Source organism: Panicum hallii, chromosome 3, assembly GCF_002211085.1.
Source record: "Panicum hallii strain FIL2 chromosome 3, PHallii_v3.1, whole genome shotgun sequence".
Lineage (NCBI taxonomy): Eukaryota > Viridiplantae > Streptophyta > Magnoliopsida > Poales > Poaceae > Panicum > Panicum hallii.
In genome coordinates this window covers 59,156,331-59,226,337 of record NC_038044.1, presented here as the reverse complement: position 1 = coordinate 59,226,337, position 70,007 = coordinate 59,156,331, and the positions used below count along the sequence as shown (strand labels likewise).

The following is a 70,007-nucleotide window of genomic DNA, read 5'->3' as shown; positions in this document are numbered from 1 at the left end:
TTTTCCCAAGAAAAATGTTTATGGTTTATAAGAAAATATTAAATATTTAGAAATAAAAAAATTACATTAGATTTTTTGGGGGGAACATAAGCTTATTTTATTGCATTAGCACTAAGCAATACAAGTGTTCAAACAAGTCTACTATTTAAAAGAAAAAATAATTTGTAGTTCCAAAATGAAAAAATATCCACCGATCTACTCCAACCATGCATAAATATTCGAATCAAGATGGCATGAAGCGAAAGTTTTCTGTGCAATCTACTGGTATATTCCCATATTGAAGCCATTAAAATAATAGATGACTAGTGAAGATAACGCTTTCTGGACAGCATTATTATTAGGAGTACAGAGGTAATGAACCAAATACTGACGAGATCGAGAAGCGATCAAATAAAACAAAGCACAACTCGAACATAGTGCGGCCGGGGCCCTGTGACAAATATTTTTACCACTAGCATACCCTACAAAATAATTACTAAAAAAACAAGCACTCATGGAGAATCTGATTGTTCTGACCTCCTTGGTTATGCTTTTTGCTAGATTTCTGTAACTGTTTCAGTATAGACAGATCGCTCTGCACAATGTCCATCCGAATTCTTCCACAGCCCATTTTTTCCATCTTGTAAGTTCCAGCTCTCATTTTGCCGTACATATGTTTGCGCCTGAGGCCATGAAAGCCCAGTGCAACTTTGCAACCTCAGCATTTTGTATTGATTGCCGATAGAACTTCATTGCACCCTTGGAAATGTACTACAGATCCATCTGGAGTTTTGTTGCTCGGGTAGGGGCATATAAGCGCACGATGATTGTTATTCCGATAGTCATTGCAAATATAAGAGCAAGAATGGCCAGAGCAGGGCTCCTGCGATCCAGGGTCGCGATGGCTCCTCCCTGCACTCCTCCTTTGCTGATCATATCGTGCTCCCTTAGCTCACCATTGGTATAATCTTGCTTTATCTTCATCCCTCTCTCATTCAGTCCCGGAAACTCGGGCCCTTTCTTCTCTGCTGGCTTAAAAAGCGATGACACTGCCGGTGAGCTGACAAGTTCAGTAAGTCCTGCCAGAGCTTTCTTTTCATCTTGTTTGAGCTCGGTTTCGTCTGTGCTTGTTCCTTCACCCTCATTTGATTCTTCTGTTTCTGTAACAGTATCTGTAACCATGTCATCTAAGAGTTGGTCTTGCTGCATCATCAGCTGTGCAGTCGGTGTGTTCTCCATTGATTCAGCCTCTTGAACATCATCACTTTCATCATTATTTTTACTGAAGATGATCCCTGGACCACTGATACTGAGTTTGCTTTGATCAGAAGCCTTCACATCTTTATTATCCTAAAATCACAGTTCAGAAGAAACAAGCAGAGGAAATAAGGATGATGATCATACATGCACTTTCCAAAATTTTGATCAAACAAACAAAGAAACCCATACCTTTTGGGTTATGTCTTTCTCGATGTTGTTCTTGCTTGAATCCTCATCAACCTTCTCCACATTTCCAGGGATCTGAAGCCACAGTTTAGATGGATATGCAAAAAATAAGAAAGCAGCAATGAGGCTTCTTGAGAACGACCATACAGGCACTACAGCAGAAAGGATTCAGAATTGCACTTACCAAACAAATAGTGATGACCTCCTGCATTCCAATCCCGACAGGGTTCATGCTCGAATTCTGATCAATTCTTTCAACGAGATCTATTTTCTCAACATGTTCCTTGTCCTGACACTAACATTCAAAGAAGGAAAACTGATTTAAAAAAGGCACTTATAACAATCACTGCATATATAGCAAAAAAGTTTCAGGATTCATAATTGCGCGTAGCAAACAAACACTAACCATATCATGCGTGATCACAACACGGTTTGTGCTTGAATTCTGGTCAATTTTTTCAACATGTTCTTTGTCCTGAAACTCAAATTCAGAAGAATGAACAGAAGGCGCCTACAAGGCTACGACAATCACTCCATATATTGCACAAAGATTTCAGTTTTTACAATTGTGCATAGCAAACAAATACTAACCGTATCATCCATGTTGACCTCTACAGGATTCTTGCCTGAATTCTGATCAATTTTCTCTTCAGGTTTGCTGTCCTGAAACCCAATTTTTTGCAGCGAACTAAGCCGGCTAAATTGTTATAGTACATGAAAATTACATTCATGATGAGTGACTTGATGCAAGTTAATCCAAACGTAGGCACAGAGAAACAAACCAATTGATCTGCAACGATCTCGTTATCCTTGTGAATCTGATGGCTTTCCTCTGTCTCCTTGCCATCCTGAAACCAGAGTTCAGAGATTTTACACAGAGATGAGGTCACTACAAGTCTACACCAACGCAAAACACATGCATACCCCAGTCAACAAAGTCTTCCCCGTAAAATTATGCATACAGATCACAAGGACTAACCAATCTGCCGGATCCGATCTCCTTTTTTTCTGCGCTCAAGTTCTCATTGGACTGATCAAGCTTCTGCATCAATGCGCCATCCTGAACCTATGATATGAACCGATTTTGCGTGTAAGATTTCACCTGAAAAGGGAAGAGCCCGGGAACACCGGTTCCCATCAATGAACGCAATGACTCCTCACCTTCCCATCCTCGACAACTCCGCCATCCAAAACCTCGCCTTTCCTGCAAAAATTCCACCAAAAAAAACAATCTTTTCAGCTCCAACCCCCACGAAACAACGGATCATCTTATCTTATAGTAATCCGCGAAGGCGGAGATGAGGGGCGTACGCTGGCTGCCGGTCGCGCTGGCGCTCGGCGCCCTTCTTGCCGCGGTGCGAGCGGCGCCACGCGAGGACGGCGGCCCCGACGACGGCCGTGCCGCCGATGAGCAGCAGCGCCGCGACGCCGTGCGGCGCCCGCGCGGACACGCGAAACTTCATGCCGGCGACGGCGACGGTGCCGGGGCCCTTCCTATCAGCGGCGGCGCCGGCTCCCTTCTCCTCCTCCCGCTGCTGCAGCAGCTGCTGCTCCCGCGGTTCCTGGGCGGCGCCAAGAACGCCGCCGCCACCTTCCATGATGGGGGCGTGCGGCCGGGAATTAAAGCGCACGCGGCTTCGGTGACGATCCTTCCCCTCCTCCTCCCAATTACTCCGCTGGTGGGGGTTGGTGTGCCGGTCGGGCTTCTCGTACGTGTGTTCTTGCGCGCGTTCTAGAGAGAGTAGAGAGAGACGGGGAGGAGGAGGAGGAGGAGGTGTCGAGGTTTTAGGGTGGGTGGGAGAAGGGCCGGTCGGGTCGCATGGCCACTCGTCGGTCGATCGCAGGCGGCAGAGTCGCCGCGCAGACCCACAACTCTCGGATCATCAACGAACTGGAAATCCCGGTTGGACTGACGAAAACAAAAGGAGAAGGAAAAAAAAACATGCTAGGAAACGCATCTTTGTGTGCCCGCCATTCATGTCTTTTGTGAACCATGCTAGGACATACGCACGCATAACATGTGATATTTTGCCGGCGATCGCATGATGCCACATTGCCAAAATATGCCTTGTTGAATTTGTTCATAAAAATAACATTGTAGGAAATACTTTCTTTTCTTTTGGGGGACCAAGATCGAAGCAAAACATCTTACTAATTGTTCAACTTAATAAATCTTATAATAAAAATACTTCCATGGATCCCTATGAACAAACAATTTTTCACCTCTACTTTAGTGTCTCGCAGAGGTTTCATCCAAAAGTTTTAGATAGTACTACTATTGAATTTCTATATACCTGTTTAAAAAGATTCTAAGACTTCACTTATTCTAATCACACGTGTCCAACCGCCGGCGTAAGCAACAGGTGAAGACAAAGATTTTATCTAACGCATCATGACACCGGTGCAAAAAGGAATCTCAGGTGCTAACATGGGGATATAGAACCCACGATGTGATTATACGGTATTTACGACACATACTTTCGAAACTTTGATTGTGGAATTTTTTCAAAATATTTAGTTTCAAAATTACAAAATTATAAAATGCAATAAGAAACTATATGCATGTAATTGGGTTGTGTTAAGCTAGCACTTGAATCATGCAAAATAATAATTGCTCCAAATCATGAAAATAAGATAACATAGTATTTGAACTTTGTCCGTAAATATTAGTACAAGGGATTGAATGTAAATTAAGACTTCTTTCATTAATTGCCACGTCTACTTCTTTTCCGCCTCTTGCCTCAGGCCTTGGGACTGGCCAGTTGATACTTGCTGCGACAATATAATGCATCAATGGGTACACACGACATTTCCCACCTCTCTTAAATTGTCCTAAAACCCTAGAATGCTTTATAAAAATCCTAGAATCATAGTATTGCACAAACAAAATATAGTTTGTCAATTTACTAATCCAGGAGCTTGCAAAAAAATGGCCTATTTGTGGGTTTGCATACGAACCCTAGCTAGTCAGGGCTTCAAGTTCTCGACATCTCTCTAATTTCTCTTTCTTTGTATGGCGACTCTAATGAGCAGCTTTTGCACCCAAAATGAATTTGTGAGAACCTCTGCATCGCACATATTTATCTTAGTTATTACTGACACCGTGCAAGTATGTATCTGCTGTATGGCTTCTCTTGTTCAACATATTAATATTACATGTACCAATTATTATTGTATGCGATTGGACGTACACGGTTGCATTAATAACTACTATCTCTTTCTTTTGTAATAATAACATACTACTTCTTTGAACAAATCAACGTCCAACATTAAGAGATGGGGCAGTACTTACATAAGCACCTCCTAAATTTCTATGCTTATTTCCACGTGCATCTTTGGGTCCACGACTTTCGAGCCGTTTCCCGTCGATAAATTGTAATTTAGCTTTCTCAAGTTTGAATTCAAAACAAAAATCGTTGCATACGTTGAACTTTTTGTCATCCACTTGTGGACGGTGGGCTGGATTCGATCTTGCTGCTAGCTACTTCCATCTTCAGGAAAGCTTGTTAAGTCCACTCGTTTTGGATCGTGCGACCACGTGCTCTAGACCAACTAGCTAGGCAGCCGCCGTCCAGGTCCAGCAGCCCGGCCGGGCCCACATGACACGTACGGTAGTAGACACAACGCCACTCGTCCGTGGACACGTTTTGTTGAATTTCATCATCCAGCACACTGACAAATCGTAGGCCTGAAAGTTTGACTATATCATGTTGTAGTATGTTTAGATAATATAACGACAGATTTGGAGACCGTATCATGTTGTAATATGTTTATACTCCATCCTTTTCAAAATGTCACTTTGGCTTTATGGTAAATTCAACTTTTTTTACGATGCACACTACAAACTTTTCTAGATTTGATCAAGTTTATAAGGAAGTACCGACATCTACGACATTAATTAGTTTTGTTAACTCCATCTAAAATATATACTCATTGTGTATTTACTTGGTATTATGGAGATTTATATGTTTTTCATAAACTTGGTCAAAGCTTGGGATATTTGACTTATGATAAAGCTTGAAACAGAGTGAGTAGTTATGATGGGAGGAAGGCGTTTTATGTGGTGTGTTGATGTCGAGGTTTCTTGTGTTGATTTGCATTGTTTTCCTATGCTCACTGAATGTGATGCAGAAAGTAATGCCAGTATGGCACTGGCCACTGGCTACTTTGTGCACGGCCGGCTGAACCTAACGCGTACCAGATACAAGCACCAATCCAGACAACGATGGTAATCTATAGTGGTACGGTTGATGGTTAGGTTGTATATCATGCACTCAGCACTCACAAGAGTCCCTTTCAACTAGATGGGTGCTCTAGAGCAAGACAAGTTGTCATTTTAAGGTAATCAGAGACCATGTAGGCAACCTGTAAAAATCAGAGAAATCAACATCAAGAAACAAGAGAGAATTCTCTATATAGCACTAGAAAAAAATCTGGTTTCCTATATAGCACTAAGAAATTTACTTCCTTCATTAACATCGAAAATTTTATCTCATTCTCTTTTTAACACTTATGTTACATCTGTTAGCATATTCCGTTAAAAAGGTATTGTTGGTCATATTGGAATTCGTTGTTTGGATGAAAGTACCCCTCCCTCCCTCGGAACCCCGACCAATCCCTTCCTCTCGTGAACTTTTTCCCCTCCCTCTTGCTCCTTCTCTCCCAAGCCTAGATCTACAGCGGCTGCGGACAGCATAGGCTCCTTCTGGGCGCGGGGGCGACCCTTTTTGCCGGTCGTCGACATGGGGACCCACGGCTGTGGCAGCAACGGCGGGCAGGCCGTGGAGGGCTGCAGCAACGAGCAGGGCGCGGGCGGCAGCGGCGGCAGGCAGGGCGCGGGTGGCTACAGCGGCGGGCAGGCCGCAGGGGGCTCCGGCGGCGGGCAAGACCCGATTGGCTGCAGCAGCGGCGAGGGCAGGCTCGGCCAAGGGTGCAGTTGATGCCTCACCAATGGATGGTGTAGCGACGGAGGGAAGCGACTACGATGCAAGGGAACGACTGTCTGCAGCATGCCTTCAAGGGTTAGTTTTCCATCCTGATGCATCAATTTTGATTGTCAAACATTAGTGCAGGATATTGCTCTTGCTCAAGTAGTGTTATTTTTACTCACAGGATGGATCCAAATTTATGCTATTTATTGAAAATTAAACTTCTTGGCAACCTAGAAAAGGCTAGAAAGTATGTCAGATGTTTTTCCTTTGAGAAGTTTGTTGATTGTGACATAACAAATTTTAAGGATTTTGTTGAATCAATAGTGGACCGGTACCCGCCGGGTTACAAGGAGGTTCCTCATATTCAGTACTATGATGATGTGTTGAAAATCTATCCAGAAGTTAAAACTGATAAAAAATTAATGACTATGTAACCAATAATTTGACGGAATATTTCAACAATTGGATTAAACATCACAAGTCAATGAACTTGGATGATTTAATGGATAAGCTTAGACAAATGCTTATGGTCAAGTGGAACCAGAGGAGAAAGGTTGCGAGTAAGCTACAAGGCTTGATTTTGCCCCCACATAATCAAAAAGATGAATGAAGACAGCAGAAAATTAGAGTCGGAAGTGGTTGAGTGCTCTGAAAAAATTGCTGAAGTTACTGCATTGTGGGGCAGCGGCTTTAGATTTGTAGTGTTGCATGAGAGGACATGTTCGTGTAGAAAATGGCAGGTTTCTGGAATTCCATGCAAACATGCTATATCATTCATCACATCACTCACCAATACACCTCTACACAAGTATGTGGACATGTATTACTCTATTGAGAAATTTAGAGCAGCTTATAGCTAACTAATTCCTGCTATGGTTGACAAGTCTCAGTAGCCTAAATCTGATCATGAATTTTTCATGCATCCACCACTTTTAAAAGCCACCGCTGGTAGGAGAAAGAATGAAAGGTACAAAGGTTGTACTAACAAGAAAGGGAATAAAGGGAAGCACAAATACCATATTTGTACAGACTATGGCCATCACTGGCACAAGTGCAAGAAGTGCTGTGAGGTAATAACTTGTTTATTTCTACTATTTATTGCATCATTTTTATATGCTCACTATGTTGATATTGCTCCTACAGAGGGCCACCAAACAAGAAGAGAAAGATCATCAAATCATCTCAGACAAGCATTGTGCCTTTTGAGGACGATGAAGTACCAGCATCATCTATGTCATTCCCATTTAGGGTATCAGTTTATATGATAAGTTGTTGTATTCTTATGATTATATATATACTTGTTGATCATTTTTCTAAGTATATACCTTCTCTTTGTAGTCAAAGTTTGTATCGGAGGATTTCTCCAGCCGGGTGGCGGAGTGCACCCGCCTAATCCTAGTTTAGGATGAGTTTGGGGGAAGTCAAGGAATGCTAGATCAAGGGACGACTGAACACGGAAAGCACGCAAGGGTTTAGAGTGATTCAGGCTGCCGGAGCGTAAAACCCTACATCTACTGTGTGTTGTATTGCTTGTGAGTCTGTGAAACTTGTGTGTTGGTGGAACTTGAGAAAAGCCCCTGCGGGTGTGCCTAAGCTTGAGAGAGCCTAAGCTTGAGAGAGCCTGTGTTCTAACATGTGCGCTCTCCCTTTTATAGGCTCAAGGGGAGTGCATACACTGAGCGGGGTCCCGATAGATGGACCCGGCAACATACGTACATATTAGAGCCTTTAATGCCTCAGATCCGGAGATCTTCCTTATCAGCCTTCGTGCGTGTCCTCCATCTGGATTTGGTCTTGTGTCGTCCTATCAGCATAGTGGGGGTCGTGCTCTCGCTGTAGAGTCAGCTCCAGCTGACAGGCGAAGGGGCTACACTGACCTGCCGTGCTGTAGCCTTTTTACGCTGTAGCTGTGCACACCGTGGCCTTCCTGTAGCAAGTTATAATGACTCCTCGTTCACGCACGTGGCGCTGTGATGTGACTATTCGTCCCTCGCCCACGCACGCGGCGCGGTGACATGACGCGCCTCCTGGGTAACTGGCGGGCTTACCGTGATGTTGGCCATACCTGCCCGCTGTGTCAGAGGGCAGCCCATGCCCTGTCTCGGGCACGCTCACCCCAACCACCCGCATTTAATGCGGTAGTTGGGTTAGCTTCTCGTAGAAGACTGGAACCCTCCGAACACGTGACGGCGCTGGTTTAGCAGGCGCTCCCATAGGGACACGTGGCGGCACCGGACCTCCTCCCCGGAGGGATAGGAGGTCCGGGCCCCCTGGCAGGCCCAGGCGCTCAGGCCCCCTGGGGGTCTAGCCTCTTCATGTGGGGGCCCAGGACCACCCCGCGGTGGTCCGGCCTCGTGACAACCGTTCCTGAGCACATTATCCTTGCGGGCACGCAGAGGAACCGGACGTGCCAGGGCGTGGAGGGAGGTCCGAAGACCGTGCCCCCATCAGGCTCGGGCCGTACGCCCTGTTGCCCAGAAGCTTAGCGCATGGTTACGGATAACCTCACGCTCCTCGGGCTGGACACACTAGTAGGAGGTACCCCTATGTGTATGTACCGACAGTTTGGAATCTGCAACTGCAACAAAGGGAAAAAGTGCCAACTCAGAATCTGCAGCGTCCAAACGGTAATATTTGGACATCTATTGTGCACTAGTTCTGATTCTTAATATAGCACGTGTATTACTTCTGAACTTTAACTTGCTAAATTATTTCTGCACATTTGTATGTCAAGAAGTGGCTCAAACCAGCTAAATTATTTCTGCACATTTGTATGTCAAGAAGTGGCTCAAACCAGCCTGAGCTCATTCCTGTGTGTAGTGAGCAAACAATTGTACCCGTGAATGCAAAAGCCAAAAAGAAAAGGAAGCAACAGCAAGGAAAAAAATCTTATGCTCTCATTTGACAGCCCAGCAATGGGGACAAGAAGCAAAAGAGTTGGAGGCCCTGCTAGCCCTGCAACGAGCACAAGAAGTAAAAGAAGATTTAGTTTATAATTGCACATGGCTTACTTTTGAATCAGAACATGTGAACCTGCTTGGTTGTGTGTATCTATGAACTTGATTGTAAGATATGCACGGGAATTTGATGTAGGTTTCAATTGTTCATGGGAACCTATTAAATTGATTGAACCTTGTTCATGTCTGAACCTATTGTAATGATTGAACCTATCACTATTTATTTTATGAATTGTTCGTGTTAGAATCTACGGTACTGTTTGAACCTATCATATGCATTATCATGTTAGAGGACATCCTGATTTTTTTTATCGATTACCTAAACTTTGATCTATTGGATTATTAGAATTGAGGACAATAATCTCCATTTTTTTGCCATTGAATATCAATACATCGTTCATATTTGAACATAAAGTAGAGATGTCAGTAGAATATGAAACATTATGTTTGGCTCCATGGGATCTGATAATATTTCAGTAGACAATACGAGGGGAAAAAGTATCTTTTCAGGTTGGCCTTAACAGCCTAGTTAACGGAAGTGCTATGAAAGGAATCATGTTTTTTTTCCAGTGTCATATAGAGAATTCTCTCACGAAAACAATGGGTCCATAAAAAAGGGTAGGCGATGGTTGGAATCAAACTTAGGCCTTTGTTCATGGGCTGGGCTATGCAGCAATTCTTTGAACTCCATGTAACTCACAGGAGCATAAAGTCTTTGTGATAATTGCACAATTTATTGCGAATTTTACAGATCAAACTTTGGCCTTCATCCATACAGCAGAGACGCCATATGGTAATTTACATGCAGGAGTATATACAAACTATAAAGTGTACAAGACGCACGACCGTTCATCACCTCTAATAACATGAAAATAGAAACATTATATACATATCAACAGAGACATAGTGGCAGTTGAGGCAAGGAAGAACCTGTGATGCAAAGCACCGCTCATATCTCTTATGCTTGTTTCATCTCAAACCATGCGAAATGAAGCAACAAATACACTAACTAATCCCAGAAACTGGATGATTCCGCTGCAAGCTATGCACAAACTAACCTGATACATGAACTGTACCTATGCCTCAGTGTACATACACTGGGTGTCTGGGCCCGAGACGACAAACGCCGCGAGATGGCGCCCGAAAGGTAGACAACATAATCACAACCTGGGGGCAGGAGCTTACGCCCCCAACGATTATTGCGGGCTATCTTCACTCACATGGGTCACAACTTACAGCCGAAGCAAAGCTTGGAGAGCTTGAATTCACGGTCCACGCAGGTGTTGCCGCTGCAGAGGCGATGGGAGGAACGCGGCTTCAGCAGTCCTTGTAGACGAGAGGCTTGTTGACCCATCTTATTCGGCAGCCGCACGCCTGCAGCATCTGGAGGAGCTCAGGGGACAGCACGGTCTTCAGCCCAGTGAGGATCTTCAGCTTCTTCAGCCTCCCACAGGCCGCTCGCAGCGCCATCTCGAACCCTTCTATGGAGACCCACGAGAGGTGCACCATCTTAATGTCCTGGAGGCACCGCAGGGAGCTCAGCAGGTGGCACAGGCCCAAGCCAGTGACTTGGCAGTATGATATGGTAAGCTGCAGGAATGAGGACAGGCTTTTAATGTTCCTGCTCCTTAAGAATATTGCAAGGACAAAAGCTAAACTCTGCAGATTATTTACCTGTCTAAGGTTGAAAGCATTACGAGCAAGGGCCCCCAGACCAGCATCATCAACCGAATAGCAACGTTTCAAATCCAGTTCTATCAGGCTCTTGCATCCAATTGCAATCGACGAGATCCCTATGCACGTGATGCGGACCAAGCACCTCAGCTCAAGATTTGTAAGCTCCTCCAGAGAGCCTAAGTGGCCCAAACCACTATCAGTAATCTTGTTGCAGTAGCACAAGTTTAACAACTTAATCTTCTTGCAGCCATTTGCTAAAGCTGCCAGCCCATCATCAGTAATGGAGTTGCAACTAGAGGAAGGAATATTGCAGACATGTTATTTTCATGCATGGAGACTGAAAAAGGATCATGATAAAAGACTACATAAGAAGAGCTAAATTACCGGTAGAGGTCAAGCTCCACAAGCTTTCCACAGTTTGAACTAATAAAAGCAATGCCTTTGTCGGAAATACTTGAGCATAGGCCTAATTTCAATATTCGCAGTTCAGAACATTTAGCCAAGTACTCCAGCGCTGCAGAAACAAGTAGCTTATATGGTCATGCTCAATTTAAAATGAACAGATTTGGATAAAAATGGACAAAAACATGATAGTAGAGATCACGAACCTGCATCATTCACTCCACAGTCAGTGAGGTCTATCTCCTTAAGGTTGGGGCAACAAGTTGCAATTTGCTTTATTCCCTTATCATTTATCAAAGAGCATGATTCTAACCGCAAGCATTCAAGCATCTTACAGTTGTCCGCTATTGAATGAAGCGCATTATTGGTGATGAAATTGCAGCATGTGAGATTAATTGTCCTTAGGTCACTACATCGAGCCACAAGAGATGAGATTCCTTCATCTGTAACACCGCTGCATTTGCTAAGTCCAATCTCAACCAGGTGGTTACAACCTTCACCAATGGCTTGAAGGAGAGAGTCCGAGACTCCAAGACCATCGAGTTTCAACACAGTCAAGGTTTCCTTCAGTGTTGCCAACTTGGACAGAAAACGCTGTCCTATCTCCTACAAGTTTCAAAAATAACATCACAGTAAGTCAGACATTTGCCCCTTTTGATTATTTGCCGCTCTTCGTGAGGGACTGAGGGTTGAATCCCCAATAATATGTTAGTTAAACTACCATTTTGTCTCTAACATAAAAAATAGGGCATTTTGCATTGTACAGAAAAAAAAAACTAATAAGTGTGTGGAGCAAGTAATGTCAGGATGACCAACTCACATGCAAACAATCTGCAGCATGTAACTTCTGGAGAAACTTGCGACCATCTATGAGTGAAGCTAATCCCTGGTAAGTCACGTGATCACATCTTGACACATCAACACTCTGAAATAAAAGAAGCTTCTTTGAAGGGATCAATGTTTCAAAAAGACAAAAAAATCAGCATTAAAAAAGATTAAGTTGCCAGTGATGCTGCACACGTTATAAGTATCCAAATTCCAGTTTCCAGATGAGTGTAAGTCCCACTGGCAGAAAGCTAATAACTAGAACTATTCAAATTTTACATAATCAAATTGACACAACAATATCCATCAGAGGCCTATAGAGTTTAAGCATCCCAAAGTGTGATTACCTGCAGTGAGTCGCTCCCCTTGCTCAGTAATTCCAGGCCTTCATCATCTATACACGAGCAACCAACCATTGCCAACTCCTCGAGCTTCTCAAGTGTGGATATTGATCTAAGGGATTCATTACCCACCTGCAGCAGAAGAGAAAAATAAGCATTTCATTACCCCAATGTGAAATTAAATAATGGATCACCCAGCCAAAAAGTTGGTTCGACACCCAGCTCCAACATGTGATGGCTGGACACAATCTGACAGCCAAACAAACAATACAATACAATGATGTCGTTACCACAATGTGAAATTAAATAATGGATCGCCCAGGCAAAAAGTTGGTTCGATTACCCAAACTAAGGGACATTTCTAGTGGTTGCTGCTGCACAGGAATTAGGAATTTCTCGCCTTTTTATCTAAACAGCATTTCATTCCTAGCCCCAAACCATATCTAGCCACAAGTAATCGTCTTTCATGTTTCGGCTATTCAAACAATGAACAGTTCAATATACAGCTCATATAGTAGCAGTAACCTTGAGGTAGGAGATGTTGAGGCTGCGGAGCTCGGGGCATTTCTTGGCGAGCAGATCAATTCCGATGTCGGAGATCTCACGGCACCACTTGACGCTGAGCTTCTCCAGCCTGGGGCACCCGACAGCCACCTTGGCAAGCCCCATGTCCGTGACAGCGAGGCACTTGTCCAGCCTCAGCTCCCTGAGCCCTGCTGCGGCCGCCACCGCGGCGGCCTCGCGGTCCCCAGCGCCGACGCAGTGCGACAGGTCGACGGCCTCCAGCCTGGGGCATGCGGCGACGAGCGCCTCCAGCCCGCGCCACCCGACCCCGCTGGCCCGGGCCAGGCACACGCGGCGGAGCCCCGCGAGGCCCCCTCCGGCGCCGGCGACGGCCGCGGCGAGCGAGCCGTCGTCCAGCGAGGCGCAGGCGGAGAGGTCGAGCCGCTCGAGCGCCGGGAACGACCGGAGCAGGCGCGGGAGCGGCTCCCGCCGGAGCACCCGCAGCGCGCGGCGGTGCGCGGCCTCGGCGCGCTCGAAGGCGCGGCTGACGAGGCGGCACGCCTTGCGGTCCCGCGGCTCGCGCAGGCGGTCGAGCACCTGGCCCAGCAGGTCCAGCGACAGCACCCCGATCCCGACGCCGCCGGCCCCCGCGGCGGAGTCGAGCTTCTGCCCCTCCCGGCTCATCCCGCCCGGCCCGGACGCGCGCGCGCGCGGCGATCCGCCCGCTGCTGCTCCTCCCGGCGCCGCCGAGGAGACCCGATGGAGCGAGCTGCCGGGGCCGCGCGGCGGGGCGATCGGCTTAGGTGGGGATGAAGAGGAAGGAGAAGACGGCGGCGACGGGCGGGTGGTCGTCGGGGAGCGGGAGGCGCGGTTCGGCGGGCCGGCGCGGTCGGGCAAGGGCGCGGCGCCGCAGCATGGTAGGAGCAGGATCCCGCGGGCGCGGATGGCGGCGGCGGCGCGGCGCGATCCCGATTGATCCGGCCCGGCGGCGGAGGTGGATAAGCCGCGGGGCGGGCGGGTACTGGGGGGAGGTGGGTACGGGCGGTGGGGAAGCTCGAGAGAGAGACGTGGAGGTGGAGCAGAGGAGGGAGGAGAGAGAAAGATTGGGATAGGTGATGCCGGTCGGAATACCGCCTGCCTCAGGTGCGGGTCGAAGGTGCCACCTGATCGCCCCGGGAGTGCGACGAGGAAGATGACCAAACTGCCCTCCGGGCCCGCAGCCTTTTCTTTTACTCTTTTTTCTGGATAGCCGATTTTTCACCGCGCAATTTAACAGTCCGTAAAGATTCAATTATGGGCTGCAATTCTGCATGAAACCAGTGGGAGTTTTTACGATAATTTGTCAGGAAATGATTTTCCTGGCAATAATTGGTCAGGAACTGTTCTTGTGATAACGAGAGATAACGGTGGTATAGTTTCAGCTTTGCGGAGAAACCTTGGGTAGTTTTGGCATTTGGCCGGCGTGTCGACCGGCAGGTGGTGACCGTGTGGCCCGTGCACGCTCCGAGCCGGGAGTCGCATGCATGTTTTTTCTTCCTTTAGAGGAAGCTCAGTCTGATGAGTAAACTTCTTGTCAACTTTGCACTTACATGGTATACAGTACTCTTGAGTGTGTCAACCAAGGAACCGTATTCCAATTTGGAATGGATGTCGCTTTAATCTCTCTCTCTCTCTCTCTCTCTCTCTCTCAAGATACAAGTCATTAGTGTACATAGTGACACTTGCACACTTTCTTTCGTCTAGTTTTTAACACTGCTATGATAATTCTTTCCGAAAAGATGGCTACAGATTTACCGTGAATCTTATTCGAACGAATAAGGGAAAGGAAAAGAGTGCAACCGGGGCAGGTAACACCCGTACGATGATCCAGAGAGTACTATCTTGAAACATGTTCTAATTGTGAGCATCGATCAGTGACTAGTCCAACCAGTATATCCCCTTGCCTGGTACCAAGAAATGATCTGAAGATGAAAATAGCTGGTTGTACCTTGTGATGGTCTTGTTTTGGGTTCTGACTCTGGATTTTTCAAAATCCAGACTTCGAAATCGACCAGAAGCTAAGACAAACGGAGCTCTTTCTTGCGTGCTATTTCAATCAGAAATGGCCAAAGATGAATAGCGAGACAGACGCATATTATCGGCGAAAAGCAGACAACACACATTTTGTATGAGTGAGAGACAATCGAAGCTAGAGCGAGAAAACAAGGAAAGTGCGCTAAGAGTCATCAGTGGCTCAAGAAAGTGCGCTAAGAGTCACTAGCCCAGTGTTACCAAGACGATTCGCATTCAAATCTTAGCTCAATCTCCACCGGATCAAGTCTAATTAGACAGCTGAGACCGAAAGCTGCAGAGCCCAGCTATTTTGGGGGCATTTGCGGAAGGTTGTTTCTTTTTCTTTTTTCTTTTCATTGACTGTGAACTTGCTTTTGGGACAGGGCAGCACTGGACCAATAGTGCAGGACCATTGAGGAGCAGAGAGCAGAGCAGAGGTGTCATCTGGAGTTCTGGACTGGAGACCGGTGGCTTGCTAGGAGGGTCAGTTTTGACATTTGCTAACAGTGTCCGCCTGCTATCGGACCGTATGGCATGCTCCGAGCTGGTGGTCACATCCGTCACATGTTACTTCTTTTGAAAGAAGCTCCTATTTACTACCGTGATAGGCAAACACTGCTAAAATTTTACTACTCCGTTCCTTCTTTTATCATTTTCTAAATTTATAATATTTATTATGCATCGAGATATAATATATATTTAGGTACGTATCAAAATTTATAAACCTAAAAATTCAAAACGAACTACATTTTGAAAAGAAGGAAGCGTTTGCTAAGTTGATATAGCCTTTGTGTGCTAAGCATTGTCTAGCTAATTAGTGTTTATAGTACTCTTAATGGTCGATAAAGGAATCGCATTCCGGTTTCAGATTAAAGTGGTTTGAAACTCTTCATTTTTTCCATTAAAATATATGCATTTGCACATTAACACACTCCTTTTGTTTCTCCAAGATGACATTATGGATGCATAGTTTTGACCCTATAGGAGAGCTGAGATGTATGACAGTATCACGACTCTTTTAAAACAAGTTACATTTAGGATTAGATATTCCTCTGGTACGTGCATATTCATAGCATAGATATTATTGAAACTTAATAATATTTCTAGCACCTCACCTTTGAAACGTTTGTTTCACACACCAACCAGTGACTAATGTAACCAATATACCCCATGTTTGAGATCAGGCTAAGGCTATTCTTTTTTTTCTTTTCTTTTCTGAAACGAGGTTAAGGCTGTTGGAAGATAAGAATGGAGGCTGTTTGTATATGATGTAATTCAAATTAAAAAAATACATATTAGGAAGTAGCAACAGTGGGTCAAATATAGAATATGATATATATTTCAAGTACACATTTGCTGCCCTTATATAAGAAACAATATGATGGGTGGATGGATGTTAGAAATAATCATCAGCGATGAGAGAAACAGATGGGTAAAGAGACCATGACAAAAGCTCGGTGTCAGCCTAGCAAATTTTGTTGCTCGATCAATCTTCGCCTTGTGGGTCACTCCAACCTCCACCAAAAGCAAGAGTTCGGCTTTCTTAGGAGCCATTTGGGGAAGGTTTTTTCTCAGTTCTCCTGCGCGGTTGCATTTGGGGCAGTTGATGGAGCTGCAGTGAAGGCTTCATCTGGACTGAAGAATATAGAAGAGGTGGAAGGCAGCCAAACCAACCTCCCCCGGCGCCGTACGCGGTGCAGGCAGTCTCTCACAGTCACTCACTTGTGCCCCTCCCAAGTTAGCGGACCCGTATAATATTCTGGGTGTTTTGTATTGGCAGTCGCAGCTAGGGGATCTGTAAACTAATGTTCGGGTAAGACAACCGCCTCAGCAATGGATTAATTAACCCATCCACCCATCCATTAGGAAACATTTTGTCTAAGACATTGTTATCCTTGATCATGTTACCAACACAAGCAGGAGTGAGTAATCTCCACCCAAGCACCGGCTAGGCAAAGGGTGACGATCTCAGGGACACTTATCTCGCAATGTAGTTTCGCACAAGTGCACTTTTACCATGGTTTAGAAATATTTTTTTTTCTGAAACGGTGTTGTGGAAATATTTTGTAACACAAATATTAGAAATTAGCGTGATAAGTGGAAAGCAGAGTTCAGCTGTTACAGGGGGCATGTGGGGCAAATTTTGGGGGTCAAAGGGTGCAGCAGAAACGGGCATCATCTGCAGACCAAGCCTACCTACCTAACACCTCTCTCGGGGCAAAAAAAAGAAACAATACCAAAAATATTCATATCAGTAAAACGTTCGTCAGTGGCTCCCTTTTTTAAGAGTAAAAAGAGCTCCACCGAAAGCGGAGTTTTTTGGGGAATTTTAGTGGAGGCGCTTTGTTAAGGTTTCCTGTGGCTGCGTTTGGGCAGGCGAGAGCAAACCGACAAGGACGCTTCCTGAAGAGCCTGGCGGGAGGCAGGCGGCATCTGGGAAGGCGGCCAGAGCAAGAGCGACCAACCTCCCCCGCTGCCGTACGGCGCGAGGGCGTCCAGATTCAAATCAAAGGTGGTGCTGTTGCTGAACCAGTCACTCCTCCACTTTGTCTGCAGGCAGCTGGTAGTACGGCGCAACCCAGGTCAGGTGGTGCGTCGATCCAGCTCCGTTCCGGTCGTTGCTGCCATACCTGTCAAAGCTCTTACAGCGTGGTGCTAAAGTTCTTTCAGTGACGTGTGCTGTCAACTACTCTATTATGTGGCCCAGCATTTTAATCAGCATATTCCCATCCTGACATTGCTCTAGGAGGTCTGAAGCTTCTCTGGGCTGACTCTGCAGCTTGCAATAACTTACTGCAACTGCTGCAGCCAGCTGCCAGCAGCATTTCTTGATCCGTCCCACCGAAAGAGCCCTTAATTGAGGTGGTGCCACAAATCCTAATCCCAAATTAATCTATCGATCAACCAACCTTTTCTTTTCTGTACCTGTTGCCCTTATCAACTTATCACAGTACAGAAGAACAGCGAGGAATCTCCCACGCAACCACCCGTCAGGCCATTCGCTAGGCAGAGGGTACCAATCAACAATTTCCACCGGATGCTTCTATAAAGGTCCCAGTAACCAAAGAATATTCCAGCCTCCCGCTCCATCCTCCAGCTCCATCCGTCTCTAAAGCGAGAAGTGACTAAATTTATAGAAACCAAATAGATTTAATATAAAAATATATTGTATGATTAATCTAACAATACTTATTTTGTAACATAAATATTAGTACTATTTTGTATAAGCTGGCCGAACTTAAATTTATTTAACTCCTCGAGAAACGAGAGTTGCGTCTTTTAGGGACGAGGGAGTGAGGACCTGTTTGGACCCAGGGTCTAACTTTTATACTGGTCACATCGGATGTTTGCATGCTAATTAGAGGACTAAATATATGATAACTATAAAACAAATTGCATAAACGGAAACTAAGAGCCTGTTCGGATCCAATGGAAAGAGAAAGAGAAAGTGCAAAACTTTTGCTCTTTTGCACTTTTTTTTTGCACTTTTGGATCCAAACACCCCAAAGTGTAAAAGGGCAAATACTACCGCAATTTTGCTAATTATGGATTAATTAGGCTTAATAGATTCATCTCGTCATTTAGTCCTCATCTATATAATTAGTTTTTTAATTAAACTATATTTAATACTTCTAATTAGCGTCCAAACATCTGATGTGATAGGAGCAAAAATTTTACCATTTGCCCTTTTGCCATTTGCCCTTGGATCCGAACAGCACCTAATTCACGAGATGAATCTATTAAGCCTAATTAATCCATCATTAGCATATGTTTGCTGAGCACAATATTGCCAAATCATGGACTAATTAGATTTAATGAATTCATCTCGCGAATTAGCTCCTATTTATACAACTGGTTTTATAATAAAACTATATTTAATACTTTTAATTGGTATCTAAATATTCGATACGACAGGACCAGAAATTAGTTCGGAATGCCACCGTATCAGAAATCCCATCACCCTCCTCATCAAGCGGTGTGGCTACCCGAGCCCTGAAAGGCCGCACAGCATATCTGAAGACCTGATAGGCAGCGTGAGAGGGACAGAGTTCCCCGTCGCCACGGGCATATCATCACCGGCCTCAGACCGGCCCAGCGCACGAGCATGCATTGATGATAGGAGAAGTGGCGGCTCGCATCCATGGACGGGGGCTGCTGGCTGCAGGAATGGCGCGTGCCGAGCAAGGACAGCCACACCATGATGGAGGCGAGCTTTCGGGAGCGGAAAAGGCGTTTGTTCCAAAGCGGTTGGTTTCTCCGGACGCTGGTTGACGGTAACAGGAGACAGGAATAATAATGCTGGGCTGTGGTGGATTGTTTTAATTTCTCTAGGCCGAAGAATTAAGTGGGGGATCAGATGCTTGATTTGATTGGTACAAAATGCTCGAACAGTATACTCGCATGCAAAGGACACGTTGATGCAAACCGTTAGTAACTGGCTAACTGCGTACATCTAAAAGTGATGCTGTTATCTCTAGAAAACCAAAGGATTCTATGTCTACTCTGCTATCCCGTTTGATTCCGGAGAGCTAACACATCAATAAGAATCTTGCTATTTAGAATTACTAAATAAAATCTATTTACAAAAACCTTTTGCACAGATGAGTGCTAATTCGCAAGACGAATTTAATAAGCTTAATTAATCTATAATTTGTTAAATGATGCTACAGTAACCATCCGCTAATTATGAATTAATATACCTCATTAGATTCGTCTCGCGAACTAGTCTAGTGATTTTGCAATTAGTTTTGTAATTAAATTTTATATAGTACTTCTAAATAATAAGATTCTTTTTATATGGTAGGGCTAAAGTTTAGCCATCCGGAACCAGATATCCCTAAAAGAGTGACTATACATTAACCTGGTGATTTTTTGTTTGGGACTCGATCGATTTTTTAACCAATCTAATCTAATGATGCCGCGTAGGGAGTAAATTGAGTGATCATCGAACAAGATTCCGATCTACATCGAAGTGCTAATAGATAAAAGTTAATATAAAAGTTAATAAAATGTATTAAAATGTAGCCAAAACTCAAAATTTTATCATATATTAACAACTCCAAACAGGCCTGGTCGATTCGAACCAGCGTCAACTAGAAAATTGATTCCACTTGCCAGCGGCAGCTGTGTGGACGCGGGCAGCGGTGGACGGCAGGCTGCAGCAGGGCTGTAATGCCTGCCTGAGAAATACAAATAAAAGCTATTGTGCTCAGGATAAAACTTACGGGCCAGCTGCTGCAGCAACAACAACAATAAAAAAACAAATAAAGGCCACAGACAAAACAACAACAGTCGCCTTCGATTCAAAGATGTGTGAGTGACGACAGGAAAAGAACAGTCGAGAATGGGCCGGGGGCGCCGGGTTGCGTTCAACAGAAAAATAGAAACAATTACTACATGCAGCCCAAAAAGACAAGTGACGGGTAAAACAGGAATTGACTAGCGACTGTAAAAAACACACTTGACTCGAGGGTAGATCAGGAATAGTTCGGGCTGGCTGGAGTCGCTCACATGTTCGCCATCTTGGGCCTAATTCATTCGGGGCCTAACAGATGAGAGAACACCGGCGGCCTTCTCGCAGCAATCTGCTCGTCACTTGTCAGTAGGCTCTCAACGTTGTCCTCTCTCTTCACTCAAAACTTCAAAAGGTATTGTCCGAGGGCCGAGACGACGTGCTGGCAGCAGCAGCAGCGTATCTGATGCCAAACTGCACTTGGCGTGGACATGTGAGGACGTGTCCAAGTGGCTACGGCAGCAGTCGGATCTCGAGTGGGCGCACCAGATCAGGCCGCTTACGGAGAAACACGCGTTGTTTGTTCCATCTGTCCTAACCCCCCAGGGCATGTTTGTTTGGTGGAGAAGAAACTGCTCAACATTTTTTGGCTTTAGTCCAAGTTGGTACTAAATTATTATACTGTTCGCCTACACGGCCATTTACCTCGTTTACACGCCGTGCCACGGGATACAATTTGGCAGCACTCATTTACTTACTTCTTTATATAAGCATTGGGTTTTGATGTCTAGTCTCGGGAGAAGGTAATTAGGTAGCTTCAACTGGCGTTGCATACATGTATATAGCTGGCTGCACAGAACAAAACTGTGCATCTTTCTCCTTCAAAAAAAAATGCGCATCTTTTGCCGAGAAATCAGACGTGCAAAAATAGAGGTAAGACTTCTCTTTTTGAAAGATTAGAGGTAAGGCTTCTCTGTGGGCGCCGTCGTAATTAGGGAGTAGGCGTGTGTTAGGACCAGCCACGGCCGTCCCTGGAGGGGGGCAAGGTGGGTGACCGCCCTGGCCCCCCAAATGCATGGGGCCCCACATATGTATGCAAGCAGCAGGCAGCAGGTCTGCACTTTTAGCCTCCGAGAGATCACGCAGCAGGCCTGCACTTTTGGCCTCTGAGAGATCACGCAGCAGCGCTGAACGAGAAAACAAACCGTCGCAACTCGCAACCCCTAATTCACTCGATCGCACGCGCCGCCAGCCGTGAGCCGTCCTCCTCGTAGAGTCGGCGGTCGCGGTCGCCGTTGCCCGTTGGCCGCTGCCGCTGTCCTGTCGCCCCGGCACCCCATCGGTCAGACGGTCTCGAAGCCACGGAAACAAAGATTGCTGGCAGCCAAGCCATTGACGTCGCCCGACAATTGGATTGGATAAGGATAAAGGATCAAAGGTAAGAGTAAGACACCAATAGAAACACAAAGTACGACAACATTGATTTTAATATGTTTGTTTTTATTTTCAGCTCTTTGTGATATACTGATATCATGTCATCAAGAAAGTATCCATCTGGTAGCGAAAAGAGGAAAAGGAAAAAATATGCAGATGACTTTATAGAAACACAAAGAGGAGCTATGGATAAATTTTTGAAGATTAATCCTAGTGTTTCGACGAACCCAAATAATGAATTGGCGATCGTTGCTGTGGAGGAAGAGGAACCGGCTGTTAGGATTTCTGAAGAAGAGGAAAATATTGACATTAACGTCGATGATAACAATGTAAGTGGCCCTGATAATCCATCTAATTCATCACCTGCACAAGCACAGTCTGCTAGTCTTGATGAGGAGCCGGTTTATACTCCTGATATTTATGATCCGAGAAATTGGGATAATCTTGATAATAAAGCAAGAGATATATTAGTTGAGAAAGGGCCTGTAAGAGAACAAGGTATTGAATTCTCTCTAGATAATGCATCAAGACATTTTTCATATGCTCATTATTACAGAAAATTAAGCAATGGAGAGGTACATGATAGAAAATGGCTAGTTTATTCAAAGCATGTTGACAAAGTTTTTTGCTTATGTTGTAAGATCTTTAAGTATCTCGGTAACAAGAGTCCAAGTTTCTTAGCACAAGCTGGATATAGAAATTGGAGGCATATCAGTGAGAAGCTTAGAGAACATGAAAATAGTGTTGAGCATATTAGCAATATGAACAAGTGGAATGAACTATGGACTAGATTGCAGAAAGAGGAAACTATTGATAAAGACTTGCAGAAGCAAATTAATAAGGAGAAAGAACGTTTGAGGCAAGTTTTGCTAAGAATAATAGCAATTGTAAAATTTCTTGGTAAACGCAAGTTGGCTTTTAGAGGAAGCATTGAGCAACTTTACAGTGGTAGTAATGACAATTTTTTAGCCTGTGTTGAGATGATTGCTGAATTTGATTTGGTAATGCAAGACCATCTTAAGCGTATTCAGAATACAGAAATGCATTACCATTATCTCAGTCCTAAGATTCAGAATAAGTTGATAGTTCTTTTGTCTTCTAATATTACAAGGTCTATCATAAAGGTTGTTAAAGAGGCCAAGTATTTCTCTGTTATCTTGGATTGTACTCCTGATGTCAGTCATCAAGAACAAATGATTTGTTAGTTCGTTGTGTTAATTTGTCCAATGGAAAAATAAATATCGAGGAGTACTTTTTGGGGTTCTTGAATGTGGATGACACATCTGGTTTGGGGCTTTTCAATGTGTTGCTTGATTCTATGAGGTCATTTGGCCTAAATATTAATGATATAAGGGGTCAAGGCTATGATAATGGTTCCAATATGAAAGGCAAACATCAGGGGGTGAAAAAGCGGCTGCTTGATATTAATCCAAGAGCATTGTATATGCCATGTGCTTGCCATAGTCTTAATCTTACTTATTGTGATATGGCAAAATCTTGTGGGAAAGCTGTTTCAATTTTTTGGGATTGTTCAACGCATATATGTGTTATTTGCTGGTTCAACCAAAAGGTGGAATATTTTGTGTAAATATGTTCCCACTTTTACTCTAAAATCATTGTCAAATACTCGCTGGGAGAGTCGAATCTCAAGTATTATAGCAATAAGATATCAAGCAAAGGAGTTAAGGTCTACTTTGTATGAGTTAAGTCATTCTTCTGATATTGAACCTAAGGACAAAAGTGATGCAAAAAGTTTATTTGATGCACTTGGCAACTTTGAGTTTCTGCTTGGTATGGTTATCTGGCATGATATTTTATATTCTGTAAACAAAGTGATTAAGAAATTGCAATCGCCAGACATATGCATTGACTCTGGTTTGAATCAAATACAAGGTATGGTGCAGTACTTTGAGGCATACAGAAATGAGGGGTTTTCTTCTAGTCTGATCATTGCAAAAGGCATTGCAACTGAAATGGGTGTAGAGGTATTGTTTCCCATAAAATGTCGTGCCTTGAGAAAGAAACAGTTTGATGAAAATAATTGTGAAGAAGAAATTCTAGAGGGTGAAAGGGCTTTTGAAGTGAAATATTTTTTGTTTGTAGTTGATATGGCAATCACTTCATTGAAAACCAGATTTGAAGAACTCATGGTGTTCAAAGATATATTTGGTTTTTTATTAAGCTCAACTATCCTGAAGTCATTGAATGATACTGAACTAGAAAAGTCTTGCGCCAAATTTGCAGACACTTTCTCTCATGATGGTTCATCTGATGTTGAGGTACATGATCTTATTTCTGAGTTGAAGATTTTAAAATTTACTCTACCAGATGGCATATTGTCTGCTATGCAGATATTTGAGCATGTCAGAGATTTAGATTGTTATCCTAATGTCTCAATTGCTTATCGGATATTATTTACTATTCCTGTAACCGTTGCATCAGCTGAGAGAAGCTTTTCAAAATTAAAATTATTGAGGAATTATTTGAGATCAACAATGACTCAAGAGAGATTAAATGGTTTGGCAATTCTATGCATCGAAAAGGATTTGTTGGATGAGATTGATCTCAATGGTATAATCGATGACTTTGTATCACAAAATGTTAGAAGAAATTTTTAGCATGCTACCATGTAATAAGTAAGTGTTTATGACTATACTTTATATTTGTTATCTTATAAACTTTAAAGCATTATAAAAAAATTATTGAATGTTCAATAATATATGTTTATTATTATATATAAATTCATAATATATATACACATATTAATAGATGGGGCCTCCATATTGCATTTCGCCCTGGCCCCCAAAAAGTCAGGAACGGCCCTGGGACCAGCGGAGGCGAGCGGGGTTGGGCTCAGCACGACAGGCTACTGGATTCCTTTTATTTTTATTTAATCGGGCCAAGGCCCATTTCTAATTTCCAGCAAAAGCCCGATGCACGTGCCATGAGGCTTCAACAGTCGTCAGCTGATGCACTTTCAGTCAGCAAAGGTGGTAGAACTGGCGGAGACCGTACTTGGTATTGGAAGGAAGAATAGAAGCTATAAATGGAGCGCTACAATTTTTGCAGTACCTTGGGTACTAATCAAGAATCTGACTCTCCTTAGTCTTGTACAGGCCCCTGATATTCTACAAGAATCTTGCTAATCTTTCGCTTATAATAATCATATCAACATGTGCAGAAATGAAGACTTCTGTGGAAATGATGTTATAGCGCTAAACTCCGTGAACATAAATGGTGTAGAAGATGTTGAGACTTTCTACATTATGTTATGATGTGGAAATTATATCCTTTTATACATTTTATTTTGAATTTGGGTTGCTAAATAATACATACTCCCTCCGCCCCAAAAAAACAAAATAATGAACATGCCAAATATGCATGCAAGAATCAATTAGTGCTCAATTAGTGCCAAATATGGATAATAAATAGGGACAAATATGGTTATTTTACCCTTTTGTTAATTTGTCCTAGAAGTTCTAGGATGACCTTTTTAGGACGGAGGGAGTATATTTTTTGATATATCTCTTTGCATATTTTCTTTTTCATGTCCGACTTATAAAGGAGTTATATATATATATATATATATATATATATATATATATATATATATATATATATATATATATATATATAAAGAATCGGACATATCTCCTTGCTGCCTCTCTTTTCTTTTAGTACGTTCCATTTATAGAGGATGTATATAATGAACATGGCATATCTTTTTTGCATCTTTTCTTTTATTATTCCCCATATTTAGAGGATACATATGTAAACGACATGGCATATCTCCTTGCATATATTTTATTGAATTAATCCTCATGTATAGAGAATTTATATAAATGGCATATCTCCTAGCATATTTTTAATTAGGCTCCTTACGCAGAGGATATTTCCAAAGAACATGCAATACTTCCTTGCATATCTCTTTGCACACAATGTATCTTTCTCTATCTTTTCTTTTATTATATCCGACAAAATAAATAATGATCCTTAAGATGAATCTGATATTTTTTTAGAGTTCTATATATAGAGGACTTATGAAAAGAAGGCTCACACATAGTTTATGTGCTTTCCATTATGTCAAGGCTTAGCGTGTTACGTGTATTGCTTGTCTCTGTTGCATTTCTCCCTCAGAAGCATGAAGGATGTGAACTTTGCTATATGACTGAGGAGGTAAGTGCAAATTGTTTGTTGAAATTCTAACATGTGTCTACATAATTTGAACCCTTTTTTATATATAACATGTATTCTATCATCAGATTAAGCTATATATTCTCATGAGATTTTATGAATCATGATATGCCGACACCTATGAATAAATACCCCAAAAAGCATACACAAAACACAGAAAGAATGCACAGAAGATCACACCCTACGTTAGACTTACAAGAAGAGCCCACATGATAGGCCAAACCGACATTCCAAGGCGGCAGCACCCTGAGGATAAGATTAAGACCCACCTGTCAGTGCCCAGGTCAAAGGCGGTGGCAACTGGCCCCACTAGGGGGTCGCTGACCCTAGCCTGGTTTCCGTCCAGGTGCAGTTTGCTGGGAAGATCTTCACCATCTTTAGGATGCCGGTTATGCAAGTTTCCTTATATACTTTGTCCGGGAACCGTCCTTGGAGGGGTATAAAAGGAGGAGGTCACCCCCACACACAACACGTTTGGAAGAGAAGAAGAGAGGGGGACTCCACCTTTAGAGCTACCTAGTAGAGTGGGTTAGGAAGTGTGAGGAGAAGTTCAAGAGGAGAGCTGGAGTTGTCGGCCTCCCTCTTGTACCTCGGCGGATACGAGCCTCCTTTTGAGTAAGTATTCGGATTTCGTCTACGTGTTGAGTTCTTATTTGAGTTCTTATTTAAGTTAAGCTTTCGTTATCGTTCGATTGCGGTATCATCGTCCGTTCTTGTGAAGGGTGTTCTAGCTTAAGGACTTGAGTCTTGAGACGGAGTCTGGCTGGAGCTAGAGTAGTAATCGATAGTGTAGACGTGGTGTCTAAGCTTGAGGTTGCCTTTGTTTGCTACCCTTCCCACTGTCTGTCGGGGTAGGTGGCAAGTGGTGACAGCCCTGTTCGTCCCTTGTAGCCCCCCACGTTCCGGTTGGGTGTAGAGCTAATAGCCGGTTACACTTAGCAGAACACTTGTAAACCGGTGCCGAATGTAAGCGAGTGAGAGCTGAGTTTATCTTTCCTAAGAGTCTCTACCTGTGGACAACCACACTACCCAGGATCATCCTATCTTCTCCCTTTTTCACTGGATAAACTAGGTAAAAGATCATTGCACCTCCGTTCTCGGAAAAAATACGATACCCTGAATACTCTCCGGGTGAAGTGTTACAACGGTATTTCCGTGCGCTTACAGATTCTTCCGTGAAGATTAAGAAATACCAACACCAACCACTAGGTAGAACTTGGTGATGATCACGCACCTCACGTTCCAAACAACCAAACCGTTTGAGTATTGACTAAATTAAAAACCAGCATCTCTGCCACATGCAAAAATGTGGTAGCCGTTGCGAGGCAGAATGACTATTCGAATCTGCATTGTGCACACCCCTCTACTAAGAACCAATTCTTTCTTCAATGTTGAATACCTTGCATCAGAAAATGAGTGATAGACATGTGTCCTATTTATCTTCAACATAAAAAGCCCCATTTCTGAACACTTTGCTAGGCACTGTATTTGACCTCCCCAAACCATGAATGTGAAGTTACAAATTCAGTAAATAAGGAATTGCTTTTAATTTTCTAGAATATTTCTTTTATCCTTCAATGATCTACATTCTCACGTCATGAGTGCTTAGAGCTGTTGGAATATTTGGGCCTAGCCCATGTAAATCCAAATAATTCCTGTAAAATCTCAAAGGCCCATTAGTGCATAGGTGCATGGCAACAAGTTAGTCGCACCTTGCTAGTGGAGGTGGAGGGAACCTAACTTAAATAGTTGGATGCTCTCCATGCTCTTGCAAGTGTGGGTGAGAGGAAGAAGGAAGAACACGCGCGCGCTCGCTCGCCTCGCCTCGCCTCGCCTCGCCGGGCCGGGCTCGGGCTTCGGGCGAAGGGCGCGCGCACGCGACGTGCGCGTGAATGGTCCGCCAAAATCCGTGTCCAACCCTTGCGGGCATGCGGCCTCTTTTTGCCGATCCGGTAAAGAGCCGATCGGCTCTCTCCGGTCTCTTGCGGGCGAAAGAGCCGATTGTTCTTCGGTCTCGGGCGAACTACTACGGCTGTAAAAGAACCGATCATTCCCATGATCGGCTCTTCAGACTCGGGCGAAAGAGCCGATTGTTTCCTATGAATCGGCTCTCCAGTCTCAGGTAAAAGGCTGTAGAAAGTCCGGCGGCTTCCTTCCTTTTTGCCACTTTGAATCTGTTACGGATTTCACGCGTGGATTTTTGGGACTCGTAACTGACTAGGTTTTGGGACGCTAAAACCCTAGCGGTTCCCCATTTAAATACGCACGGGTGCCAGCACAGAAACAAGTACAAGCAAAACAGCGTAGAGAAAAACCTACAACGCACAACACGCCTCAGCCTGCTTGTTGCGCCGCCGCGTACGCTACTTCATCCCATTCGTCGGCGTGCACCGGCGATCGGGAGAGCAGGTCTCCGGAACCTCGTCCTCAGCAATCCTGCACCGGGAGAGGGCGAATAAGGTTTTTGGGAAGCGCTCTGCGCGACTGCTCGAACGCATCCACATCGGCTCTGCATCCTCGTCACCACGGCTCGCCTACCTCCTCGTCAGTGGGGCGCGACTCGGCGTCGTCAAGCGCGCGGAGGTGCTGATCATTGACGTCGTCATCTTTGCCTGGTTATTCCAGTCACGCAAGACACGTACGACTTTCTGTTCCTAACTATGCTTTTCATACCTAGTATGATTTGGTTAGGATTGATATTGCTGCTGCAATATTTTATCTTCTATCATGTTATGAGCATGTTTAGATCTATACGTTTTCTGTACACAATTTTCATCGTGGTCATGATTTATCTTCGGATTAATTTAAAACTGAAACTCCTAATTTTTCCAACAATCCAAAAACCTTATTATAGGAATTTCAGTTTCATGGCTGGATTTGTTGATGCTCTGAGGCCCGAGAAGTTCTCTGGCGAGCACTTCAAAAGATGGCAAACGAGAGTGATTCTGTGGCTCTCCGCCATGAACGTGCTGTGGGTGTCTAAGGGCAAACCTGATGGGATTCTTACCCCTGATCAGGAGAAGGCTTTTACCGAGGCCAACACACTTTTTGTGGGCGCTGTGATCGGTACACTTGTAGATCGTCTACAGGATGTGTACCTACATCACACAGACGCTAAAAAGTTGTGGGACGCCCTGGAAGCCGATTATGGCGGCACAGATGCTGGCGCTGAGCTGTATATCATGGAGCAGTACCATGACTACAAGATGACCGATGGGAAATCTGTAGTCGTGCAGGCTCATGAGATACAGTGCATGGCCAAGGAGCTTGAGCACCTCAAGATCAACCTACCCGACAAGTTTGTGGCTGGTGGCATCATTGCCAAGTTGCCTCCTTCCTGGAGGGATTTTGCCACTACACTCAAACACAAGAGGATGGAGATATCAGTGTCTGATCTGATAGCATCTCTTGATGTTGAGGAGAAAACTCGGGCCAAGGATGGGCGATCTAAGGCTGCTGAGGGTCAGACTAGTGTCAACATGGTGCAAAAGTCTCATGGCAAAGGCAAGGGCAAGGGAAAGAAGAACAAGCCGCAGCCTACAACTACTTTCAAGAAGAAGAAATTTAAGGAAGGTCAAGGCTGTTTTGTGTGTGGATCTACTGATCATTGGGCAAAGAAGTGCCCACACCGCAAAGGAAGAAAGCCTTCACCTGAGCAGAAGACTGTGAACACGGTCACCATGGCTGGAGTGGAAACCAGTGGGTATAATTCTATACCTTCGGTTTTTTCAGTGTTTCAATCTACTAGTTGGTGGCTTGATACTGGTGCAAATGTTCATGTGTGTTCTGATGCTACCTTGTTTTCTTCTTACCAGACCGCTCGGGATTCTACCGTGATGATGGGCAATGGGTCGCATGCTACTGTTCATGGTGTTGGCACGGTCGATCTGAAACTTACTTCGGGAAAGATCGTGCAGTTGAAGAACGTGCAGCATGTCCCTACTATCGGCAATAATCTAGTTAGTGGATCCCTTTTGTGTAGGGATGGTTTTAAAGTAGTGATTGAGTCCAATAAATTTGTCGTGTCTAAATGTGGACAATTTATCGGTAAAGACTATGAGTGCGGAGGTCTGTTCCGCTTTTCAGTCTCAGATTACTGTAATAAGTCTGTGAACTTTATTTCAGATGGAATAAATGAGAGCGATGCATCTGTTTGGCACTCGCGTTTATGTCATCTGAATTTTGGCTCTATGTTTCGACTTTCCACCATGAGTTTAATTCCGAATTTTTCCATAGTTAAAGGTTCTAAGTGCCATAGTTGCGTGCAGTCTAAGCAACCTCGAAAACCTCACAAGGTAGCAGAGGAGAGATATTTGGCACCTCTAAAACTCGTCCATTCAGATATCTGTGAGATGAATGGCGTATTAACAGAAGGTGGAAAAAGATATTTCATGACCTTGATTGACGATGCAACTAGATTTTGCTATGTGTACTTGCTAAAAATGAAAGATGAGTCTCTTAACTGCTTTAAAATCTATAAGGCTGAAGTAGAAACCCAACTTGAGAAAAAGATCAAACGACTTAGGTCCGATCGAGGACGTGAATATTTCTCTAATGATTTTGACTTATTCTGTGCGGAACATGGCATTATTCATGAGAGAACGCCTCCCTATTCACCCGAATCAAACGGGGTTGCCGAAAGGAAGAATCGCACGTTGTCTGACTTGGTTAACGCCATGTTAGACACCGCTGGATTATCTAAGGCATGGTGGGGGGAGGCAGTATTGACTGCATGTCATGTCCTGAATAGAGTTCCCATGAAGAATAAGGAAAAGACTCCTTACGAGGAGTGGATTGGGAGAAGACCTTCACTCTCTTACTTACGCACTTGGGGTTGTTTGGCCAAGGTGAATGTGCCAATCAACAAGAAGCGCAAGTTGGGACCTAAAACTGTGGATTGTGTCTTTTTGGGTTATGCACATCATAGCGTTGCTTATAGATTTCTAGTAGTTAAATCTGAGGTGCCTGATATGCTTGTAAATTCTCTGCTTGAGTCTCGTGATGCAACTTTCTTTGAGAATATTTTTCCTATGAAAGCCACGCATGCTATATGTTCATTACCTCTAAATAAAACAGTGAATACAACTTCTGAATCTGTTGATTTTTCTGAGCATGATGAACACACACTTGAATCAAATCATGAGGAGATTCACAGTGATGCTCCTAGGAGGAGCAAGAGACAAAAGACTGTGAAGTCTTTTGGTGATGATTTTACTGTATATCTCATAGATGATTCTCCCAAAACAATTTCTGAGGCATTCTCATCTCCTGATGCGGATGATTGGAAAGAAGCTGTCCGTAGCGAGATGGACTCCATTCTCTCCAATGGAACTTGGGAGCTGGTCGAAAGACCGTACGGTTGCAAACCTGTGGGTTGCAAGTGGGTGTTCAAAAGGAAACTTAAGCCTGATGGTACTATTGATAAGTACAAGGCTCGTCTTGTGGCTAAGGGTTACACCCAGAAAGAAGACGAAGATTTCTTTGATACTTACTCACCTGTTGCGAGATTGACCACTATTCGTGTCCTACTCTCCCTGGCTGCCTCGCATGGTCTTCTCATCCATCAGATGGATGTTAAGACAGCTTTCCTCAACGGAGAGCTGGAAGAGGAAATCTACATGACACAGCCTGATGGGTTTGTAGTAGAGGGTCATGAGAACAAGGTGTGCAAGTTGTATAAATCTTTGTATGGCCTGAAGCAAGCACCTAAGCAATGGCATGAGAAATTCAACTTAACACTCATATCAGCAGGCTTTAGTGTCAATGAGGCTGATCGATGTGTGTATTACCGCTATGGTGGGGGTCAAGGAGTTATATTGTGTTTGTATATCGATGACATACTGATTTTTGGCACTAGTCTTGATATGATCAACGAGGTCAAGATATTCTTGTGTCAAAACTTTGATATGAAAGATCTTGGTGAGGCTGATGTTATTCTCAACATCAAGCTGATCAAGGGAGAGAATGGGATTACTCTTTCGCAATCCCATTATGTGGAGAAAATGTTAAATCGGTTTGGCTATAAGGATAGCAAATCTAGTCCAACTCCTTATGATCCGAGCTTGATCCTTCGAAAGAACAAACGAATTGGCAGAGACCAATTGAGATATTCACAGATAATTGGCTCACTCATGTATCTTGCGAGTGCAACGAGGCCTGACATCTCTTTTGCTGTTAGCAAGTTGAGCCGGTTTACGAGTAATCCGGGAGATGATCATTGGCGTGCGCTTGAGCGCGTAATGCACTACCTGGTGGGTACTATGGAATACGGGATTCACTATTCCGGTTTTCCTGCAGTACTGGAAGGATACAGTGATGCTAATTGGATATCGGATCTAGATGAGCTGTATGCCACTAGTGGATACGTCTTCACTCTTGGCGGTGCTGCTGTTTCATGGAAATCATGCAAACAGACGATCCTGACGAGATCTACTATGGAAGCAGAACTCACAGCACTAGATACAGCTACAGTGGAAGCCGATTGGCTTCGTGAGTTCTTGATGGACTTACCTATTGTCGAGAAACCATTGCCGGCAATAATGATGAACTGTGACAATCAAACTGTGATTGTCAAGGTAGACAGTTCAAAGGACAATATGAAGTCTTCAAGACATATCAAGAGACGGTTAAAATCAGTTAGAAAAATGAGAAACTCCGGAGTTATCACTGTGGGTTATGTCCACACTGAGAAAAATCTGGCTGATCCGTTTACCAAGGGGCTGTCACGTAATGTGATAGACAATGCATCCAAGGAGATGGGTCTGAGACCTGTATAAGCTATTCCCTAGTGGTAACCCAACCTATGTGATCGGAGATCCCGTGAATTAGGATTTGGGAAGAACAAGCTAGAGGTTAGCATGAGAGTAAATGTTTATACTCATTCAAGAAGGATGCAATACTCTCAATTACTGCATGGCAGGTTGGCATTGGTCTTAATGTATTCTGTTGGCTTTAATTAGCAAAGACGTTATCCTGCAGAACGTTCTTGAAAGAATACACCTATGTGAGCCCGACTATTGGACGGTCGCAGTCTGTGAGATTCAGGTGATCTCTATTAAGCTCATGAAGAGACCAGGGAGTACGACCGATATGCTCCAACCGCGAAGTAGCCTACTGGAGGTCAAGTATTAGTTTGACTGTAAGTGAAACTCATTTGCACAAAACTTGCAATTCAAGGCTTAGTCCATTGTTCAAGTTGTGAATGAGTGTAACTTGCTGTTCTAGATGGAAGTTCAACTTAACAGTCTCCATTGAAACACTGGTATATCAAACAACAGTGGGTTTGAGGCAAAGTCATAATGAGACTTTGAGATCTGGTGGGGGATTGTTGGAATATTTGGGCCTAGCCCATGTAAATCCAAATAATTCCTGTAAAATCTCAAAAGCCCATTAGTGCATAGGTGCATGGCAACAAGTTAGTCCCACCTTGCTAGTGGAGGTGGAGGGAACCTAACTTAAATAGTTGGATGCTCTCCATGCTCTTGCAAGTGTGGGTGAGAGGAAGAAGGAAGAACACACGCGCGCGCTCGCTCGCCTCGCCTCGCCGGGCCGGGCCGGGCTCGGGCTTCGGGCGAAGGGCGCGCGCACGCGACGTGCGCGTGAATGGTCCGCCAAAATCCGTGTTCAACCCTTGCGGGCATGCGGCCTCTTTTTGCCGATCCGGTAAAGAGCCGATCGGCTCTCTCCGGTCTCTTGCGGGCGAAAGAGCCGATTGTTCTTCGGTCTCGGGCGAACTACTACGGCTGTAAAAGAACCGATCATTCCCATGATCGGCTCTTCAGACTCGGGCGAAAGAGCCGATTGTTTCCTATGAATCGGCTCTCCAGTCTCGGGTAAAAGGCTGTAGAAAGTCCGGCGGCTTCCTTCCTTTTTGCCACTTTGAATCTGTTACGGATTTCACGCGCGGATTTTTGGGACTCGTAACTGAATAGGTTTTGGGACGCCAAAACCCTAGCGGTTCCCCATTTAAATACGCACGGGTGCCAGCACAGAAACAAGTACAAGCAAAACAGCGTAGAGAAAAACCTACAACGCACAACACGCCTCAGCCTGCTTGTTGCGCCGCCGCGTACGCTACTTCATCCCATTCGTCGGCATGCACCGGCGATCGGGAGAGCAGGTCTGTGGAACCTCGTCCTCAGCAATCCTGCACCGGGAGAGGGCGAATAAGGTTTTTGGGAAGCGCTCTGCGCGACTGCTCGAACGCATCCACATCGGCTCTGCATCCTCGTCACCACGGCTCGCCTACCTCCTCGTCAGTGGGGCGCGACTCGGCGTCGTCAAGCGCGCGGAGGTGCTGATCATCGACGTCGTCATCTTTGCCTGGTTATTCCAGTCACGCAAGACACGTACGACTTTCTGTTCCTAACTATGCTTTTCATACCTAGTATGATTTGGTTAGGATTGATATTGCTGCTGCAATATTTTATCTTCTATCATGTTATGAGCATGTTTAGATCTATACGTTTTCTGTACATAATTTTTATCGTGGTCATGATTTTTCTTCGGATTAATTTAAAACTGAAACTCCTAATTTTTCCAACAAGAGCCACATCAAGTTTGCTCGTTCTCAAGCACAGTTGAATTTCCTTTCATGTTTCTAAAAAACTTTTTGATAATGATAGGAGAAGTCAAGAGGACATTGGTGGGTGTACTGTGGCATCGACAATGACACCCCAACAGCAATAGGGTACTATCCCACAAACCTATTAGCAGGATTAGCAACAAAAGCCAGTGGCATCGCTTTTGGTGGCTTATCACGTGCCAGGAGAAGTCTTCCAACTCCTCCAATGGGCAGTGGGTACCTTCCATCAGAAAATGCTGCATCCATTTCCAATCTTCAGTTTGTTGACCAGGATGGTCAAAGCACACCCCTTTAACAGTGGACTTGCCGGTTATTGCAGAAAACCCAAAATGTTATTATGTGTTACCAATTGCAGGGTCCAAGTTTTCCTACGGCGGTCCAGCCGGTTGCTTCTAGCGAGGTGTATAAACCATAAGGTTAAGCTTGGTTGAATGTAATAAAGTCATGTTAAGTTGATGGACTATTTCAACTAGAATTGTATGATGTGTTCCCTCTAAGTAAGCTTGGGCTTCAACATGATGAATTATCGCGATTCAAGTTTAATATGTGTACGACTTTACATATATGTATATGCATAGTTGGGATTTCTTGCATGATTTTCATGGCCATTCATGCATCATGGATTCATTGGTTTGTCCCGATTATGTCTGAAGACGTTGCCGTGACTCTGAGCCACTGCAACCTACTACTGCTGGTGTCTTGCACGATTTGCGAAGCTGCTGTTGTGCGGCTTGGGGAGAGGAGAGATTTCTTGAATAAAAAGTTAAAAACTGGTCCCTGATCATGAACTTGACCGAAAATAATCGCTAATAAGTTCCAATGGTGATTTCTGATGAGTCGTGAACCTGTAAATCAAGCGCTAGGTCTAGAATTTCTGGATGATGTGGCAGCAATTAGTTTTTTGGGGGATAAATTTTCGGGAATTTTTGGATGCTGAGGTCTTTTTTTTCCCTCCCAAACATTTTTAGCAAGGTCCTAAAATCAGTTTTTTAGGACTTAATTATTTGGGCACTCTTGGAGATGTTGTTAGTGGAAAACAACACATGCGATTCCAAGAGAAAAAGATGCTAACCACACCATCTTAACCTAATTATACAGCATGCGCAAAAATCAAAAATAAATTGCCCTTCGCGAACTTATTTAGTACTTTGGAACAATTGCATCCGCTCCCATTGATCAATAGGCAAACAGATGGCGTCGCTTTGCGCACAAGCCATGGCACTAGATCGTGCTCTCTCTCTCTCTCTCTCTCTCTCTCCCCCCCCCCCTCCCTCTCTCTCTCTCGTCCCGAATCCCAATGCATCGTCAATGTATTTGCAATGTAGTGAATCATCGTACCAAAAAAAAACGCTAAAGGGTAAGCAGATCAACGGAGAGGAAGTAAACACGCATGCAGATAGAAAAACAAGCATTTACCACTTCGAAATACAGTACTCCGTACTACTCAATTATTCATGCTCTAGTTGTCTGGATTGTTCATTCGAAATAGGGTATTAGGATGATAAGTGAGATAAGGCATAATCCGATCACATGATCAGAACTCTGAAGTATTGGCCAAGAACGGAGTAGTACTACGTTTCTATTCCCTGTGAAGTCAAGCACCTTCAGCGGGCGGCGGCGGCGCTGGCACAGGTAGGCCGTGACGGCGACCACCGCCACCATCCCCACCACCACGCCGGCAGCAGCGAGAATTGATGGCCAGTCCGTTGCCGGCGCATTCTCGTGTGGCGGTGGCGGCGGGGCACGGGCAGCAGAGCTCCTTCTTCTACGTCGGCGGCAACAAAGGAATCACATTCACGATGGTGGCAAAAACCACTAACCGATTAACCAGCTGTTTATGTCATCAGTTCTCCTAAATAACTGGTCACCAATTAAGTACTCCATCCATTCTGAAGTATAAATCATTTTACTTTGTCGTGATCTAAGTTTAACCAAATTTATAGAGAAGAACATTAACATCTAAGTAAATTATGAAAATATATTTCATAATGGATCTAATTATTCTCATTTGACATTCCAAATATTATTACTCTTTTCTCTAAATTTGATCAAACATAGAACAATTTAATTTAAGATAAATTAAAATACCTTAAATTTAAGGGTGGTTGGAGTAAAAAATAATATTAATCTTAGCTCTGAAGTACTCTGGGATTGACTTCTTTACAAACCACCTACCAAAAGAAGAGCACATGAATCCCCGCACGTCGTTTTACTTCTCATGTTGCGTTGTCACGAGTACAACGATCCAGAAATCATCAAACTAAACTAATTCAGATTAGAAGCGGGACAAGAATTGAACCATGCATCGATGTCACCACCACTACGACACAAAGCGCTTTTAGAGGCTGGTAAAAAGCCATTTCTAGGGATGGGTGCGGTACCGTCTCTATTTACTGCAGCTAAAAATAGCTATTTGCAGGGATGAGTACCAAACCTGACTCTAAAAACCGATTTCCGAGGGCGGATCATATGCCCTAACCCGCCCCTGTAAATCCGAGCCCATGACCCTTAGAATGACCCCTAGAAATCAGTTTTCAGAGGCGGGTGAGACCATGGTCCGCCCTGGAAATCGATTTTCAGGGGCGGGCTAGGGCATGACCTGTCCTAAAAATACATTGACCTCTAAATAATTCACTGGCCACAGGAATCTATCATATATAAGCACATCACACTACATGGCCACAAGAAGTTGGAAAAGGAAACATCTAAATATTTAAAATGCATACGGTTGAAATATTCAATAAGTCGATACATATTACATCCAAGGTGCAAATGTTCAATTGCATGCATACATTACATCATCTAACGGATATTATTCGCGAGCAAGAGGTACTTAACATAGTGAACATCTCCAATCCTGTACCCCAGGCTTTCGTTAATAAAAAACAAAGCATAGATAAGTGCGCTTTTCTTTGCTTCACATCTATGAGAAAGTGCTTTGCCATAGATGATGAATATTGGTTCCGCAGCATGAAACGAGGTAGATCGAACTTCAATAAAAGCCTGGTACAGGCCTTCCCTAATACAGGGTGTCCCAGGCTCGTACCAATGATAACCCAACTTGTCTATAGCTTCACAAATCTTCAAACTCATCGCCGTGAAGGTGTTATCAAACATATCCTGCAAAGAAGATGAAAGGAAAATATTATGAACTGCTTTGCACAACAAATAAAGTACAAATATATGTACTTTTTCTTAAATTAACAAGGACTCGCACACCATTTCATTTTGATTTTCTTACGTAAGTCTCTCACAGAAACTAACAATATCATTATCATGTTCATTTTGTTGAAAGCGCTCTGATTTTGAACCATGGTAAGTCTAGAATTAGATAACCATGCCTCTCAAGTTCTAAAAAGGTAAGCTCACGTGATGCTTCTTTCGTAAGTCATCTGAATAGATAATTCTTTACCACTAGCAACTATTGGAATCATAGTACCTACATCTTCTCTTGCTGGTATCTCGAAAGAGATTGTTAGTTTCTCTTGGCGTTCAATGGTTTCCACTTAAGGAGGTGTACCATCTAGGCAATTTACTATCTCAGCAAGCTATGTAAACATATCTTATAAAATAGGAGTATTATGGAAACTAGCTAAAGTGGAGTCTCGGGACTGACATGCCACAAGACCCCCTTGATTTTTGCTTTCCTATTTTAGCTTCAGCCAACTATTTTGTGGCCGATGTATAAGATCCTGCCACACACGACGTAAACTTGGCCAGGGACGGAACTTGACGTGAAGAGGCAACATGCATATTTCAGTCGAACATTCAAAGGCGCACAGATGATGAAGAGCAAATGAATCAAGAAGCCGAACCGGAGTTTTCATTCTGTCCGCTAGGCAAACAATAATAATAATCGTGTCAATCACGGTTTTCGTTTGCTGACGTGTCGCAAGCACGGCTACTAGATTAGATCATGTTTGTTTCAGGTTCTGGATAATTGATTTTCAGGATCTTCAAAAATCACGCACCTTTAAATTCAGAAGCCAGAAGCTGGCATCTTGTCATGAGCTTTTCAGCTTCTGGCTTGCCATGATAACTAGCTTTTAGAACGTGGCTTCTGACTTTTGGAGATTTCGAAGATCTAGTAGTCGGAACGAGGCTCGATCCTTCTTTCTGGCGCGTCGCGGTCACCTCCTGCCGGCACCCCGCCTTCTCCGAGGCTCCTCCAAGCATCCATCGAACGCGTCGTGCATTATTGGCCACCGCCAGCCAGTCCGGCCGCCACTACCCCACCGCCGGTAGGCATCGAACGGTACTGGTGGTGAAACAAGAGAATCCACCGTCTCTGTCCGATCGACGACGTGACCGGGAGGGAGCACGCGGACCACTTCCGGACCACGCACGCACGGACCGGCGCCCCCTCCCTCGCCTCAATGATTCGAGGCGGGGCCCGCCTGCCAGACGGCGGTGCCAACCGGTGGAGGGTCTTGACCTGACCTGGGAGAGCACTACGCGGCACCGCCGGCTGCCAAGTCCATCGCGATCCTTCTTCTCTTGTGTCCCGTGCCTGCCCGTCTCTTCCTTGTACTTCTACTCTCGCCCGCCTGGGGTGCACAAACGAGCAAAGCAAGCTAGCTCGGTGGTAGTAGCCAAAGCCGATCAAGCTAGTAGGCATGGCGGAGGAGGCGTCGTCCGCGCCGGCGCCGGCGCCGGCTGGGGGGAAGATGACGATGGTGGCGGGGGTGGACGAGAGCGACCACAGCTTCTACGCGCTGCAGTGGGCGCTCCAGCACTTCTTCCAGCCGGCCCAGCCGCAGCAGTACCGCCTCGTCGTCGTCACCGCAAAGCCCTCCGCCGCGTCCGCCGTCGGGCTCGCCGGACCAGGTAGGTTGCCGGAGCTCGCCGCGCCGTGCTAGTCTCCGATTGATCGATTTATTGATTGATTGGTCCGCGAATCGATTGGTTCATCGTCAGGCGCGGCGGACGTGCTGCCGTTCGTGGAGGCCGACCTCAAGCGCACCGCGCTGCGCGTCATCGACAAGGCCAGGGACCTCTGCGCCGCCGCGCAGGTGGCCGACACCGAGTTCGAGGCGCTCGAGGGCGACGCCAGGAACGTGCTCTGCGACGCCGTCGAGAGGCACCACGCCGAGATGCTCGTCGTCGGCAGCCACGGCTACGGGGCCATCAAAAGGTACAGTCTTGCTGCTACGCCATCCCCTCTGCTCTGCCCTGCTTTCCTCGCCTGTTTCCCATCCTGTACTGCACCTTGCCATTCGGAATAATAACCTCTCATAGTCTCATCAGTCAAATCTTCTCCCCTGTTTTTCCTCTCTCGCTGCTCCAAACCAAATGACTCGCATTTATTGGCAACGGCACAACGCAGCACAAGCCCAAAACTGATTCCAGATCAACCAAAAACATGCTAAGGGTGTTAAGGGTGATGATCATTGAACTAGGCTGCACCTGCACTGGCCACTGGATGTGTGTGTATGAATGTGTACACCTGCAACGACCCAAATGACCAAGCCTGATCGTAGTTTAATCTGGAAATTTGGTGGCTGACAAAGACATTAGGAATTGAGAAGAAAAAATTACTATTGTCAACAATTTATATTCTCGGCTGAACCTGTCTTCAATGCATTTTTTTAACTGTTCACGCTCCTATATCCGCACACAGGGCAAAGATTTACTGCATGCCCATTGCTTTATACTACTTCGAAGCTGCATTCTTTTCCTTCTGAATTGATGCTTCTCCTTGCTCTCACTTCACTTCTGTGCTGCTGACTGACTTCCCTGAACCTCCACCAGGGCTGTTCTTGGAAGCGTGAGCGACTACTGCGCCCACCATGCGCACTGCACCGTGATGATCGTGAAGAAGCCCAAGCCCAAACACTGAGCACCGATCGATGCGGCTACCTGACTCGTCAGGATTCCACAAGCAAACATATATTTACGTGTTGTCAAGTTGCATATGTGTCTGTCTCTGAATAATCAGAAGATCAGCGACCATCACGTATCCGGTTACCTGGTCGAGTAACCGGATATGCAATCCTACTACCTATGGATTGACAAGTACATACAAAATAATCCTACTACCTCAAAAACAATGCTAGCTTTTGTTCATGGAATGCAATACGTGTGAAGTGCATCTGATTGCAAATTCTGGTCTCCCTTGTTGTCAGTCAGAGACAGAGAGCAACAGGAACTCCAAATTAGAAAAATGGTATCTCCATTTTGTTCGTTTTGACGAGCTCTTCGACATGGTGCTCTCCCATTTGGCGTTTGAGGTTGTTTGCCATAATGTCCCATTTTGGCCTCTACTATATGTTCATTTGCATCATAATTGCATACGCTCCACTCATTGGACTTTGGTTGTATTTCTGGTTTACTCCTGCAAAACAAGTGGACTGACGAATAGCAAGAGTGATTAGTACTAGATGAATGCATAAAAATTTATTGATACCTCTTTATATTTACCAAGAAATTGGCTGACGGACGAGGTAGAATTTTCACTGCTAACAACAAGTATCCAAATCTGGAGGTGGAAGGGGGGCTAACATCAGGCTCCTAATGTCCAACAGCGACAACAAAGACTTCAACGGCAAAGGAGGCAGACAGAGCACTGGGAACCAACACAAGCAGGAGGAAGACAGGGAGTAAGGACGGATGAAACTTCACACTAAACTCCATCGGGACACAATAGAACCTAAAGCTAATTTTTCAGGGAAACTCTAATATTTAAGTATCTATGTACCTAAATCTTACTCTATCGCTCGTAAAGATGGCAACAAGCACAAAATATCCACGGACACGAAATATTCGCATATCCGCGGATAGAAAACCCAACTGGTATGGATACGGGTTTAAATCTGTGCGCCGCCACCCCCTACCTCCTCTGTGCGCCGCCACCCCTCCTCCCTACGTGCCGCCGACGCCCCCTCCTCCCAGCGCGCCGTGCCGCCCCTCTTCATCCTCCCATGTGCGCCCCCTCCAGGCTCCGGCCCTCTTCCTCTCGCACGTCGCGTCGTCCCATCCTCCTCCTCCCGTGTCCGTCACCGAGCTCCGGCCCTCCTCTTCCCCGCTCGTGTTGGTCTCCGACCCTCTTCCTCTCGCACGTCGCCCCCCCACTCCTCCTCCTCCCGCGTGCGCTGCCGCCGTCTCCGGGCTCCGGCCCTCCTCCTCCCCGGGCGCGTCCCCCCCCCCCTCCTAGGAGCCATGCCCGTGCCTCGGGTCCTTTGCTGCCCTGCACCCAACGCCACCGAGGCGCTGACCTGCGAGTACACGGGCGTGCCCGCGGTCATGTGCTACCGTGGATAGCGGGCATGGGTATAATTTTCTACCCGTGGCGGGTGGCGGGCGTGGATACGACCATATGGGCATGAAGTTTAGCTCGTGGATTCAGGTATACGAAGGGAATATCACGTAGATTTTACCTGTTGCCATCTTTAATCGCTGGAGAAGGAGAGGTTGGGGATGATCTAGATCTAGACTGGGTGAACGTACAAAGGGGAGGCATCACGTCCATTACACATCTTACTGTTAGTATAGAGGAGTGGAAGAGGAGAAAACATTGATCTGACATCAAGACTTAGTCTCGGGGTTAAGACATAATAAACCCAAAAACTAAACGGGTCACACAACACAGTAGACAAGATTGGGGTAGAGTACAACATGCGCTCGATAACCAATAATAGGCACATGTATAGAAGAGATAAATTCAATAACCAGTCAATTAGGTGTGAAATCAGACTGCTTATATATATTCAATTGATAATTACGCATCATAATATACAACTATTGAGAAAATATGAAATGTAAAGTTAGAATATTTTTTGAGTTTCTCTTACAAAAAACATAGCGATAAATATGGCCCCCTTTAATATTTTTTCCAATTACAATATGAAATGCTAACTTTACGAACTTGACACGTATCTCCCATGATTTTTCACTTCCTGACATGGTTCTTAAGGTGCTATGGCGACTTGTGGCGACCTACCCCCTCACAACGCCTAGGTGTATAAGGCGCGCGGCGAGGCGACACCATAGACATATCGCAAACATACCATGACAGAAAAATTTAATAGCATTAGTCAATACATCAGTCCACAAGCTTAGAGTCCAGTGGGTATCTCATTATTACTAATTGAAGGCTTCTTTTGAACCCTCCATATGAATCCATCTAGGATTCCATATGAACATCCTACAAAAGAGAGCTTCTTTTGAATATCACAAATAATAGAATATCACGAGGCGTGGTAGCAGAAGATATGAACAGGTACAGGTTGGTGACCCGTCCATAAGATCGTACGGGATGCAGGCACCGAATGCTGAACGAGTGAAAGTGAGCTCCTCAACTATCGGACCAAATATTGTTTTATATTCCTTATTTAAATCACAGAGAATCTTTATCTCCAAGGCTCGTTAATTAATTAATCCAACTAAGAAACATATAAAGAGAGTTAGCATCCTTCCAAAAAAGATCCTATCTCTGCTTTTGTACTACTCCCAAAACCAGGTCACGTAGAAGCACACCACTAGCCGTTCTCATTTCGACTCCGCTGGTCGGAACATACGTCGGCCGTCCTCACATCATATTGACTCCATCAGCAAGAACTTACGTGAGAGTACACATTACGTCTACAGCCAGGACAAAAGAAGAACCTTACACTGATAAAGATTGAGAAGTTGCTAAGAAAAAGCGGAAAATCTCTAAAAGACTTTGATGGAATACAACTACCAGACAGCACAGTCATGCAGGGTCTAAGGAATAGGTTGCTAAATGAGAAGCTAAACTATGACAAATGTTCTCTTAAAAAAGAGTATTTGAAGCTGCTACAAAAATTGAATCTTGATCAGAGGAAGACTTTTGATGCAATAACACAATCAATTAATAGTAAACTTGGCAAACTTATATTTGTTAATGGATATAGTGGAACATGGAAAACATTTTTTTGGAATGCTATCATGACATCACTAAGATCTGAAGGAGAAATAATTTTAGCAGTGGCCTCAAGTGGGATAGCAGCACTTCTTTTACCGGGAGGAAGAACCGCACATTCACGGTTTCACATCCCACTGAACATCAATAATGATTCAACGTGCGATATCAAGCAGGGACCATTTCTTGCAAAACCTTTAAACAAGATATCTCTGATATTGTGGATGAGGCCCCTATGACAAACAAACACTGTTTTGAGGCACTAGACAAGAGCTTGAGAGACATCCTAAGATTTACAGATGACAATAGCCAAGACAAGCAATTTGGAGGCATGATGACAATAGTAAGGGGGTGATTTTAGACAAACCTTGCCAGTCATACTAAAGGGAAAAAGGACTCGTATTATTGATGCATACTTAAAGTTATCATACTTATGGAAGCACTTTGAGTAAATTAAACTCACACAAAATATGCGCCCTACTGCACTTACAAGTTCTAGAGAAGAACCAAAGAAGACACAAGATTTTGCAGAATGGATACTAAGCATTGGAGATAGCTAGGCAAGGCGAGAGGACGCCTACCACCCGAGCATGCTTGGACGCCTAGTTATCGCGACGCCTTACAAACCATGCTTCCTGAATACTAAATACAATTCTATTTAGTCGGATTTGCAAATTGTTTGCACCAGCTAAACTACTATCTTCTATCTCTTGCAAAAAGAGTACGATTGATGTCTTTATTATTCAGTCTCCTATTATTCCTTTAGTAAGTCTATTAGAATCATTCTTTGTCTGTTTTCTTTGTTTTGCATGTCTTAACATGCTATTAAATGGATAAAAATAAGAATGTATAGGGTGGAAAATCTCTCCTATGTTTCATTAAGTTATAGGAGTTGGGATTCGAACGAGTCTAACTGTAGGAGTATCCATCACTTGATAACATAAAATAAGTTCCATTGTTTTCACCTACTCACCTAACAAGTAACTCACACGAACAATGATGTTAATCGAGTGCTATAGTCTAGTCGCAATGCAGACTCAATATTTTATCATGCAACCAGTATAGTGACTTGTTTTAAAGCAATTATTATTGGCATACAGAACAATTACAATATAAGTTGTACACAAAACCATTTTACTTGGACATGTATTTTCATACATGCTGCGCTCCTATATCTGCAATATATTTTATCTTTCTTTCACAGCTTGTCTCGAATTTTTGGAATAGAAGACACACCTATTTGTAATAGGTCGTCGGATCGATGCTAAGTGACAACCATCCAAAGCCCTTTAACACAAAATATCTTATTGCATAACTTTGTCAAGAGACTTCATATGGATTAAGAGAAATTTACTGTCACACGCCCTTGCAACCGGAATACTAGCCATTATCATTGAACTCTTTTCCATTGAAGAAAGTTGCAACCCTTCCTTGCATTGCCATCGGTGTGTCAATACCACTCTCCCTCTTGAGTCTGTAACCTCACATGAAGCACTGTATTGCCTCTCCTGTGAGTTGTGACTCTCGAAAATAATTGAACCGGCTGATAGAATGAACAGGAGGTTAATACGTACTACGTGGACATGCAAGCGCTTCCCACGCTCGGGGTCTCCTCCCGGCCTTTGGTCCCACCTCGATCCGAGACAGTTAAGTTCGTTACACCAATAGCCACACACACCTCGATCTCTCCTAATTGTCCCCTTGTTTTGTCCATCACCCCCTACCATCCCATTCTCGATCGCCGGAGTATCGATCGAGATATACGTAGCATTATTATTCAATTGTGCAACTTGACATGGAGGCGGCGGGAGGAGGAGGTGGTGGATCGTTGCCGGGGAAGCCGGTGATGGTGGTGGGGATCGACGACAGCGACCACAGCTACTACGCGCTGGAGTGAACGCTGCAGCACTTCTTCGCGCCGGGGCAGCCGCAGGCCGCAGCAGTACCGCCTCGGCGTGCTCACCGCGAAGCCGCCCGCGTCCTCCGTCATCGGCATCGCCGGCATCGGCTCGGCCGAGCTGCTGCCGACGGTGGAGGCCGACCTCAAGCGCACCGCCGCCAGGGTCATGGACAAGGCCAAGAGCCTCTGCGCCGAGGTAGCAGTTACACGCACGCTGCCTAGACCGATGACCTGGCTCGCTCACGATCTCGGCCTCCGACGGCGAACGCGTGCAGGTGGCCGACGTCGGCTACGAAGCCATCGAGGGGGACGCCAGGGGCGTGATCTGCGAGGCGGTCGACCGGCACCACGCCGAGATCCCAGCCATCGGCTGCCATGGCTACAGCAAGTGGAAGAGGTCGATCTCGTCTTCGATTTCTTGTTCATCTGATCCTCCATGAGATTGATATGATGAACTTGTTGTTTGGTTCGCGTGGTCGTTTTGATTTCCAAGTTTCGTGATGAACCCCTCCGGCCGTGCGTGCAGGGCGGTTCTTGGAAGCGTGAGCAACTACTGCATGCACCCACCACGCGCACTGCACCGTCATGGTCGTCAAGAGGCCAAAGCACAAGCACTGACGACGTACTCTCTGCTTGATGATGCTCCAGTCTAGCTCTCTTGGTTACTGTTCTACTTCTACATGTGTCTACACAAGGAGACTTAAAAATGAACAAATTTCCCCATCAATATGCTTCCCGACATGTGTGGACTGGAGAGAGGACGGCCTCTAGTCCCAGTTGGCAAATCTATTTTAGTCCCGGTCAGGAACCGGGAAAATCAATCCGGGATAAAGAGTTAATGACGCTAGAAAAATTCTGTAATTTGCGAGATTTAAGACTTCTCACCTTATTCATAGCTTTCTTATTCAGTGCATGTGACTTTATTGGGATATTTTTCTTTTGAACTAACTCGTGGATGAGCTTTTAGTCCCGGTTTAAGGACCCTTTAGTTCCTGTTGGTGTTACCAACCGGGACTAAAAGAGTTACTTTTAGTTCTGGTTGGAGGCTTCAACTGGGACTAAAGATCCCTCCTGCCCCCTAGCCGTTGGATCCGGTACTAATGTCTACATTAGTTCCGAGATGAAAGACCCATTCTGTACCGGTGGATTATCTTCCATCTATCCGAGACAAGGTCGAGGGAAGAAAACACAAAGGCGCGTCAAGGAATAGAACGTAAAGTTGGAACTTGTTTCTCTAAGCCCTGAAGAGAATAGAAATGAAACGGTGTCTTCTCGTTTCGCTTTTATTCATAGGGGTGCAGTGATCTTATTCCAGCACCACATTTAAAGATCCTAATTATAGTAGTGTGTCTTAGCTCGAGGGACGATTTTCTTATGGGCATATGTTAACTCACCTGCTAGGTGTTCCCTAGAGGATTGTGCCTTTTTCAATTTGTTAGAGAAATGAGGCGTTAAATAGAGAAATTTGGAACATTAAAAGAAATAACTCAACACTATCATGCACCCATAGTTATATAACCATAGCTTCTCTTCCTTCATCTCCAGTGTGTCCCAAATTCATACTAGATCAAGACCTAAGCCACTCATGGTGGGAAAATTAAACGTCAAGGCAAATAAGCCTATGCATCAGCAAGGACCATGCTTTGGATTGTTCTCTGGTATTCTTTTTGTGTAGTTTTGGCCATAAAAAACAGTTATTCCATAGTATATTTCCATTGCTCGAGTAAAAAAAAAAATCCATTGCCCATGGTATGCTTTGTATTTTTCTGGTAGTGAAAATTCATTACTCCTTTATATATTTGGACCGTTCTAGTAGCAAAATTCGGCTCAAGTGGTATAGTTTTATTGTTCTGAAAAATCTGTTATTTAACGGTTTATTTTAATGTTTGTAGTGGGGAAAATCTATTGCTGCTCACATGTTTTGTAATAAAAAAGATCCTTATTCTCTTATTCTGATAGTACAGTTTATTTATTCCTGAAATTATTCAAAATGATCCATGATAAGTTTTCGAGTTACTCCTATTATATACTTCAAATTTCTTTTTGAAAAAAATACTTTGATTATTTCATAATGTGTAAATTACTAAATTGATTTGCTCAAGTGATATGTGTTAAGGTCCTATGATTTACTTTGAACCAATAAAAGTAGCCGAAGCATGTAAAAATCGTGTGATTTGGGCCTAATGGGTCGATTTGGGAAGCAGGCCCAGGCACAGGCGGAGCTTTGCTTCCTTGCTGCCCGCACGGCGCTAACCGCCAGCAGCTAGCTCCTCATCGACACTTCCCCGCCCAGCCGCCGCCGCCGCCTCCGCCGGCCTGGGGCACGCCGCTGGCCTGGCCTCCGCCGCCACCATCTCGGACCTCGCCGCATCTTCTATTCCCACACTCGCGCGCAACTCCGCGATCCTCACGAGCAGACAGCGGATGATGACCTCCGTCGGGCTCGCGCCGCGGGCAAAGTGTTCGACGGAATGACGCGCCGGGAAGCGGCGGCCTCGCTGCACCGGTATCTCGCCTGGTTCGTCGCGCATGACGGCACGGAGAGAACCCTCTCGCTCGTCGCGGAGAAGGCCAGGCAGCACGGAGCCCTGGGCTCGGCGGACCTCGCGTGCGCCCTGCGGGCGTGCAGGGGTCGCGCCGATCGCTGGCCGCGTGTGCTGGAGGTCCACGCGGCGTCAGTGGTGCGTGGGCTCGGGGGTGACCGTCTCATTGGCAACCTGCTGATCGATCTGTACGCGAAGAATGGGCTCCTAAGGTGGGCAAGGCGAGTGTTTGAGGATCTGTCTGCCAGGGACCATGTCTCGTGGGTGGCAATGCTGTCCGGGTATGCACAGAATGGTCTGGGAATAGAAGCTCTCGGGCTGTTTCGCCTGATGCATCGATCCGCGGTTGTTCCCACTCCGTATGTTCTGTCCAGTGTGCTGAGTGCTTGCACTAAGGCAGTGCTTTTTGCGCAAGGCCGGCTGATCCATGCCCAAGTTTATAAGCAAGGATTCTGTTCGGAGACCTTTGTGGGAAATGCGCTTATTGCTCTCTACTTACGATTTGGATCATTTAAGCTAGCAGAAAGGGTATTTTCTGACATGCCGTTCTGTGACAGAGTGACGTTCAATACATTGATCTCAGGACATGCTCAGTGTGAACATGGTGAGCGCGCATTGGAGATTTTTGATGAGATGCAGTCATCAGGGTTGAGGCCTGATTGTGTTACCATTGCTAGTTTGCTTGCAGCCTGTGCCTCTTTGGGAGATCTCCACAACGGGAAGCAGCTCCATGCATATTTACTGAAAGCAGGTATGTCTTTGGATTACATAACAGAAGGCTCACTCCTCGATCTCTATGTGAAATGTGGCGACATTGAAACAGCCCATGAGATCTTCAATTCAGGTGATAGGACGAACGTGGTACTATGGAATTTAATGCTTGTGGTGTATGGGCAGATCAGTGACCTAGAAAAATCCTTTGAAATCTTTTGTCAGATGCAAGCTGCAGGTATACGCCCCAATCAATTCACCTACCCGTGCATTTTGAGGACTTGCACTTGCAGTGGTCAAATTGAACTTGGAGAGCAGATTCATTCATTAAGCATAAAAAATGGCTTCGAATCTGACATGTATGTTAGTGGTGTACTGATAGATATGTATTCCAAATATGGGTGGCTTGATAAAGCTCGCAGAATTCTAGAAATGCTTGGAAAGAAAGATGTGGTCTCATGGACTTCCATGATTGCTGGATATGTGCAGCATGGCCTTTGTGAGGAGGCTCTTGCAACATTCAAAGAAATGCAGGATTGTGGAATTTGGCCGGATAACATAGGACTAGCTAGTGCTGCCAGTGCTTGTGCTGGAATCAAAGCAATGTGCCAGGGCTTGCAAATTCATGCTCGGGTTTATGTGTCTGGTTATGCAGCTGATATTTCAATTTGGAACACGTTGGTAAACTTGTATGCAAGATGTGGAAGAAGTGAAGAAGCTTTCTCTTTGTTTCGGGCAATTGAACATAAGGATGAGATTACATGGAATGGATTGGTCTCCGGTTTCGGGCAAAGTGGTTTATATGAACAAGCTCTCAAGGTATTCAAGCAGATGGGTCAAGCAGGTGCCAAGTACAATGTGTTCACATTTGTTTCCTCTATAAGCGCTTCTGCTAACCTTGCAGATATAAAACAAGGAAAACAAGTACATTGTAGAGCTATTAAGACAGGGCACACCTCTGAAACTGAAGTTTCAAATGCTTTGATTTCACTTTATGGAAAGTGTGGCAGTATTGAAGATGCCAAGATGGAGTTTTCTGAAATGTCTGAGAGGAATGAGGTGTCATGGAATACTATCATCACAAGTTGTTCACAGCACGGACGTGGGCTAGAAGCTTTGGATTTATTTGATCAAATGAAGCAAGAAGGTCTAAAACCAAATGATGTCACCTTCATAGGCGTGTTAGCTGCTTGCAGTCATGTGGGTTTGGTTGAGGAAGGTCTTAGTCACTTCAAATCCATGTCTAATGAGTATGGAATTACTCCAATACCTGACCATTATGCTTGTGTTGTGGATATTCTTGGACGAGCTGGTCAACTTGATCGTGCAAGGACATTTGTTGAGGAAATGCCAATATCCACTGATGCAATGGTTTGGAGAACCCTTCTCAGTGCTTGTAAAGTACACAAGAACATAGAAATTGGGGAGATTGCAGCCAAACATCTCCTGGAGTTAGAGCCTCATGATTCAGCATCGTATGTTCTCCTTTCAAATGCATACGCTGTTACTGGAAAGTGGTCCAATAGGGATCAGGTCAGAAAGATGATGAAAGATAGAGGAGTAAAAAAGGAACCGGGTCGGAGTTGGATTGAAGTGAAGAGTGCAGTTCATGCATTCTTTGCTGGTGATCGGTTGCACCCCTTGGCTGACCAGATATACAGTTTTTTAGCTGATCTAAATGACAGGATAGCCAAAATAGGGTACAAGCAAGATAATTACCACCTCTTCCATGAAAAAGAGCAAGAACAGAGAGATCCCACTTCCTTTGTCCATAGTGAGAAGTTAGCTGTGGCGTTTGGGTTAATGAGTTTGCCTCCTTGTATGCCCCTTAGGGTGATTAAGAATCTTCGTGTATGCAATGACTGCCACAATTGGATGAAATTTACCTCTGATATCACAGGAAGAGAGATTGTATTAAGGGATGTGTACAGATTTCACCATTTTACCAATGGCAGTTGTTCATGTGGGGACTTCTGGTGAAGTATGTGCTGTTCTCATTGCCAATGTTTCCATTTCCGCTCATTATGACGTCACTTTAAGTATTTTAAATGGGAGTTACAAAAGTTTCTTTACTTTTACATGTACATCTGACATTGGAATTCAGAAGATAATGGCAGCAAGACCAGGCAATGCGATGTTGGGAGCTTTGGATCAGGTACTCATGCCTATAGCATGCTAGTGGTTTTCCATCCTTGTGGTAATCAAATTGGTCTTAGGTACTTTGTCTCAATCTATATAATTATATCTTGCTTGTTTCAGGTGAAGACAGTTGTTGCACTGCAAGCAACCTTTGTTCATTGGAAGAGAGGGTGATGGAGTAGTTGCTGGTAAGCATGCATTTGCAGACCTATACAATCTACCAAGTGGTGGAAAAAATGAGATTGAAATGATAATAGAAAATATGTTATCCAGGAGCTGAATCTCCAAGATGAACCCCAATTCCTATGAAACATTTCCCTGCTATCAACCCTGTTCTCGGGATCAAACAATTGACGTTTGACTACACTCTGTAGTAATACCAGTAACATCATTAAATAATCTCATAGAATGCTTACGTTGGTATGTGTGGTGTACCTGCAAACCTTAGTCCTTGTATAACCTGTAAAAGACAAAAAGGATTATAGTTGCGTACAGTATCTAGGCGAGCTAAGGAAAATGTTCTTGTCTGAATGTGGTAGGGTGGACATTGCTAAAATGACCTGAGCCTTCCCGTATTGCCTTCCAGGGACTGCTCTTCTGCTACAAGAACATCATGGCTCTTGGGGACATAATGGTAGTTAAGCAAATGGCCAACAAGTTTGACAATTGGGCATGTGAATCAATTCAGGAATGTTTGGATGGACCAGAGCAGTGTGCAACGAGGATCTATTATTTGCCGAAGGAAGGAACCTGATGTATGACATGGGCCTGATGGAGTCTGAATCACCTGATAGGTTCCTCTCTAGAGCAAGAACAAGCTAATCAAGCAGAAAGAGTGGCATCTATTGAACTAATAATGCTGATCTGACTTGATTGGGCCAGCATCATGTCGCCACGTACTCCAGAATAGCTTCGCACGGTAGAATTGAGAAGGCAATGCATTGGAATGCACTGCCAGGACCGTGGCATTCCGTGCAGATGAGATCCACTTGGATCATTTCCTGCGAAAGGTAATATCATTATAATACATGAATGAACTGGTCCTGTCCTGAATCTCTTTCGACGATGTTACAGATGCTAAGGGAGCTTCCCTATGCTTTCCAACAAAGTTACGGCACAATTGTTTACCTCTGTCTGACTCTGCAGCATTGTTTCTGCTGGTGAAAAACCATTGAGCTTTCGAGTTTTGAGGTCCAACAGGAATCCAAGGATGAATATTAAGGTCCGGTTTGGCATAGCTTCAACTTCTTCTAAAATGGCTTCTGAAGCGGCTTCTTTGATGAAGCAGCTTTTCTGGTGAAGGTGAATCTGTTTTCAAAATTATTTGGCGAAACTTGGACCTGCGGAAGAAGCTAAGCGAATCTACGATTTCCAGCTTCTCCTCCCCAGTGTAAGCCGGGAACAGTTTCACCAGGTGTTTCATGGATGAAGCTGCTGGAAAAATATCCCTTTGGCATAGAGTCATGTGAAGCTCTTCAAGAAGCTGTGCTAAAGGAGAGCATTGCTCTGAGCAGCTGGGACGTGCATTTATTAGGGTGCGTTTGGTTTGACTTCTGCAACCTGCTTTTGCGTTACAAAAGCAGAAGCCGAACCAAACGATCCGGACCCCAACCTGCTTTTCCCACCGCGACCTGCTTTTGCCAGTAGAAATCCCGCAGCCGAGAGGGACCTGCTTTTGCTGCGGTGAGGGCAAACGAATATGGAGAAAATTACCCACTGCCACTCGTTATGATACCGATTCGTTTCTTTTCCACCCCGAGTCCTCCTCTCCACGCACAGGCAGACAGCTTCGCTAGGGTTCTCCTCCATCTCGGCGGTGCTCCTCCCCCGGCGGCCCGCCTCCTCCGGCGGCGCTCCTCCTCCCAGCGGCCCTCCTCCCCCGGCGCCCCTCCTCCTCCCGGCGGTGCTCCTCCCCCGGCGCCCCTCTCCCCCCGGCGGCCCTCCTCCCCCGGCGGTGCTCCTCCCCCGGCGCCCCTCCTCCTCCCGGCGGCGCTCCTCCCCCGACGCCCCTCTCCCCCCGGCGGCCCTCCTCCCCCGGCGCCCCTCCTCCTCCCGGCGCGCTCGTCCCCCGGCGGCCCTCCGGCTCCCCGGCGCGCTCCTCCCCGGCGGCCCTCCTCCTCCCGGCGCCCCTCCTCCCCCGGCGCCCCTCCTCCTCTCGGCGGCGCTCCTCCCCCGGCGCCCCTCTCCCCCCGGCGGCCCTCCTCCCCCGGCGGTGCTCCTCCCCCGGCGGCCCTCCTCCTCCCGGCGGCGCTCCTCCCCCGGCGCCCCTCTCCCCCCGGCGCCCCTCCTCCTCCCGGCGCGCTCGTCCCCCGGCGGCCCTCCGGCTCCCCGGCGTGCTCCTCCCCGGCGGCCCTCCTCCTCCCGGCGCCCCTCCTCCCCCGGTGGCCCACCTCCTCTCGGCGGCATAAGATAGTTATCTAGATGATAACTCTTTTGATGAGATGAACAATTTCATGACATTGCAAAATGAATCATATCTTTAATATTAAATTATGTCATATTAATGCAAAAATCTCATCATTATAATTATTTTGCATACAAACAGTATATCAGGGCCTCAAAGGGCATTATAGACAATTTACAGCAAACATACAGTTTCACAGCAGGTTGAACCAAACAACTTTCAGCTTTTTCACAGCTGTCAGCTCACAGCAGCTTTTTCACAGCTCACAGCTCACAGCAGCTTTTTCACAACTCACAGCCCAACCAAACGCACCCTTAGTTTGACAGTTGAAAGGAATCGTGTTTGTATAGTTTACAAGGTGGAGGGAGTGAATTAGATAAATTAAAAATCTTAATCTACAATTTCTACTATTTTGCATAAAATATAAATTAATTATGCTATCTAGATGTATAATTGAAGTTCAACTAATGTTTGCACCTACCCATAAAGAATTTTTCAACCTACTGCTAATCCTAGTAGAAAGTAATCTAAGAAAGTAAGGGAACACAATTTGCAAGTATGAAATGCAAAAACGTAAAAGAGCAGGTTAGAGAGAATGTAAACTCAACTCTCAGCATGATGATTTATCCCGTATCGGTAGGCAAATGCCATTTCGAGTCCACATTGGATTTCCACCAAGAATATGCTCCCGGTCACCAAAATCTTTTCCGGTCAAAATTTTAGGCTCGCTACAAGCCTCTTACCAAGTTGGATGAAAAGCTTTTCACTAAGGCAAGATTCACCACTCCTTCTATTTGGTTATCTTAACGATATCTTCACTACGGAGCTTCTCCTTAAAAAGGGTCTCCTTGTCCCTCGTATATGGTTGTTGTCGCCATTCCATACCAAGTCGAAGGGTCGATGATTTGCCATTGAGCCACCGAAATTCCAAGAAGTCGGTGCACTAAGCTTACAAGGTTGGTTCACTCCAAGAATTTGAGCATAAGACAACAACAACTTGCTCTCTCTCTCTCTCTCTCACTCTAGACCTAATATAGCACTAACCACTCTCTAGTCTTTTGCTTATTGCCTTGAACATGATCAATTTACCATTTTGGTGGTTTGGATGTGTTGTTGATGTGTCTTGCACTCTAATGGACCTTAGCATACTTCATCAACTCCAAATAGACTAGTGGAGGGGGTATAAATAGCCCAGTAACTCAAAAGAGCCGTTGCTCCAATGGCTAGTATAAGTGCAGTAGCATTGTATAATCCGGTACACTCATAGGGTAGGTGTTAGATCATTTGGTGCCCCTTTTGACATATAGCCGTTGGATTCCCTCCTCAAAATTCCTCCAATGCTTCATTCCCTATGGCAGCAGATTATCCGGTGCGGCATCGGATCATCTGGTGATGAAGAGAATTCTCCAAAAATCTTCTGTAGGTTGCTAAGTAATTCACCAGACCAACCACATTGATATGCTGCATTAATCCGATACCTAATGGCTTATCCGGTGCTGAAGAGTTCCTAATTAACTTGGAGCTTTGACATCGTCTCTGGTAGATTGTCTAGCACTTAGTTTGCTGAACCAAAATGTAGCACCAGATCATCTGGTGTCATTGAGTTTTCAACTAGTGCTTGATCTATTAAGCCGCTGCTCACAAAAATGATACTAGTGGATCATCCGGTGTCTTGGATTTCTTCTCCAGTAATTTGAGACTGTCTGGTGCAGCTTAGGGTTGGCTTCTTGTATTCGAGAATTTTTTTTCTTTTTTATTTTCTGTTTTCTATTTGTTATAATATTTTTCTGATTGTTTGAAATTATTTTTTAGAGCTGGATCATGACGTGGACAGGCAATTAATGAGCGGACCGCAACATAACCTGCTCCTAAACATCGATTTTGAGGGACGGTTGCGAATGTGCCTCTACAAATATTCTATTTTTATCTGTGAAAAGTAGAAACGGATAGTGGAACCACCCTTACAAATGTGGCTTTGACCGTACAAACGTTTTGTGTAGTAGTGCTTGTGCTTGGATCCAAATTATAAAATACAACTATATATATATATGTCGCAATTCAATTAGAACATAACTATGTTTTCTTTGATTCCTCCTTTAATCAGCACTCTGCAGGATGGCAACTGCTTAATCACATATAACATTGTCAATGGGGAACACACATATCTGGCATTTACTCGCAAGTGGATCAAAGTCTGATAAGCAGCAACGAATCATGTAAATCCTAGTATTTTTTTCCCTACAAGTTGTTATATCACTACTGTTCATTTAAGTCTGGGTCAATGTACTTGTGATTCAAAGATGTCTATTTTTACCACCTCTAGCAGTTGGCAAGAGACATTGTTACCTTAAGTTCTAAATTAGATTCTGTTTGGATGCAAGTGCTAATAGGTGAGAGTACTAAACTTTAGCACTAGTGTATCCATATCCAAACGGGAGTGCTAATGAGGTGGGCTAAACTTTAGCCAAGACTCAGGAACTTTACTATGCGTATGAGTGCTAATATGTGCTAAAGTTTAGCACCTAACTTTAACTCCTCCAAACAAGCCCTTGGAATATACAAATTAAATTCAAGGCTATTCATTGCATTAAATTGCTACTACATAGACGTATACCACGGTATTGTTAACCTTAAATTTTGTACCTGTCAAGAAGGTAGGTACTTGTACCATCATTTGGTACCTTCTCAAGTTTAAATTTTCTGTCTGCCTCTCAGTATCTCCAAGAGTATAGTAATGTGCATCTTGAAGACCATTTTAACTTGTACAGGCATAGCGTGTTGGTAATGATCGAAGACTTTGAATGGTTCATGGTTTTGCGAGGAAGAGAAGAACAAATGAGGTGGATTGATACAAAGACACACCGAAAAAAAAGAGAAGACTTTGCATGTTTGCTGGTAGACGAAAGGTATATACTGTTGCTTTGTGAACACGTAAGCATGTCATTCGTTCCAGGGGGAGGGGTGGTGACCTGTACGGGCTATTAGATATGTGTCAGTGGTTGCATCATTCGATGCGTCTAGGCTACTTGCTGGTCTAGCCTTCACTGGATTAATCACTATCTCAATCAGAGAGTGAAGCAAAAATCTTGGAGCATGCATCTATGTAATAGCCATTACACAAAGGATGATGAATGTTCCGGCAAGCTAAAGAAATTCATGATAGATGTAATTAATACAGAAGCTAACCTGTGTCAATATATACTGCCTCCATTTTTAAATAAACAACGATTGAGAAATGCTAATTAGTTTATTTTTTGAACTAATTATATTATCATGCCCTCAAAGTCATATATTAAGAGACGGAGGGAGTATTTTATACCGTTATCGTGCATAAATGAACCGGTCCTGTATTTTAATAGCGATCTATGTTAAACTGTAATATCTATTATTATCGATGTTAAAGGTGCTCACAGAAGTATTCTCCATAGGCTGCTGGGCAGGAGAAGAAATAATAATATAAAGCAGCAACAGAAGCAAGTACAACAAGGTTTCTAGCAATCTATACTGATCTGGAAAAGGTCTTGTTTCACAAAGTAGTTGCCAGCAGAACAATGTGCCTTCTAATTATCAAAACAGTGTGGAACAGTAGAAGAGGAAATTACAGGAAGCATATATAATTGCTCTATTTGTGCGATGGTACTTGACAAATTGAGTGCCGATCCAGATTAATTTGGCTTAACACAGTCAGACGATATTGCTGCCGGAATAAGTTTGATGAAGTTTGCATTGGGAACTTGCTTCTTCTATACAGAATTAAAGAAGGCACGAGACTTAGCATTTCTAATGTGTAGCTGTTTATTATATTTCATCTATATTGTGCTGTGTATGACACTTTGAAAAGTTGCCTGTGTCATCAGAATGGTTTGCCTTGTGCTTTGTATTGGCTTTGTGGTTGGATATCTAACCGAGCAAGCTAGCGGAAAATACCGTTGCCACCATCAATAATCCATGACATCATGATATCAAGTTGGAATGATTTTGGACTTTGCATAGAAGACACCGAACTTCAGTAGGTACAATCACAATTATTGGTTTATTAGTTCCAAAAATGAAACTTTCCCTCTCAAGTGGGCCTAAGTCAGACGAGCGCCAACTAATAAGCATACAAACCTTATTATTTTCCTTTACAAGTCACTGTATTCAAGACTACATTGCAAGTATACACAATGCTCCTGGAGGTACGTGGTTTCTTTCAGCCATTCCGGGACAACTCACAGAGCATAGGAGGAAGAAGCTGTCTCACGACTTGGTCAGTTTACTTGCTTTCAGATGACGTCTACTTTTATCATCGTTAGAAGCAAATTAATTCGTGGTAGCACTAAAATGCGTATTATAGGTAATGCCCAGATCTGATGGTCAATAATATATTTTTACCATCCGTAGAAGCAAACAATAACCTGGTCACTGAACCATGTGCAGTTCGTTCATTAAAATTCTTGCTATCTATAGTACTCAGATATGATGTTTAATAATGTTATCCTTTGAAACCTATGGTATCTCAATATTGATTCAGGGCAGGAATATTCCCCTTGCTACGCTATTAACCATGAACTAAGGCTGGCGTACCAATTTTCTTTTTCTTTTTTGGTCTGGCAACAATATCCATGCTGGTCCAGGTTTAACGCTGGTTGGACTACTTCATCTACGTGCTGGGGTTTCAACAGGGCGCCGGTAGAGAGAAACGATTGTCCATACCAGCACCTATACACCGGCACGGTGGTACAGAAACCTGCTCATCCGTGTCGCATCGCTCCATTCTGCTGCCCTCAAAACTGACACCGCGACACGGATAAGGTTATTAGGATCCGGCATGGACGAGGCGCTCTCCAATAGTGGTATTGGGGTTCAATTTATAAGGTACTTCTATTCATTTTACATATCGTACTAGCTTCATCAAGTTAAAACTGTTCAACTTTTACAGAAAAATATTTTTCTCTAAATTTAGTTAAAGTAATTTAGAACAAATCTAATACGACATGTAAAAAAAATAAAGGGAATACTTAGTTGACTTAGGCAGAGCGGTTCACTGACCAGTTAATAACCACCACATTTAGTATATCTCCAGCAGGGTCAACTGATCAGTTGGTCCACTTTTTCAGGAAGAAATAAACTGGCAATACCTAGTTGGTTGGCATTCACCTTGCATTCATACATACTAGCTAGTATATTCTGTTTCTGCTACATGCTGATAAGAGAGCCAACTCGCTCGATGACGACCTCATTCACCAATCACCATGCATGTCAGCAGTGCTCCCTCCAATAATTAATAATCTCCCCTTGCATTGGTTTACTCCGCTAAGTGGTTGCGTTCCTCTCTATATAGGAACACCTCTAGGCTAAGGAGGACGCCGGAAACACACACACAAAGTTGTAGCTAGCTACGACCTAAGCTACTACTTACTGGTCAGGCCACGCCGCCCGGCCAGGGGTTGACGACCGAGAGTGATCCGTCATGGCATCTGCTTCCATCACGTTCGTGCTGATCCGGCTTGGGGAGCTGGCGGTGAAGGAGGCGGCGCTCCTCCGTGGCGTCGACGACGACATCCGCCTGCTCCGGGACAAGCTCGAGTGGCTGCAGACGTTCATCCAGCACGCGGACCACGAGCGCCGCACGGGGGCCAACAACTACATCGGGCTCTGGGTGCGGCAGACGCGCGACGTCGCGTACGAGGTGGAGGACGTGCTGGATGAGTTCCTGCGCAAGGCCGACCTCGAGCGGCTCGGCCTCCCCGCGTGGAAGAAGTGTCTCAAGCTCGCCACCACCTGCACCACGCAAGTCTCCGTCCGCCGTGTCCTCAGGGATCGGATGGACAGCATCAAGAACAGGCTCAAGGAGATCTCCGAGAACGTCGACAAGTACAAGATCGAGAAGCTACAGTCGTCCACTTCGTCAGCGCAGAATCCGACCAACTCCGCCGCCGCGTCGTGGTACGTCCATGCATATGCATGTCATATGGCCTCGCATGAACTCTCATCATCAATTCCTCCTCCTACTTATTTGTGACCTGCTGGGGCTCACCTATCTGGTATCTGCAGCCTTAAATAAAAAACTTACACGTTCAGTAACGTCTCAAAAGCTTACAAAGTTAAGGGCACAAGTTATTAGCTAGTAAACCTAATACAAAATAAGAACTTTTGTTACTCCCACACTATCTCACATGTGGGCCATCTTGTCATCAGATGATATTGTAGGTAATAGGGTACTTCTAAACCTGTAGGTTTTCAGACACGAAGGCTTATATATATAGTTGTCTACCACATGGTTTCTTGTGTACTCACTCTCTCACAAAATAAGTGCTCTTTTGTTTGTCCTAAGTCAAACCAGTTTTAGTTTGACTAAATTTATAAAAAAGAACTATCAATACTTATGATACTAAATAATTATCATTCGATTCGTCATAAGATATATTTTCATACTATATCTATCTTGTGTCACAAATATTGATTCTTTTGTTTATAAATTTGGTCAAATTTAAGATAGTTTGACTTAAGACAAATCTAAAAAATATTTTTTAGGATAGAGGAAGTAGTGTTTAGAAACTTATGCGAATCAACAGGTAGTTTAAGAAATTTTCTAAAACTATGATTAATAGCACAAACTCAGGGTATGTATGCTACAATAAAGAACGTGGATCCTTAGAGCTAGAACAAATCTTCGTTTTGGATATATATATATATAATAGCTATTAATCTTATGGATATATATCATGGGTGTAAAGAGAAGTAACATGGCGGTAATAGCCCGTTTGCAAAGGGTAAACTAAGTAGTGACATGTCATGCCCGGCCCCTTTTCTTTTGGAGATTAGGTCCTGTATTATTTTTCGAAACATAGTAGGATTTGCAATGCATATTCCTCCATCTAGTAAATGATAGCCCTTTTCGATTCCTGCCAATGTTACAGTAACATCTACATCATATCACATCAGAATGGATTTAAACATACGACATCAACAAAGCATATTACAGAACTTAAGGTAACAAATTATGGCCTTAGTGCTCTCTTCACAATCCAATTTGATCCTTATATATTTTTTAACTCAAAATTGTATAAATTAAAACACGACCCTTTTAAGGTCTGACCCTTAGACTATGTAGGCTAAAATTCAACGTCCTTTACCACCCCTAAGCATACCAGCGAAACTCTAATAGTACTAATTAAGGAATCCTTTTGGAGTCTCTACATTAATCGTCGTGTGACAGCATAGAAAAAATAAATACTATAATTTTAAAAGAATCAGAAACATACCGCTATAAATTTCATAGACTCTAATAATCATTTATGGTAATAACCATCGTATCTATTATACTTAGAAAAAAATATCCATCTTTGATATTAAAAAATATTCTAAAGTAACCCCTAGATCTCCATCTAAAATTTACACCTATGCCATTATAAAAACTAAACTAAACTAACCCCTAATCTTCATCAAATATACCCAACTATGAAACCATGAATAATAATCTAAAGTAACCACCTAAATTTGCATCTAAATTACTCATATCCACTATTAGTATCGCTACATCTACATCTAAGTTACCTGCTTTTGTCGGTTTGTCCTTATAAAAAGTGTTCCAAAGCACTCCTATATATATATATATATATATATATATATATATATATATATATATATAGAAGAAGCTAAATCTTGATATACATGCATGATATATATGTCACAATGCAGTTCACGTCAAAATGTATGAAGGAAACGATATGCATAGAAATTTCATGTTAAACACGGCTCATGCTAATTGTTCAATGAAACACGCATGGAGCAATGGTGACTAGAATACTTGTCCTACGTCAGCTCCTCATTGAATTCACCATGCTATTCATCTGAATACATGTTTGACCATTAAATATGAAAATATAAGCAACACCAAACTTCAAATTTGAAATATTTAATAGCATGAATTTGATAAAAATAGACGCATCAAAAGGGAATGCAGTGACCCATGATTTTAATTATATTTCTTGAATGCTTATTCCATTAAGAATTCAATGGAAATTGTATACAAGTTGTTAGAATAGTCTCACATTGACTGTGGAAGAGCAATATTAGCTAACTTAAAAAGTGGGAAGACCCTAATCTTATTGGCTAGCTTTATTTTAGGGTGTCGAAAGTGGACCCTTTCACAGTCCTATAGTTGGTATCATAGCCCAGTCAAGAGATGTGGGTATCATATAGCCCAATCCATGAGATGTGGGCGAGCAATATTTGGACCCATAGATATATGTGTGTGAAGGCACCTAAGGGATCGTTAGTAAATGGTGAAGGACACAGTGAAAGATCGAAGAACACCAATATGTGAAGGGGCTATTGTTAGAAGCATTATTATCCTAAACACTAAACGTTAACCAGGAGGTCACCTATCATTTAGATATTTATCTATACTAAAAACTATTTAAATAGGTTAAACAGATATTAAACAGGCTAAACGTGTGATTAAACTGATATGGCTATGCTATAGGCATTGTGTAGCATTTACATGGAGTGTAAATAGGCTAAACTGTTGTATATATGTAGACGAACAGTGTTTAGAATAGTCCCACATTGAATGGAAATGGCAATATACCTAACTTAAAAATAGGGAACCCCTTAATGGCTAGCTTTTGTGGTTGTGTAGAAAGTGATCCCTTTCGGTCCTACCACCAAGTACTAATTAATAATAATGGTGGAGCTAGCAAATAAAACAATCTCTAGAAAATCAAATATAGTGCTTTAGAATAGTCCAACATTTGCCAGTAATGCTCCTAAATTATAAATGGGAAGACAACCGCCTCATCACTTTCGGGTGTATAAAAAGACCCTTAGTCTGCTATAATTGGTATTTGATCATAGACCATAAGATGTTGGTGCAGAATTTTTTGCCATAATGACAGGAGTGTGTGATGGACGTGACGAGAAATATAAGTACTATCTCCGTCCTAAAATATAACAACTGTTAGACTTGATGAAAGTTAAATATTTTTATCTTTGACGAATAATATCTTAAAAACAATTAATTTTAAATAGAAAAGGTTACATGTTATGACAGTTGGTTTCATTTTGAATCAATTAATATCAATTTTATGTTGTCAATCTTTTATGATTCTTGTACTATCCATAGTTAAAGTTTAAAAGGTTTGATGGAAAAAATTTAAAAATATCTAGAATAGAGGGAGCAATATTTAAGTGTGAAACGTGAATATAAAGTTATATGCAATATGATGTAATTAAAGCGCATGGTAGAAGGGGTGCCACTAAAAATTATTTAATCATATGCGAGATGTATGGCAAGAATGATACCTTTTTACAAGTTATCTCATATGAATAACGAAAAGACATTGGAAATTTACATAAAGATATTATAAGTTTGTAATATTCATGTGTATAGACGGAACAAAACCTACTGCATTTTATCCTAATTCATTATGATGAACTCATGCAGGGATGAAGAAAATAAGTTTGTTGGGTTCGAGAAAGAATTCAATGCCCTTAAATGCCAGCTCCTCAAAGATGATAAGGAGAGATCTGTCATAGCAATTGTTGGGGAGAGTGGCATAGGCAAATCTACACTTGCATGGAAAGTCTATGACAGTTCCGACATCCGGTGTCACTTTCACCAACGTGTTTCAATCAACATTCCACCGCACATCAGAGATACTGACATCTTATACTTCATCTACAAACGCCTTTGTCCTGATGCTGATGATAAAATGTCATTAACCACAGAACAACTGCATGCTTCTCTCTCTGAAAAATTGAGGAATAAAAGGTATCTGATAATGGTGGATGGGCTAGTCAACTTCACCAACTGGAACTCCGTGTTGCATGGCCTACCGGACAATGGGGAATTAGGGAGTAGAATTATGATCATCACTCGTCTTGAGGACAAAGAAGCTGCATATGCTGACCCTAAAGTTTCACCACTCAGAATAAATTACCTTAATGAGCATGAGAGCAAAGACCTATTTTGCCACAAAGTATTTGGGAGCAAAAATCAGTTCCACAATAAGGTTTTCGGGAGCAAACCCTTGCTAAAAAATGAAGAAGAGGAAATGTTAGAGATTTTTCACAAGGGTGTCTTTGAGATTACGCAAGGCCTCCCCTTGGCAATTGTTGTGCTTGCTGGGCTTCTTCGAACAAAAAGCTTCACGGAATGGGACAAAGTGCTCTCACAACTTAAAACAAATGAGAAGTCCAAACGAGTAAAGAGAATATTGGCACTATGCTTCGATGATCTACCAAGCAGGTTGAAGTCATGCTTCCTATATTTTGCAGGAATGCCGGAGAATCTAATTTTCAATGCCAGGCATATTGTGCGACTTTGGGTTGCCAAGGGGTTCTTGAAGCCAAAGAAGGGGAAGACCATGGAGGACATTGGACAGAGCTACCTCAAGGAGTTGATCTCGAGAGGCATGATCAATCTTGTGAGGAAGGATCCCAGTGGCGGTGTTTGGCTTGTCACTATTCATGACCGCGTGCATGCCTTTGCACAATCAGAAGCACATGAAGAAAGCTTCCTTGAGGTCCACGACAATGCTGATCTCCTTATGCCTAATTCAGTGCGACGCCTTTGCCTCCATAACTATATGCAGTCACATGTTCCTATGGACACTTCATTTCCCAAGCTAAGGTCCATCTTATGTGACTTCGCTGAAGAGAGGAAAACAAACTCAGTGAAGAATCATGGAGGTCACAATGGCTTGCGCTATCATGGCCTCCAGTTTCTTCCAAGGTCCAAATTTCTTCGGGTAGTTGATCTCCGAGGAATGCGGATCAGGAAGGTACCAAGTGAAATTGGGAACATGGTCCATATAAGATATTTAGGCATCAGGAGCCGCTCTCTTGTTCATATCCCTTCTTCAATGGGGCGACTAATCAATCTCCAAACACTTGATATAACAAGATCTAGGGTTGAGAATGCTACACAGGCATTCTGGGAGATTCCAACGCTACGCCATGTGATGGCAAACAAGCTGAACTTGCCAAAATCAGTTGGAGTGTTAAGCAACATGCAAACGCTCACCGGCTTGGTGTGTACTGATCCATGGGAAAAAAACATAAGCCCTTTGCACCACATGATTTATCTTCGGCATCTTGAGATCTCAGGCCTGGGCTCTGGCCATTGGGAGGCACTTGCAGATGCCTTTCAGAAGCTGGAGGCACTTGTGTACCTGCACCTGGCTGCAAAACCTGAGGATGAGAAAATACCATTCATCCAGCTGACAAAATTTACCCTTCAACGTCTACAAATCCTTGAGCTGTACGGAAAGATTGACATGTCAAATGCAGATATTGAAGAGCGGTACACATTGCCAAACCTGAACAGGTTAGTGCTTAAGTTGTCAATGGTGAATCAAGAATTCATGGACAGGATAGGTGAGCTACCAAACCTGAGGGAGCTAGTGTTATCGAAAAAATCGTATGACGGCAGTAAGCTCATGTTCTCCGACAGTGGATTCAACAGCGTCACGAACCTTGTGATGGCCGACCTGGAAGATTTGGTAGAATGGACAATAAGGCCCAAGTCCATTCCAATGATCAAAAGGATTGCTCTATCAGGATTCACCAAGCTGAATATTAAGCTTGAGGGGAACCAGGGGCCACAATGCCTGAAAGGCCTCATGGACCATCTAGAGGAAGTAGTGCTCTGCAACATGCCTGACGACTTGACTGTCGAACCAGCAAACAGTGCCTTCAGTGAAAAGATTAACTGTGTGGCCATCAAAACAAAGAGCGAGGACATAATGGACGCCATGCTGAGAGCTGGAAGATGGAGGGAAAGTATGGTAGCCGGGACACTGTACTAACACTAGGGCTCATCTGCGCTTGAACTGCCTATCTGCCCGGCTGTTAAATGGATGTGTGCCTATGTTTTATACATATTGTTGCGTTTGAATTTAGATTCACCATGCATTTCGTAGTCATCTCCATCAGGTTTACATATGAGAGTGCAGTTGCCGTGTGTGTGTGTGTGTGTGTGTGTTTAAGTAGTAGCAATATTACAAAGCATGTGGAGTCCTCCTTTCATGTTTTGCCTGTAGTAGTTTCCCTTCAATCTGTGTTCAGATAAAATACGGCATGTGTACTGTTTGTTATTCTTGTTAAATATATGGGCGTTGTTCAATTGAAATTCTTGTTATAAACAAACATCTATATTAATGTATCTTCAAATTTAATTACCGACTAGAATTGAAGCTACATTATAGAATTTGTTATTTGAAAAATTTGTTAGAAGCATATAATTAGCCTATGTTGGTTTGAAAAAAATATCTGTATTCATATCTATGTATATCCATCTATATCTGTTCTATTTTCAACCCTATACCCCCACGAGGAAATGGGTCTCTAGCGCAACACCGGCCGATCTTTTTGTGAGTCGGCCAGCAGCATGAAGCAGCCCGCGGCAAAAATTCAGCAGCAGAAAGGGGATAGCGGTGGTCGTCAAGCTTTAGGGTCCGTTTGGTTCCGATTCCTGGGACCGATTCGCGTCAAAGAATCCGAGAACGCAACTAAAGGGTTCCGGTGGGCGCAGCGATTCCGTGGACACAGTCGATTCCACCAGTTCAATTGCCGCAGCGGCTCGTACCCCAGATTTTCACCGATTCCGGTGGGTATTTAACCACCTGCCATCGGTTATAACATACCGGTTCGGCTTCTTTCTTTTTTCCCCACCTGTCGGTACATGCAGATAGGGGTACCTCCCGCTAGGGTGCCTAGATCTTAGGCTTCTCATAATCCATGCTCCCCCTCGCCTCTGGGCCACGTGGCATACGGTCTCCGGGTCTGACAGCTGGGACCGCGGTCTCCGGACCCTCCCCCGAGCTCCATGAGGCCCGAGGTCTCTGCACACCCAGATGGGTGGGATAGCTCTCGGGTAGCCCCTGCGGACCCGGCCTCCCCTGGGAGGCCCGGGGCCGCCACGTGTGATGACCGGACCATCACAGGCCAGCCCACTCCGACCGGCCTCGGGGGCCCCGGGCCCCCCTTTCCCCGGGAAGGGGTCCGGTGCCGCCATGTGTTGCCCAGCGGGAGGAGCGGAGCTGGGCCCGCCGCGTGCCTGCGGCCTGAGGCCCCTTTGCGGGTCGCCTCCCCACCTACCAGCATTTAATGCGGTAGCTGGGTCGGGCGCGCTAAAGTCAAAAGGTGTGGCCTGCCACTGACACATGGGGCAGGTAAGCTGACACCACGGTAAGCCCGTCTGATCTGAAGGCGGCGCGTCGTATCACCGTGCACAGTGCGCGGGCTGTGTGCTGTCCCGTCACGGCGCTGCACGCGTGATGATGGCCTGTAATAGGCGAGCCACGGCGTGCGCTGTAACAGTGCATGCGCGACGGGTCAGCACTGCTTCACCGCCTGACAGGAGTTTCCATCCCAACAGTGACAGCACGGCTTCACTGTTGAGCAACGCTGCCACCGGACACTGTGCAAGACAAGGCTGTACACGGCCATATCCTGGCTGTGGATACGCACATCAACTTCTCGATAGAGAGGACTACGGAGAGGAGCTCGAGGAGAAGACCTCCTTATCTCTCGTAGAACGGCCCCTGTTGGCCGGGCCCACCTGTCGGGGTCCCGCACAGTGTAAGCACTCCGCTTGAACTATAAAAGGGAGAGTGCACTCGTTAGAAAAAAAGATTCCAGCTTGCACACACAAGCATATACTGCTTTCCATTCAGGCTCACGCAGCCAATACAATACCAAAGTGGACGTAGGGTATTACGCTCCGGCGGTCCGAACCACTCTAAATCTTCGTGTCCTTCCTGCGTTCATCTGTCCACCGATCGAGCGCTCCTAAGTCTCCTCCAAACCCATCCTTAACTAGGATTAGGTGGGTGCTTTCCGCCACCCGGCTGGAGAATTCCTCCGACACCACCCATCGACAAAAGCCTGGCCACCGAAGACAGAGCTCGCGCCTCCGGCTGCTCGACGCCCCGCCGGCCAGCCGCTCGACGCCCAACCGCCGCGCCGCCTCTCCCGCCCCGTTATAGCGCCCGCCGCGCGCAGGGCCGCGGGCGGCCGACACCGCGAGCGCCGCGATCGGCGCCCATCCTCCAGATCCAGCAGCTCAGGCTCGGCTTGGGTTGCCGCCGGCCGGCCCCTGCACGCCCCTCGGCCACCTCCACCCACGCGCCCCCCGTCGCCCCTCCCTACCGACGCCCTCCCGCCGCGCCCCTCGCCGCCGCCCGCCGCCCCCTGGGCCGGCCCCGCCGCGCCCCCTGTCGCCCCCCGGGCCGGCCCCGGCGCGCCCCCCGTGCTGCTACGCGGAGGAAGGAGAAGGGAGAAGGGAGAAGGGAAAAGGGAAAAAAAGAAAGAAGAAAGGAAAAAAGAAAGAAAAAAGAGGAAAGAAATACAGAGAAAAAATGAAAGAAAAAAAGAAATTGTTCAATTATTTTTATAACGTGGATATATATTTTGTATAAATTATTATATATGTCAAATATTAACAGACATGAATATTTCCTTTCCAAAACGGTCATTTACATATCCATGCGATTAATTAGCATATAAACAGCCTTATGGGATCTCACGGGCATAACAGACATTACAGAAATCCACAGCTGACCGTTGTTTTCGCCAAACAGCTTTCAGCTTTCCCACAGCTGTGAGCTCACAGCAGCTTTCCCACGGCTGATTCCAGACATTAGATTTTCAGAAATCTACAGCTGAACCAAACACACCCTTAGTATCAATACCACATCGCAACCTCCATATGATCGAGTAAAAAGGACATTAACATGGGTGGAATATATACTATTATTATATTGTATCATTGTATGAAGTATGAAAGAAAAGTTATCGACTATAACGAAATGAGTGTATGTCAGCTTGAAAGATTTCTCGTAATGGAACCTGTCCTTCTAGATTCGAGTTTTTGACTTGATTCAGATTTTCGTATTTTTCTAAATTTATTGCAAGAACTAATCAGCTATATTCTTTAAGCGGTAGGCGATATGGGATATGCTTATTGACAACGAGACGTCTGCAGTGGTTTCCTGAATTTTAAGGTGCAGTTCAATCTTTAAAATGCTCCATATATTTATAGAGGTAAGTGTATGTGAGTAATAAATACGAGCATCTGTGTCTTTACCATAATTCGAAAAAAAATAAGGTTCCGTTTGGAAGTTGAAGGTTTGACATTGAATTAGATCCAGCATCAAATTAGGCTGGTATCGGAAATAAGGGTGTGTTCGTTTCCTGGTGCCTAAAGTTTAGAGGGGTCACATCAAAGAGAATCTTGTCATTTAGAAGTATTAAATAAAGTCTAATTACAAAACTAATTGCAGAACCCTAGTGCTAATTCGCGAGACGAATCTAATGAGCTATATTAGTCCATGATTAGCGGATGATTACTGTAGCATCACTGTAGCAAATTACGGATTAATTAGGCTCATTAAATTTGTCTCGCGAATTAGCACCCAGCTGTGCAAAAAGTTTTATAAATAGATTTTATTTAATACTTCTAAATAGCAAGATTCTCTTTGATGTGATGAGTCTAAAGTTTAGAGGGTAACAAACGAACAGGCCCTAAGTTACCAAACCGACTGTTTGAATGTAGGTGAAATTGTGAGATGGAATCCAATAAAGTTCAACCCACCACCGTGCTATCTCTCACATCCCCTTGCGCGTGATGTCAAGCTCACCACCAGCACGCGTGCGAAGGGGCGAGGACGCGCGGGGAGCAGCGCGCGGCACGCCCGCGGAGGTGCGGGGCGGCGCGGGGAGCTGCCCGCGGCACGCCCGCGGAAGGATGGGGTGGCGCAGGGAAGATGCAGCAGCAACGCCATGGTGGAGCTTCAGCTCGACTGCGCCTCGGTAGATGGATAAGACGGCTAGCGAAGGAGAAGCAAGGCGCCAGCAGAGGCATGGGGCAGTGTGGGGGAGCAGCCTGCGGCACGTCGACGGAGGGGCGGGGAGCGGCCCGCAACACGCCATCGGACAGACGGGGCGGGGAGCAGCCCGCAGCAGGTTGTCGGAGGGACGGGGCAGAGCGGCGCGGGGCGGGGCGCGGCGAGGCGGAGCCAAGCAGCGCGGCAGCAGAGGGAGCGGCGCGGGACAGATGAGCGGCGGCGGAGGGAGCGGCGCGGGGAAGGAGGGGTGGGGTGAATGTAATCGAATACAGAGGTAGAGGTTGGAACCGTGGGGGGTAAAAAAAAAAAGATGAATACCGCTCGGTATTGGAGGAGATTTCCAATACTAATTCTGATTCCGAGAATATCCAAACAACTGATCGATATTAGGTGTATTAAACACCAATTTCAAATTTTAGCCTTTAATATCTGCATCCAAGTGCGATCTAAAGATCATTGACTGCCTACTTGATAGGTTCATGGATTATTGGAACAACCATGCATAAACGCAAATGAGAGAGCAACATTGACGTCCCGAACATTGTTTCATCCTGGATGAATGACTTCAGGAATGAAGAGAGAGAAGCTTCAACCAACGCAAAGATTATTCTCACACCTGCAACCAAGAAGCACAGTAGTAACGCACGCCTTGACCCAAAGACAGGATTCCCCACAGTATTGAATGCTTTACGTCCTGCTAAAGATCGGAGATGGACATACAGAATCCACCTATACGCAAGCAGCAGGCAAGTTACTCTCTGCTATCGCCAATTGATCGTACGCTCTCCTGGTTCAGAAGTTCCCGTGCTTCTTTCACGAGGGAAACAAAAGAATTGTCAGGCCTTATCGTATTTGTGACATGGTCCCCTTTGGCAAAAACCATGGAGCTTTCAAGATCCAACATGATTCCTGAAGCCGTGGACAGTGAGTCAATCAAGCGCCCCATGTCGTCGTCGCTCTTAGTGTACCTGCGCCTGTCGCTCTCAGTGTACCTGCGCCTGTCCTTGATCATGGATGTGACCATCCTCGCAGTG

General features: G+C 44.6%; 7 protein-coding genes and 1 pseudogene across 11 annotated transcripts; 6 read left to right on the top strand and 2 right to left on the bottom strand.

Moving 5' to 3' along the window:
* Positions 1-293: 293 nt before the first annotated feature.
* Positions 294-3,299, bottom strand: LOC112884108. 2 transcript variants are annotated; one of them, XM_025949437.1, is made up of 9 exons: positions 2,737-3,299; positions 2,587-2,629; positions 2,405-2,491; positions 2,208-2,273; positions 2,017-2,088; positions 1,832-1,900; positions 1,610-1,720; positions 1,429-1,500; positions 294-1,329 (listed from the first exon to the last, which is right to left on the bottom strand). In XM_025949437.1, exons 1-9 carry the CDS (start codon positions 3,021-3,023, stop codon positions 751-753), a joined length of 1,386 nt encoding a protein of 461 aa, XP_025805222.1. In that variant the 5' UTR covers positions 3,024-3,299; the 3' UTR covers positions 294-750. The 2 variants fall into 2 exon arrangements, with proteins under 2 accessions (XP_025805222.1, XP_025805223.1); XM_025949438.1 differs by having other exon boundaries at positions 1,610-1,714.
* A 6,728-nt stretch (positions 3,300-10,027) lies between these two features.
* LOC112885992 (F-box/LRR-repeat protein 3) lies at positions 10,028-14,137 on the bottom strand. Its single transcript, XM_025951721.1, has 7 exons — positions 13,084-14,137; positions 12,565-12,690; positions 12,213-12,317; positions 11,599-11,998; positions 11,375-11,504; positions 10,988-11,282; positions 10,028-10,903 (listed from the first exon to the last, which is right to left on the bottom strand). Exons 1-7 carry the CDS (start codon positions 13,744-13,746, stop codon positions 10,631-10,633), a joined length of 1,992 nt encoding a protein of 663 aa, XP_025807506.1. The 5' UTR covers positions 13,747-14,137; the 3' UTR covers positions 10,028-10,630.
* A 7,829-nt stretch (positions 14,138-21,966) lies between these two features.
* Positions 21,967-22,986, top strand: LOC112885561 (zinc finger MYM-type protein 5-like). The gene has a single exon (XM_025951150.1). The coding sequence runs from the start codon at positions 21,967-21,969 to the stop codon at positions 22,984-22,986; it is 1,020 nt and encodes a 339-aa protein (XP_025806935.1).
* A 5,596-nt stretch (positions 22,987-28,582) lies between these two features.
* LOC112887189 lies at positions 28,583-29,950 on the top strand. Its single transcript, XM_025953304.1, has 3 exons — positions 28,583-28,613; positions 28,830-29,674; positions 29,791-29,950. Exons 2-3 carry the CDS (start codon positions 28,843-28,845, stop codon positions 29,928-29,930), a joined length of 972 nt encoding a protein of 323 aa, XP_025809089.1. The 5' UTR covers positions 28,583-28,613; positions 28,830-28,842; the 3' UTR covers positions 29,931-29,950.
* Positions 29,951-39,027: 9,077 nt separating this feature from the next.
* LOC112887474 (universal stress protein PHOS34-like) lies at positions 39,028-40,761 on the top strand. Its single transcript, XM_025953650.1, has 3 exons — positions 39,028-39,386; positions 39,477-39,693; positions 40,311-40,761. The coding sequence occupies exons 1-3, from the start codon at positions 39,176-39,178 to the stop codon at positions 40,396-40,398; spliced, it is 516 nt and encodes a 171-aa protein (XP_025809435.1). The 5' UTR covers positions 39,028-39,175; the 3' UTR covers positions 40,399-40,761.
* Positions 40,762-45,235: 4,474 nt separating this feature from the next.
* Positions 45,236-45,958, top strand: LOC112885560 (annotated as a pseudogene).
* Positions 45,959-47,549: 1,591 nt separating this feature from the next.
* LOC112884009 (pentatricopeptide repeat-containing protein At4g13650) lies at positions 47,550-51,860 on the top strand. 4 transcript variants are annotated; one of them, XM_025949294.1, is made up of 5 exons: positions 47,550-48,487; positions 48,572-50,575; positions 50,699-50,749; positions 50,854-50,921; positions 51,320-51,860. In XM_025949294.1, the coding sequence occupies exons 1-2, from the start codon at positions 47,812-47,814 to the stop codon at positions 50,572-50,574; spliced, it is 2,679 nt and encodes an 892-aa protein (XP_025805079.1). In that variant the 5' UTR covers positions 47,550-47,811; the 3' UTR covers position 50,575; positions 50,699-50,749; positions 50,854-50,921; positions 51,320-51,860. The 4 variants fall into 4 exon arrangements, with proteins under 4 accessions (XP_025805079.1, XP_025805078.1, XP_025805076.1 ...); XM_025949293.1 differs by having other exon boundaries at positions 47,550-50,575; positions 50,702-50,749; XM_025949291.1 differs by having other exon boundaries at positions 47,550-50,575.
* Positions 51,861-58,589: 6,729 nt separating this feature from the next.
* LOC112885559 (putative disease resistance RPP13-like protein 2) lies at positions 58,590-65,206 on the top strand. Its single transcript, XM_025951149.1, has 2 exons — positions 58,590-59,065; positions 62,568-65,206. The coding sequence occupies exons 1-2, from the start codon at positions 58,590-58,592 to the stop codon at positions 64,930-64,932; spliced, it is 2,841 nt and encodes a 946-aa protein (XP_025806934.1). The 3' UTR covers positions 64,933-65,206.
* Positions 65,207-70,007: the final 4,801 nt, after the last annotated feature.

Bases quoted from the DNA above. Each gene is read 5' to 3' on its own strand.
- LOC112884108 (XM_025949437.1), bottom strand. From the start codon at position 3,023: ATGGAAGGTGGCGGCGGCGTTCTTGGCGCCGCCCAGGAACCGCGGGAG. The intron at 2,630-2,736 runs GTACGCCCCTCA...GAATTTTTGCAG, and splicing joins CAGCGCGACCGGCAGCCAGC to GAAAGGCGAGGTTTTGGATG. The intron at 2,089-2,207 runs GTTTGTTTCTCT...ATTGGGTTTCAG, and splicing joins AGATCGTTGCAGATCAATTG to GACAGCAAACCTGAAGAGAA.
- LOC112885559 (XM_025951149.1), top strand. From the start codon at position 58,590: ATGGCATCTGCTTCCATCACGTTCGTGCTGATCCGGCTTGGGGAGCTG. The intron at 59,066-62,567 runs GTACGTCCATGC...GAACTCATGCAG, and splicing joins AACTCCGCCGCCGCGTCGTG to GGATGAAGAAAATAAGTTTG.
- LOC112884009 (XM_025949293.1), top strand. From the start codon at position 47,812: ATGACGCGCCGGGAAGCGGCGGCCTCGCTGCACCGGTATCTCGCCTGG.
- LOC112887189 (XM_025953304.1), top strand. From the start codon at position 28,843: ATGGCTGGATTTGTTGATGCTCTGAGGCCCGAGAAGTTCTCTGGCGAG. The intron at 29,675-29,790 runs GTGGGTATAATT...TCTTCTTACCAG, and splicing joins CATGGCTGGAGTGGAAACCA to ACCGCTCGGGATTCTACCGT.
- LOC112885992 (XM_025951721.1), bottom strand. From the start codon at position 13,746: ATGAGCCGGGAGGGGCAGAAGCTCGACTCCGCCGCGGGGGCCGGCGGC. The intron at 12,318-12,564 runs GTAATCACACTT...CTTTTATTTCAG, and splicing joins AGGGGAGCGACTCACTGCAG to AGTGTTGATGTGTCAAGATG. The intron at 10,904-10,987 runs GTAAATAATCTG...TCATTCCTGCAG, and splicing joins ATGCTTTCAACCTTAGACAG to CTTACCATATCATACTGCCA.
- LOC112885561 (XM_025951150.1), top strand. From the start codon at position 21,967: ATGGATAAATTTTTGAAGATTAATCCTAGTGTTTCGACGAACCCAAAT.
- LOC112887474 (XM_025953650.1), top strand. From the start codon at position 39,176: ATGGCGGAGGAGGCGTCGTCCGCGCCGGCGCCGGCGCCGGCTGGGGGG. The intron at 39,387-39,476 runs GTAGGTTGCCGG...GTTCATCGTCAG, and splicing joins CGTCGGGCTCGCCGGACCAG to GCGCGGCGGACGTGCTGCCG. The intron at 39,694-40,310 runs GTACAGTCTTGC...AACCTCCACCAG, and splicing joins GGCTACGGGGCCATCAAAAG to GGCTGTTCTTGGAAGCGTGA.